This window comes from Salvelinus alpinus, chromosome 3 (genome assembly GCF_045679555.1).
Source record: "Salvelinus alpinus chromosome 3, SLU_Salpinus.1, whole genome shotgun sequence".
NCBI classification, from domain to species: domain Eukaryota; kingdom Metazoa; phylum Chordata; class Actinopteri; order Salmoniformes; family Salmonidae; genus Salvelinus; species Salvelinus alpinus.
Window position 1 is genome coordinate 79,976,921 of NC_092088.1, and position 72,089 is coordinate 80,049,009.

General features: G+C 41.8%; 1 protein-coding gene across 5 annotated transcripts; it reads right to left on the reverse strand.

The window, feature by feature from the left end:
• Positions 1-2,294: 2,294 nt before the first annotated feature.
• Positions 2,295-52,831, reverse strand: LOC139571426 (splicing factor 3B subunit 5-like). Of its 5 annotated transcripts, none has more exons than XM_071394283.1 (3): positions 52,117-52,831; positions 2,853-2,884; positions 2,295-2,731 (listed from the first exon to the last, which is right to left on the reverse strand). In XM_071394283.1, exons 1-3 carry the CDS (start codon positions 52,359-52,361, stop codon positions 2,490-2,492), a joined length of 519 nt encoding a protein of 172 aa, XP_071250384.1. In that variant the 5' UTR covers positions 52,362-52,831; the 3' UTR covers positions 2,295-2,489. The 5 variants fall into 5 exon arrangements, with proteins under 5 accessions (XP_071250384.1, XP_071250387.1, XP_071250386.1 ...); XM_071394286.1 differs by lacking the exon at positions 52,117-52,831 and adding an exon at positions 6,694-7,019; XM_071394285.1 differs by lacking the exon at positions 52,117-52,831 and adding an exon at positions 3,038-4,840.
• Between the last annotated feature and the right edge of the window lie 19,258 nt (positions 52,832-72,089).

Genomic DNA, 72,089 nt, shown 5'->3' on the forward strand with positions numbered 1-72,089 from the left:
ACCGGCAACATAATTACTATGGAGAATACTTTGTAGTGAAACCTCATGATCTTGCTCCCACTATCTACTTGGCTTTATTGCGTACATATTTCCAAGCTTGGGAAAATGGAAAACATTAACAATAACGTAATCTGGCCTCAGGGAGCCCAGTGGGACAGAAAAGGCTGCAGCATCCCAATGTGTTCAGCCCTGACACAGCAGAAATAGCATCGCCACATCCATGATTCAAACTGTAGGGGCAGCTGGCGGGGACAGCTGGTGAGGACTTACCCCAGCCAGCTAGGTGATGTTCCTGCCAATTGGCACTCATACACTTCACAGGAGACTTCCCCAGCAGTGGGGGCACCAATACGTAATCTCTCCCTCTCTCTCCATTCAATGTTGAATCATCAATGTCCTCTCTTCCGCTCACCTGGGGATGTTTGACACAACATGAGAGAAACCATGACAGTCTGGCCCTCATCTTAAACCCTGTAACGGCAACCTAATTTTAACCAATGCAAAAATTAAATATTGGTTTGCACGACTTCCCCCCCAAAAACAAATCTGAGGGGAGGCATTACACTTTTAAACCTCTTAGATTGTTGAATTACTTTTTTAAATCATACTTTCCTCTGACAAGGTTAGCTTTAATAACAAGGTACCCGTTGCCATGTACCTCCATTTCCTTGGCAAAGAAATGCTAATGAAACCAACCAGCCATTTTTTCTGTAGGGCAACAGTAGGGCAACACATGTCAAAGTAATGGTTCTGTGTGGGTGTTTGAATGGTCAGATGTAGTGTGTGGGTGGACAAGATAATGATGTGAATATTTTCAACCAGAACCAACATAACCATTACAGTTTAATAGACAATAGATGAAATGGCCAAGAATAGACAGGGCGATAACTTTCTACATGAAGAAACTAACAGGAATACTGAAGCTAAACCACTGACTTCCTGTATGTAACTAGAACTGCATGACTCTGTCCCTCCACATGTTCCCCTCAAACTGGGAGTAAAAAGAGAATTTTCAGTCCCACATCTTCAGCGAATGAAGCTATCACCCCAGAATAAAACAGATTATTGCCCCCACAATAATAATCTCACTGGTTGACAGGGAAACACTGGATAGGTTGAAAAGCACCTCGTATGCTGCACCTTTGTGCAATTAAATCATAACCTTTTCTGAAACCAGTCATGCAGACCTGGGTCAAATATGTATTTCAGACATTTTAAATATTTTTGCTTGATTAAGCTTCTCAGACACAATAGAAACAATGACTCTGTGCATTTTAATCAACTATGCTGGCTATAGTTGGAGGAAAGGGTTGTACAAATTCAACAAAATTACTGACTAAGCCCACAGGTAACTACCTAGCCAATTATTTTATTAGAGATGTTCACCAGTTCAATACACATGCCAGAGACTCTAACATTGATTGTTTCAAACATCTTTCTGTATACCAGCACAGTGGAGTGGAACAAAACCACAACAACTCAAAGCAATAACAAGGAATTATTTTTAAAAGAATGTCAAAATCTGGCTTATGACTGAATGCTCATAGCAGCTCAGTAGCGTCTGTTTATATCTGTATAGGTAATTATATCATGTATTGAACCATGCACTATAAGATGTCTGCAATGGAAATAAGTCATTCACTTTTTAATGTATGTCCTGTCTGTATATTTTTTCATTTACATTTTTTGTCATTTAGCAGACGCTGTTATCCAGAGCGACTAACAAGGGTTAAGTGCCTTGCTCAAGCGCACATAGACATATTTTTCACTTAGAAACAGTTACTGTTTCTGAATACAGTTTCTGTCAATCTGAGAGTGTGTTCCTTTAACAGATCTTTATCAAATTAGGCCTAATGCCCAGAAAACTGGCTAGAAAGCGATATGACCACAGACCTGGGTGGAATATGTCAATAGTTGAGGTTCACATGATTAATCTTGCCTGGCATGAGTTTGCACTTTTGGGATTATTTGATTGAGTTGATTTGCAGCAGGTATCCTAACTGTTAAAAGCATTGGGTTTAAAACCAAAAAGTTTCTGGTTCGAATCCCTTAAGGCATTAGGCCTAATTTGATAAAGATCTGTTAAAGGAACACACTCTCAGATTGACAGAAACTGTATTCAGAAACAGTAACTGTTTAGATAGCTGTTGATAATGAGCTCTTATATGGGTGCAATGTACAGAACATTTTACAATTATCATTCTCAAACCTCACTGTCAGTTGTAACCACAAGATGATGGCGGTAAGGGAAAATTTAAATTTTGGGGGGACAAATAAGGACACCTGACCACAACCACTTTATCCCAATGTTTATTTTCTATGCAAATATCACACTGATGGGAAACTTATACATTGTTCATAAACATTGCTTCCGTGTCATGCATCTCGAGCCTCAAGCTTCTTATCAACAATGGATAAATATGGACAGCCGGACAGTAAAAACACGATGTTCTACATATTCTCAGTTGAAGTCCTTAGCCTAGGAATTGTCAGGTTTTTCCGAAGGTGGGCCACAGGATGAGATTGAAGCGCACTCGGGCTTTGCTCTCTTTCTCAGCAACAGAGAAGTAATTCAACAGGTCAAAGTGACCCATATATGAACAGTATGAGTCCCGATGTTGGTTCACCAACCACTCCCACTTCCTGGTGTCCGCATGGCCTGTTCCAATGTATTTAGATTGAAGATGCTCCAACTGGCTGTGAATGTTGTCTGTCATCTTCAGGCAAATGTCTGGAGAAGGAAGGAAAATTATTTCAGTGCATATAGCTGTTATTTAGCCAATGTTACAACCTTAGCAATAGACATTTTTGTAATTTGCTTTGTATAGCCAGAAACTGTCCTTTAAACTTACTCTGCCGGTTGTCCACATGTTTGGTCCTTATGCTGTTGGAAATTTAACACAAAAAAACAGGAGAGTTTTATCAAACATATTTTTACTGCCATTATGATTTATATCACCCAACAGACGCAAAACCATGTAAACAACAGAATGAGCTTGGCTAGTACACATGCATCGTGTGCATGTATTTAGCTTACATTGTGGGTGTGTAACGGACATCACGCTGCTTGCTTAGCGAGTATCGCTTCCACCGGATTCGGCTCACACCGGATTCGGCTCAAACCAAATTCGAACCCAGGAACTCTGCCTTGCTAGCACACGAGACCACGTTGATCCACGTGAAAAGCTAGCTATTTGGCGGCGCAAGTGGAGACACTTCAGGCTGAGGAGTGAGTTTCACATCCCCATGTGCTACATTCACCCCTCAAACTTACTCCAGAGCGACCGAGTGCAACTGTAGATCTGAGTCACGGCACCATCTGTTAGCGACATCACAATGCTTGCTTAGCGAGTACTACTTCCTCCTAATTTGGCTCACAACCAGGACCTCTGCCTTGCTAGAACATGTGACCGCCCTCCTGAAGCGTCATAGCAGTCGCATAAAGTGAAAAGCTAGCTATTCAGCTGCGCAAGTGGAGACACTTCAGGCTGAGGAGTGAGCTTCACACATCCCCATGTGCTATACTCTCATGCCTCAGGTGATCAACAAACCCTGAGAGCCACACACTGACCCGCCTTTTGAAGTGTGATATTAACTACGGCATAATAAGGAAAACGAGGAAAGTTCAAATGACAGTTTTCAACATTCTAGGGTGTCCAATCAAAAACGCATATGTTAATTGTGTAGATCAGAGATGGGCAACTCCAGTCCTTAGGGGCCTGATTGTTGTCACACTTTTCCTCCAGCCCCAGCTAACACAACTGACTCCAATAATAATTAACTGGCTACCTGACAGGCTCACTCTCCCATTGAACTCGTATACTTTCCTCTGGAATCCGCAGAACATAAAAAAATAGCTACAAATATTAAAATGTATTTAAAAATTTATGGTATTGAAAAACCATCCCTTGGCTATTTCCAAATACCCTAGTATACGGTATACCGCCCAAGCCTGTTTCGTAACCTAATACAGTACATCCAATAATAATTACTGAGCTTTGTTGACATAGCGGTGCAGGTTTCTCGTAACAACTCTTGAGGATTTTACATTTTGTGGTCGTCGTCTTAAAAGTTGTTTCTGTGGGTTGCAAAATTAGCATGACATGAGCTGAATTAAATATAAAAGGCTTTGACATTTTACAGAGATGCTTGTTTTTGTGAGAAATCTTCGAAAACAGGAAATTCGATTTAATATGAAAGCGCATACTAAAATATGACATGTCATGTCTCAAAATCTATTAGTCCATCTTACGTCCTAGCCTCTATTGTTTTAAGTGAATACCTGCAGTCAATTTGTTAGGAGATAAAGCTGATCACATTCTTAATTTCACCTGTCACATTATTTCACATTGTGAAGATGACTTAGTTCCCCAGAACAGTTGAGCCAGTCAAGGGTTCGTTTGTAAATAGCACAACAGGAGAAAGCGGGAGCCGGTGAGCCCATGTGTGTATTGACAGGGGTTGTGTTTTATATTGAAAATTACGTTTTTTGTTTTTGTTTCAATAGAGTGATCAGGGACGTGCAACTACAGTTTTCCTTCACAGAAAATACATTAGTGCAACATATTTGAAATAAAATAGCTTCATTTTTATCAGATGACAACAGAAGTGTAATAGTATTTTGGCTGACAGCCACACAAGTAAACATGGCTTACAATGCAGAAACGATACATGGCACATCATATTTCTAATGTTTAGCCCTATCATAGAAAGACTTTAGCCAGTTACATTTCCTAATGTTTTGCTTAAAGTTAATCTTGCGTAAAAAAAATATATACAGTGGGGCAAAAAAGTATTTAGTCAGCCACCAATTGTGCAAGTTCTCCCACTTAAAAAGATGAGAGGCCTGTAATTTATCATAGGTACACTTCAACTATGACAGACAAAATGAGAAAATAAAATCCAGAAAATCACATTGTAGGATTTTTTATGAATTTATTTGCAAATGATGGTGGAAAATAAGTATTTGGTCAATAACAAAAGTTTCTCAATACTTTGTTATATACCCTTTGTTGGCAATGACAGACGTCAAACGTTTTCTGTAAGTCTTCACAAGGTTTTCACACAGTGTTGCTGGTATTTTGGCCCATTCCTCCATGCAGATCTCCTCTAGAGCAGTGATGTTTTGGGGCTGTTGCTGGGCAACACGGACTTTCAACTCCCTCCAAAGATTTTCTATGGGGTTGAGATCTGGAGACTGGCTAGGCCACTCCAGGACCTTGAAATGCTTCTTACGAAGCCACTCCTTCGTTGCCCGGGCGGTGTGTTTGGGATCATTGTCATGCTGAAAGACCCAGCCATGTTTCATCTTCAATGCCCTTGCTGATGGAAGGAGGTTTTCACTCAAAATCTCACGATACATGGCCCCATTCATTCTTTCCTTTACACGGATGAGTCGTCCTGGTCCCTTTGCAGAAAAACAGCCCTAAAGCATGATGTTTCCACCCCCATGCTTCACAGTAGGTATGGTGTTCTTTGGATGCAACTCAGCATTCTTTGTCCTCCAAACACAACGAGTTGAGTTTTTACCAAAAAATATATTTTTGGGTTTCATCTGACATTCTCCCAATCTTCTTCTGGATCATCCAAATGCTCTCTAGCAAACTTCAGACGGGCCTGGACATGTACTGGCTTAAGCAGGGGGACACGTCTGGCACTGCAGGATTTGAGTCACTGGCGGCGTAGTGTGTTACTGATGGAAGGCTTTGTTACTTTGGTCCCAGCTCTCTGCAGGTCATTCACTAGGTCCCCCTGTGTGGTTCTGGGATTTTTGCTCACCGTTCTTGTGATCATTTTGACCCCACGGGGTGAGATCTTGCGTGGAGCCCCAGATCGAGGGAGATTATCAGTGGTCTTGTATGTCTTCCATTTCCTAATAATTGCTCCCACAGTTGATTTCTTCAAACCAAGCTGCTTACCTATTGCAGATTCAGTCTTCCCAGCCTGGTGCAGGTCTACAATTTTGTTTCTGGTGTCCTTTGACAGCTCTTTGGTCTTGGCCATAGTGGAGTTTGGAGTGTGACTGTTTGAGGTTGTGGACAGGGGGCTTTTATACTGATAACAAGTTCAAACAGGTGCCATTAATACAGGTAACGAGTGGAGGACAGAGGAGCATCTTAAAGAAGAAGTTACAGGTCTGTGAGAGCCAGAAATCTTGCTTGTTTGTAGGTGACCAAATACTTATTTTCCACCATAATTTGCAAATAAATTCATAAAAAATCCTACAATGTGATTTTCTGGATTTTCCTTTCTCATTTTGTCTGTCATAGTTGAAGTGTACCTATGATGAAAATTACAGGCCTCTCTCATCTTTTTAAGTGGGAGAACTTGCACAATTGGTGGCTGACTAAATACTTTTTTGCCCCACTGTACAGTATATATATATAAATAGGCTGGCTACACAGAGAAACATACAGGAGAAAAGTAGCTACACATCATTCAGAGCGCTGTCTGCTGATAGAATGCCTGTTCATGGATTCTCAGAGTTTAGAAGTGCAAAATTAGTCTGATGCCGAGCAGAAATTACAATAACAAGAATTTTAGATCTGTGTTAACAAAACGCACTTATGGGTTTTAAGTGGCTAAATTAATAAGGTGACAGGGCATCATATTGTGTTAGCTTTCTGCCGTGTTTGAGAAGTCAAAGCCCTTTGGATTAGTTATTTGTACAGCTGCCACTGCTATCTTGATTACCTTGCGTTTTTCTCCTCTCAGTTCTCCATGGTCTTCTCCTCCCCCCTCTTCTCCAAGCAGTCTGGCCCGTTTCCCTAGCAACTCCAGACTACACACAGACACAGCCTGTAGACATGTTGTTAGAGAGCCAGTACTGCATGCGTCAAAACTTTCTTCATTTGCACAATGTCGCTTGTTCAAATTCGCTTGTAAATGTCCAAACTCACCAAAAATGACATTCTTCAGTTTTTTCTTCAGTTTCTTGGCAATTTCTCGCATGGAATAGCCTTCATTTCTCAGAACAAGAATAGACTGGCGAGTTTCAGAAGAAAGGTCTTTGTTTCTGGCCATTTTGAGCCAGCAATCGAACCCACAAATGCTGATGCTCCAGATACTCAACTAGTCTAAAGAAGGCCAATTTTATTGCTTCTTTAATCAGGACAACAGTCTTCAGCTGTGCTAAAGATAATTGCAAAAGGGTTTTCTAATGATCAATTAGCCTTTTAAAATTATAAACTTGGATTAGCTAACACAACATGCCATTGGAACACAGGAGTGATGGTTGCTGATAATGGACATCTATACACCTATGTAGATATTCCATAAGAAATCAGCCGTTTCCAGCTACAATAGTCATTTACAACGTCTACACTGTATTTCTGATCAATTTAATGCTATTTTAAATGGACAATTTTTTTTGCTTTTCTTTCAAAAACAAGAACATTTCTAAGTGACCCCAAACTTTTGAATGATAGTGTATGTATAACTTTATGACCTGGATTGACTGCCTTTGCGATTCATTTATTTTCGTTTGCGCTTGTTAGCATATTTAGCTAGCAGCTTTCATGGAAATTCGCTATTACTTTTTTGCATTTTATTGCCCCCATTTGTGTACTAAACCGGTAATACCATAAATCCCAGGGTGAGAAGGACTGTATGATGATATGAAAAATTCAAATCTGGAGAAATACCCTACTGATTGATTCAGAATTGTCTTTCAAGCAAAAACGACAAGAATTCAGTAGCTACTGCCTTACAATCGATAAAAACATAGCATTTTTTTAAATTTTACCTTTATTTAACCAGGTAGGCCAGTTGAGAACAAGTTCTCATTTACAACTGCGACCTGGCCAAGAGAAAGCAAAGCAGTGCGACAAAAACAACACAGAGTTACACAAACAAACGTACAGTCAATAACACAAAAGAAAAGAAAAATAGAAAGATCTATGTACAGTGTGTGCAAATGTAGAAGAGTAGGGAGGTAGGCAATAAATAGGCCACAGAGGCGAAAATAATTACAATTTAGCATTAACACTGGAGTGATAGATGTGCAGATGATGATGTGCAAGTAGAGATACTGGGGTGCAAAAGAGCAAGAGGGTAAGTAATAATATGGGGATGAGGTAGTTGGGTGTGTTATTTACAGATTGGCTGTGTACAGGTACAGTACAGGTAAGCTGCTCTGACAGCTGATGCTTAAAGTTAGAGATGGAGATATAAGACTCTAGCTTCAGATATTTTTGCAATTCGTTCCAGTCATTGGCAGCAGAGAACTGGAAGGAAAGGCGGCCAAAGGAAGTGTTGGCTTTGGGGATGACCAGTGAGATATACCTGCTGGAGTGCGTGCTACGGGTGGGTGTTGCTATGGTGACCAGTGAGCTGAGATAAGGCAGGGCTTTACCTAGCAAAGACTTATAGATGACCTGGAGCTAGTGGGTTTGGTGATGGATATGTAGTGAGGGCCAGCCAACGAGAGCATACAGGTCGCAGTGGTGGGTAGTATATGGGGCTTTGGTGATAAAACGGATGGCACTGTGATAGACTACATCCAGTTTTCTGAGTAGAGTGTTGGGGGCTATTTTGTCGAGGATCGGTAGGATAGTCAGTTTTACGAGGGTATGTTTGGCGGCATGAGTGAAGGAGGCTTTGTTGCAAAAAAGGATTCCGATTCTAGATTTAATTTTGGATTATAGATGCTTAATGTGAGTCTGGAAGGAGAGTTTACAGTATAACCAGACACCTAGGTATTTGTAGTTGTCCACATATTCTAGGTCAGAACCGTCCAGAGTAGTGATGCTAGTCGGGCGGGAGAGTGCGGGCAGCGATCGGTTGAAGAGCATGCACTTAGTTTTACTAGCATTTAAAAGCAGTTGGAGGCCACGGAAGGAGTGTTGTATGGCGTTGAAGCTTGTTTGGAGGTTTGTTAGCACAGTGTCCAAAGAAGTGCCAGATGTATACAGAATGGTGTCGTCTGCGTAAAGGTGGATCAGAGAATCACCAGCAGCAAGAGCGACATCATTGATGTATACAGAGAAAAGAGTCGGCCAGAGAATTGAACCCTGTGGACACTGCCAGAGGTCCGGACCACAGGCGCTCCGATTTGACACACTGAACTCTATCTGAGAAGTAGTTGGTGAACAAGGCGAGGCAGTCATTTGACAAAACCAGTGAATTGAAAATGTTTCCCATCTATCTTTCTGTGCCTCGGCTAATTATTTGCTGCAGTTTATCACTAGATTAACTCATCAACACCAAAAATAACATTACAATGTAACCAAACTCACATGTAGGCCTACCTGGAGGTAAGCTATACTGAACAAAAATATAAACGTAACAAGTAGTGTTGGTCCCATGTTTGTTTCATGAGCTGAAATACAAGATCCCAGAAATTTTCCATAAGCACAAAAAAAAAGTATTTCTCAGGTGAAATGTGCACAAATTTGTTTACATCCCTGTTCATGAGCATTTCTCATTTGCCAAGATAATCAATCCACCTGACAGGTGTGGCAAATCAAGAACCTGATTAAACAGCATGATCGTTACACAGGTGGACCTTGTGCTTGGGACAGGGCATAAAATGTACTTTTTGGTCCACCAGCCACAATGGCAGGTAGATCAAAAAAATATACCAGCCACTCAGACCTTTTACCAGACAAGATTACACCAACAAAACACAGAGAAATGGATGATAATGTTTTGTAATGTTTAGAAAACAAATGTATTACTAGTAAGAAGTAATGTGGTATATTGTTTTTCATTTTTGTGACCAAAATATGTTCTGTCAGAACTATGAAAACAGCTACTGGATAATTTATTTTACTATAAATGCTTGCACTGTCAGAAACCGTCTCGGGGAAGCTCATCTGCGTGCTCATCGTCCTCACCAGTGTCATGACCTAACTTCAGTTCGCCGTCACAACTAACTTCAATGGGCAAATGCTCAACTTCGATGGCCACTGGCACACTGGAGAAGTGTGCTCTTCACAGATGAATCCCAGTTTCAACTGTACCAGGCAGATGGCAGACAGCATGTATGGCGTCATGTGGGTGAGTGGTTTGCTGATGTCAACGTTGTGAACAGAGTGACCCATGGTGGGGTTAGGATTATGGTATTGGCAGGCATAGGATACGGACAACGAACACAATTTTATTTTATTGATGGCAATTTGAATGTACAGAGACTGTGATAAGATCCTGAGGCCCATTGTCGTTTCATTCATCCACCGCCATCACTTTATGTTTCAGCATGATAATGCACGGCCCCATGTCGCAAGCATCTGTACACAATTCCTGGAAGCTGAAAATGTCACAGTTCTTCCATGGCCTGCATACTCACCAGACATGTCACCCATTGTGCATGGGTGACATCCGTTCAAAAAATGCAGAACCAAGAACAGATATAGCCCTTGGTTCACTCCAGACCTGACTGCCCTCGACCAGCACAAAAACATCCTGTGGCGAACTGCAATAGCATCGAAGAGCCCCCGCGATATGCAACTGTTCAGGGAAGTCAGGAACCAATACACGCAGTCAGTCAGGAAAGCAAAGGCCAGCTTTTTCAAGCAGAAATTTGCATCCTGTAGCTCTAACTCCAAAAAGTTCTGGGATACTGTAAAGTCCATGGAAAACAAGAGCACCTCCTCCCAGCTGCCCACTGCACTGAGGCTAGGTAACACGGTCACCACTGATAAGTCCGTGATAATCGAAAACTTCAACAAACATTTCTCAATGGCTGGCCATGCCTTCCTCCTGGCGACTCCAACCTTGGCCAACAGCCCCGCCCCCCCCGCTGCTACTCGCCCAAGCCTCCCCAGCTTCTCCTTTACCCATATCCAGATAGCAGATGTTCTGAAAGAGCTGGAAAACCTGGACCCATACAAATCAGCTGGGCTTGACAATCTGGACCCCCTATTTCTGAAACTGTCCGCCGCCATTGTCGCACCCCCTATTACCAGCCTGTTCAACCTCTCCTTCGTATCATCTGAGATCCCCAAGGATTGGAAAGCTGCCGCGGTCATCCCCCTCTTCAAAGGGGGAGACACCCTGGACCCAAACTGTTACAGACCTATATCCATCCTGCCCTGCCTATCTAAGGTCTTCGAAAGCCAAGTCAACAAACAGATCACTGACCATCTCGAATCCCACCGTACCTTCTCCGCTGTGCAATCCGGTTTCCGAGCCGGTCACGGGTGCACCTCAGCCACGCTCAAGGTACTAAACGATATCATAACCGCCATCGATAAAAGACATTACTGTGCAGCCGTCTTCATCGACCTGGCCAAGGCTTTCGACTCTGTCAATCACCATATTCTTATCGGCAGACTCAGTAGCCTCGGTTTTTCTAATGACTGCCTTGCCTGGTTCACCAACTACTTTGCAGACAGAGTTCAGTGTGTCAAATCGGAGGGCCTGTTGTCCGGACCTCTGGCAGTCTCTATGGGGGTGCCACAGGGTTCAATTCTCGGGCCGACTCTTTTCTCTGTATACATCAATGATGTTGCTCTTGCTGCGGGCGATTCCCTGATCCACCTCTACGCAGACGACACCATTCTATATACTTCCGGCCCTTCCTTGGACACTGTGCTATCTAACCTCCAAACGAGCTTCAATGCCATACAACACTCCTTCCGTGGCCTCCAACTGCTCTTAAACGCTAGTAAAACCAAATGCATGCTTTTCAACCGTTCGCTGCCTGCACCCGCACGCCCGACTAGCATCACCACCCTGGACGGTTCTGACCTAGAATATGTGGACATCTATAAGTACCTAGGTGTCTGGCTAGACTGCAAACTCTCCTTCCAGACTCATATCAAACATCTCCAATCCAAAATCAAATCAAGAATCGGCTTTCTATTCCGCAACAAAGCCTCCTTCACTCACGCCGCCAAACTTACCCTAGTAAAACTGACTATCCTACCGATCCTCGACTTCGGCGATGTCATCTACAAAATAGCTTCCAATACTCTACTCAGCAAACTGGATGCAGTTTATCACAGTGCCATTCGTTTTGTTACTAAAGCACCTTATACGACCCACCACTGCGACCTGTATGCCCTAGTCGGCTGGCCCTCGCTACATGTTCGTCGTCAGACCCACTGGCTCCAGGTCATCTACAAGGCTATGCTAGGTAAAGTGCCGCCTTATCTCAGTTCACTGGTCACGATGGCTACACCCACCCGCAGCACGCGCTCCAGCAGGTGTATCTCACTGATCATCCCTAAAGCCAAAACCTCATTTGGACGCCTTTCCTTCCAGTTCTCTGCTGCCTGCGACTGGAACGAATTGCAAAAATCTCTGAAGTTGGAGACTTTTATCTCCCTCAACAACTTTAAAAATCTGCTATCCGAGCAGCTAACCGATCGCTGCAGCTGTACATAGTCCATCTGTAAACTACCCACCCACTTTACCTACCTCACCCCCCATACTGCTTTTATTTAATTACTTTTCTGCTCTTTTGCACACCAGTATCTCTTCTTGCACATGATCATCTGATGATTTATCACTCCAGTGTTAATCTGCTAAATTGTAATTATTCGATTTATTGCCTACCTCATGCCGTTTGCACACATTGTATATAGATTCTCTTTTTTTCTACCATGTTATTGACTTGTTTATTGTTTACTCCATGTGTAACTCTGTGTTGTCTGTTCACACTGCTATGCTTTATCTTGGCCAGGTCGCAGTTGCAAATGAGAACTTGTTCTCAACTAGCCTACCTGGTTAAATAAAGGTGAAATAAAAAAATAAAAAAAATAAAAATGTTTGGGATGCTCTGGATCAACGTGTACGACAGCGTGTTTCAGTTTCTGCCAATATCCAATAACTCATCACAGCCATTGAAGAGGAATGGACAACAGCCTGATCAACTCTATGTGAAGGAGATGTGTCACGTTGCATAAAGCATATGGTGGTCACACCAGATACTGACTGGTTTTCTGATCCATGCGCCCACCTTTTTTGAAAGGTATCTGTGACCAACAGATGCATATCTGTATTCCCAGTCATGTGAAATCCATAGATTAGGGCCTAATGAATTTATTTAAATTGACTTACATTTATATTTTTGTTCAGTGTATGTTATTAGACTAGTAGCTTTCTATGTTACATTTCAGACTTAAGATGAAATCACATGGAGACGCCCGTCAACGGCATGATAGTTGCGTGCGAGAGTAGCGAGTGTCAATTCACATACACTGTGTAGCGTTTGCCAACGCCATGAAAATCCTTAATGAACAGTTTGTATTTGTTTACTACTGTACGTATCGTATCCCTTGAGAGTTCTTGCTGTGAGTTCCTTTTGACCTTAGATGTCCTACGGGAGCCACTGTACCTGGGCTGATAGCCTATTTGACTGATAAACCTTAGTTTACAGACCAATATATGTTAAACTACATTGTTAGTTTACTTAGCATAGGGAAGATCATAATTACTTTTCTACAAATGACCCATGCAATTTATCCGCTTATGTTACCAGCATTGCACCGCGTAGATGCGAGAAAAATAGACTTGATGCACAATGATGCCATTTGAATTTAGCTTTAGTGTGCGTCTGTGTTAAGCTGTGTGTGTGTGTCTGTGTTAGTCTATGTGTGATGTGGTGTGTGTTGGTAGGGGTGCTTTGTGTGTGTGGAGATGTGTGGTGTACGTATTAAGTATCTCATTTGCATAACGCAGAAAACCTGTATTATAATTTCATGAATTGTTTCCAATTGTTACAAACTACATTTTGCATAACAATGATATGACCACCCTACCTTGAAATATTGCACAAAAATGGTTGAATTTAAGAATCTAGAAAGGTAATTTAGTGCCATTATTGACTAGGGATTAACATTCACCTGTCTGCAACTGTTGACCTTTTCTGGTAACTTGAAAATAAGATCTCAACAATTGTAAATCCTATCCTCATGAAATAAAATGTTGTGTGTTCTCTATAACATACAAAGTATAACACCAGAACCAATGTTTCATTTAGCCCCATAACACCCTACCCTAAACATTGTGGCTATACAAGGCAAGTTAGCTATGAACATTTCAATGAGGCCGAGCTAATCAGCAAGCTAGCTATTGCTATTAGCTAGGTCAGGAAGCCGGCAAACCTGGCAATAGATTTACAGACCTGAGGGGTATACTATAAGGCCATATTAATTAGTTAGCCAGCTAACTTTGCTGAACAACCAGAAAGAACTAGCTAGCTATTGATTTTCTGATTCATTATGAAAGTTAAACCTAAATGTGTTTTTGGTAACGTTAGTTGAGTCTATTATACAATTCCCGTTTCAAGCTTAGATATCTTAAAAAAAAAAAATTTGCAGTTATAATATAAATCACATACAATTCTAGATATAACAAAAACAATTAAAAAAACTTCCTTGTGAATGTGAACCAAGGTCTTATTGATTTTTTTGTCTGTATTTAATCCTAATTCATATTTCATCAAGTGCAAAGGCCTCCATTTTTGGGTCCATCTAATTGTCCACTGTCCATAAAATCTCGAGGCCTAACTGTCACAAGCCAAGAGAGGAAGTGATCTGTATTGGGCACTGATCTACTGTAAACTGTGTGAACCTGATGCGAAAAAGGTATGCCACCATAACCACCTATATATCAAGAATATTGATGCATAAAGCTATCATAATTTTTATTACACGCCAACATTGATATTTATGAGAACTCATCTGAGAGCGAACTGTTGCTTCAATCATAATCACAGTAACAGAAGGCTGCTGTGATTCAACTATGAGAAATATATCTGTTTCGAGCACAGTTTCGTGATCAATTACTGTTGTCACACAGGTTGTAAAACCTTATCACAATATAAACATCACATACATTTATTGAAGGCCATGAAAGTCTTTCATTTTCACTTTGCTGAAAATAGACAATCCAATTAAAATGAGAGAGAGCGGGGCCTGTGTTGCTCTTTCAATGTGCTCATGTTTTCTGGAGTGTCACTGAAACTGGAGTGTAGTTTTGTGATGGGGACTGTGTTGCCATAGTAATGAAACATACAAGGCTCTTAGAGCAAGACGAATAATGCCAGAACTATTACCTAACTTTCCTCTGTGCCTTACAATGTTTGTACCATGTTGTGCTGCTACCATGTTGTGCTTCTGCCATGTTGTGTTGCTACCATGTTGTTGTCGTGCTGTGTTGCTACTATGTTGTTGTCATGTTGTGTTGTCATGTTGTGTTGTTGTCTAAGGTCTCTCTTTATATAGCGTTGTAGTGTCTCTCTTGTCGTGATGGATGTTTTGTCCTATATTTACATTTTTAATCCCAGGCCCCGTTCCCACAGGAGGCATTTTGCCTCTTGGTAGGCCCTCAAATAAGAACTTGTTAAATTGACTTGCCTAGTTAAATAAAGGTTCAATCAAATAAAATACAATTTCTCAGAATTCCATTTAACTCACTGTAGTATTTACCACCAACTAAGAGTTTCTTCTGTCTCCAAGGGAACATAATGTACACTCTTAGAAAAAAGGGTTCCAAATGGGTTCTTTGGCAGTCCCCATAGGATAACCTTTTTTGGTTTCAGGTAGAACCCTCTGTGCAAAGGGTTGTACATTAAACCCAAAAGATTTCTACATGGTACCAAAAAAGGTTCCACAAAGGGTTAACAGCCGAATAACCCTTTTAGGTTCTAGATAGCACCTTTTATTCTGAGAGTGTAGGAGCAGAAGATGCAGGTGTTGACTCTAAATGAACACTGATTGCCTCTCTGCTTTTGTAGTTGTAATGAGAAAATAAATGGTTTAATTGTACTGTAAGTGCTTTTTGGAGAAATGCCAGAACTTTGAAAGGTAATACACATTCATATTTCATATATGCTCACACACTTCTGAAAAGAGATTTGGATCAATAGCCTGCCCTTCATATTCAAACATTTTACACCGTTTTATAGATTTGCTTTATGTAAATATACTTCATACTTGCAATATAAACTAAATAAAGAATACTTCATTGATAAAAATTGATGCAATTGGAAAGAAACACAGTCATGTGCTTTTTATGAGAGGCGAACAGATTCTTTGGCAACGACTAGAGTGCTTAATATAGTGCCTAGAAGGCCCTGGGTTTGGTGGGCATACAGCTTCCTTTCAGGTTCTTACAAGCTGCCCATAACACAAGTCTCTCTGTCAACAGAGAGTTCAGAATACATGGCTTAGTGCTGGACTAAGTGTGTGTGTGTGTGTGTCACTCTGACTGGATAATGATCCTGTGCTTGGCGGTCTGCTTGAGTGGTGGGTCCCAAAACCACCAACAAGCCTGCTTCAGACAGAGAAGCGACTTGATCTTACCATTCAGTTGGATTTATTGGTCCAGAACCTTCTAAAAATGGTAGTGATTTCCAGTTGCTCATATTTAAAACAATAAAAACAAATGACCATGAATTATGAGTGTGATGTACTGTAGTGTCTAAAGTGCTGCAGTGGTTGAGCGATGTTCCTCAAACAAGGTGCTTTCTTCAGCCGGCAGGCACGGAGCCTGTAGGGGGGAGATTATTACAGTCTCCTCCATTATGACATACTGTACTACTGCCTTTGACATACTCCTCAGGCGGCCTCATTCAGTAGGGAAATGCAATTTTCCCCTCACTGAGATTGGGTGATGAGCTGGCTATTTCTCGAAGTGTAACATTTGTTACGGTTCAGTACCTTCTAAAAGCAGAGTGAGAAGTGAGTGCATAGACAGTGGTTTCTCTCAGGAATAATTTTTTTAAATATATATTTGATATAAAGATAAAGTACTGTATAATGTATCTGGAGATATGTACATGTTTTGACTGGTTATTCTCAGGAATAAATGTGTGTTTATTTGACGACAGGAAGGCATCTAGCACAGAATTCCATCCAGGACCTTGGTTTCCATACAGGACCTTGGCTTCATTAAAGGTACAATCTGCAGTACTGTTGTTCAAAGGACATTGCAATTAAGCTAACCTATTCATTCTTGAAGAATTTAACAAAAAAATGCCGAACGAGCTGCCTTACCCCATTAGAACACAACATATAAAGTGTTTTTTTGCCCCAATGCATGTCTTTTGTTGTATTTTGAGGATTTATTTAGAATACATTTTTTATTTAAGAATATAGCTTCAAAAGTTTATAACTATCAAACTGATATCATGGACTGTCAGTCATTGCATCCATAGGATCCATCGAATTCGGAAGTGGTTACATTTCTCCATCCCCATCCCTCAGCTTTATAACAAGCCAGGTGACTATACTGATTGGCTTGAGGTTGTCCATGAATGAAATCCAACAAAGAACGGATTAGGTTGAATTTTGGATGATTACTTCCAGCCTCCAGACAACAGTGGACAGACAAACAAACTGAAGCCTGTCGCCTGACACATTCTTTGAGGAACCAAAAGAGAATAAACACTTCATTCATAAAGACTGAGAAAATATATTTCAACCACTTGCTATTGACCTTCTGTTCTCTTACCTTTGAGCTCTACAACAGCTTGATAGCCAAATAAATTGATCACAGTGGCGATTTTAGTATGTAAATCGTTTTAGATGCATGCCAGCAGAGCCCTACACAACACTAAACAATACATAAATTGCACTATAATGGTGACAAATGGTGCCCACAAAGGTGTTAGTCACAACACCTTACCACTGCTACACCTGGCTATCAGCAGAGCCTTGTCTGGCAGCGAAACAGTTCATTCAGCCTCATTTACTGCCTTTAAAAAAAACATGGCTGATATGGCTGACTTGCTTAAACAAATGTGGTTTCTACTGACATTTGAGATGTACAAACTATGGCATAAGGGGACGATGAGTGGATGAAATGAGTGAGCTAGGACGGATGTAGTCAATATAACTATTTGTTGAGCACTTTTGAAATGTACAGCGACAGAATTCAGAACATGGGCCATTCTTACAGTATTCTCCCTGTACGCCAAGTCAGAACCGTAGGATAAATAAAGGGGGCATATAAGCAGACAATGAAAGCTCTTACAATATTCAATGATGACATTTCTCTTAAACAGGCTATATGCTACATGTGCACCACCAAGTCAGAACATTATGATGGGAAAAGGGACCAAATTATTAGGGTGATGATGCACATGGGCTACTAACAGCTTACTACACAACATACACTTAGTGCTTTCTTAACTACAGTATACATATCTCCCTGGCATATTACATCATTTATGGAGCAGCATACAAGGCATTTTTGGACTCATGTTGTGCTGTGCTCAATTGAACAGAAAGGTGGCGCAGTGGCCCTTCGTGGGCAAATTTTGTCATCAAAGGCTGGATTTTTGGTGCATTCAAGACAACTGAGGAGGTCGAATCATGATGATGTCAGTGATCTTCAGGTCGGAGCTCTCGAAAGAGGCCCGAGTTCCCGACTTGCAATTCTGAGTTGGATGACCGACTCAGATGACCCAGTCAGAGTTCCAGTTTTCTTGAACTCACTGAAGTCTGAGATTTCCCAGTTCCGAATTTCCAGTTGTTTTGAGCGCGGAAGAAGTCATGCTGGATTGACCGCATGGCCAATATTGAATGTTTATCCTTTAAGCTTGGAAAAGATACCCTTAAACACAGACTTAGACCACACACCCACTCCACTGAATAGCAGGCTAGTGATTACTTTACAATGCTTGCAGTTAGCCACTGATTCCTTCCAAACCACTCATTGTTGAATTTGCGATTTCCAACTTATTGTGTAATGTTTATGTCCAATGGCCGATGAGCACCGATACATTTTATCTATAGTTTCTCTTCATATGACAAGGATTGAAAATAATTTGCAAGTAGATTGTCGACTTGATTCATGATGATGACTGATAGTTTGCTAGCTAAGATTTTGAAAGTATGATGTTGACATGATCAGTCCAATCAAAGTTACAGTAGATATAACGTAATTTGACGTAATTTTATCTGTGACCAATGACCTTGAGCCTTCTTGGATGGACACTTCTAATGTAACTCTATGGCTGCACACAAGGAGCTTGAATTTTCAAGCTCTACCCGACCTGAAAAAATCTATTTAGGCTTAATTTAGTCACTTCTTCTAGTCTGATGGCATTACACGCTTTCTGTGTACTGATGCATTGGTAAACTGCCATGATGGTGGATTTGGAAATTGGAAATAGTCATTATTATATTCGGATAAGTTAACTTTTATGGATATAAAGAGAAAATAAAAGTCGGAATCAATTAGCAGTGCAACTGACGGTAAAGAAATGCATTGAACCTGACTACTATTTCATTTCCCTAATGCTGCAAAGCAGTGTGTAAAGATGGCGCTGCAGTGGATAGCATCTGTTTTATAGGATCCTGACCAATTCTGCTATTTTGTGAGTGTTTTTACACTGATCTTAACTTTTTTTGTACATAATGTCTCTGCCATCATTTCCTATGACCGAAAACAGCTTCTGGACATCACAACAGTGATCACTAACCTCGATTTCGATGACAATTTCTACTTCAACGAGTCGTTCTGCTTACTTCGGACCAGGCCCTAATCCTAGGACCTCGAAAGAGGAAGCGACAGTGCAAGAAAAGAACACGAGCCAGCATCCTGACGACACTACGCTGGCTAGCAAATAAACCGCTTCTACCCTCCGTTCTATTGGCGAACATACAATCACTAGAAAACAAACTGGACAAGCTCTGTTCGAGACTCTCTTACCAATGGGACCTGAAGAACTGTAATATTCTATGTTTCTCTGAGTTGTGGCTGAACAAGGACATGGATAATATAAATCTTGCTGGTTTTCCCATGCATCGTCAAGACCTGTCGGCAGCCTCGGGTTAACTACAGCCGGTGCGCAATCTCTAATGTTAAGGAAGTATCGAGTTTTTGCTCGCCTGAGTTAAACTATGGTCTACAGCTATTCTTTACCAAGAGACTTTTCACCTATATTTTTCATAGCTGTCGATTCACCCCCACCAACCAATGCTGGCACTAAGAGCGCACTCAACGAGCTGTATAGGGCCATAAGCAAACAAGAAAATGCACTTCTAAAGGCAATGCTTCTCATGTCCTTAACGATTACAAGCATACCCATAACTGTCAGACACTGATCTGTTTCACCTGTCTTTGTGCTTGTCTCCACCCCCCTCCAGGTTTTGCCAATCTTCCCCATTATCCCCAGTGTATTTATACCTGTGATCTGTTTGTCTGTTGCCAGTTCGTTTTGTTGCGTGAAACCTACCAGCGGTTTTCCCCTTGCTCCTGTCTGTTCTAGTTTCTGTTTTCTAGTTTTTCCCGGTTTTGACCATTCTGCCTACCCTGACCCTGAGCCTGCCTACCGTTCTGTACCTTGCCACACCACACTGTATTATTGACCCCTGCCTGCTCTGACCCTGAGACTGCTTGCCGTTCTGGACCTTTTGCACCCTATCTGGATTGCTGACCTCTGCCTGCCCTTGACTTGTCGTTTTGCCTGCCCCTGTACTAGTAATACACTTTTGTTACTTCGACACTGTCTGGGTCTTACCTCAAACGTGATAGTACGAACTGGCCATGACTGAACCAGCAGACTCGGACCTGCTCCACAATCCATATCCTCCCAAGGAGCCACCATTGGAAGGCATGAGGAGTTGCTTCCTGGTCTTATGGAAGGGTTCCAGACCTTGGACGAACGCCCCTCAGTAACCTGGCTGTTAGCAGCACAGCCTCCCCGGTCGCCCCGGTTTCCCGGGAACCCCGCTTAACTCCCCCGGAACCCTTCGATGGAGAGTCGGGCATCTGTCGGGCGTTTCTCGCTCAGTGTTCCCTCATCATTGAGCTGCAGCCCTCCTCCTTCCCCTCGGACGACTCTAAGGTAGCGCACCTCATCATGCTGATCTCTAGAAAGGCTCTCGCCTGGGCTACGGCAGTATGGGAACAACAGTCGGCCGTATGCGTCAGTCTGGAGGAGTTGGTGGCAGAGGTAAAGAAAGTATTCGATGCTCCATTGTCCAGGAGAGAGGCTGCCCGGAAGTTACTCCGGCTTTGGCAAGACTCCTGCAGTGTGGCAGACTATGCGGTGGATTTCCGCACGTTGGCAGCTGAGCGCCTGGAACCCGAAAGCACTGTTCGACATGTTCCTGCACGGAGTATCGGAGGAAGTAAAGGACGAGCTTGCAGCCCGGGAACTACCGACGGATCTCGACTCGCTCATCGCCTTGACCATTTGAATTGATGGGCGACTGCGGGAACGAAGGAAGGAGAGGAGATTCGATTTCACTCACCCGTCCAAGGATTCCACCTCGCCGCCGAGGCATCCCGGACGTCCCCGACAGCTCCGTTGCCGAGAGAACCCAAGGCTACCTAAGTTCCCCTGAGAGTCTCAGAAGACTGCTGATTCACCTCTTCCAGAGCCTATGAAACTAGGCAGAGCTAGGCTGTCCACAGCTGAATGTCTTCACACTAAAAGTTGCCTGTATTGCGGGACTACTGGTAATTTCGTCTTCCCCTGTCCACTAAAAGACCAGGCTCACCGGTAGGAGCGAGTACTCTTGTGGGCCATACGGAGAACTTTTCCTCTCCCCTTACATGCCATTTTGCTGTCGGGGAACCAGTCGAAATCTCTGCGGGTACTCATCGACTCTGGGGCCGATGAGAGCTTTAGAAACGCTACCCTGGCTTCCGAGCTGTACATCCCCACTCAGCCCATCTCCATACGCCCGTCCAGTGCAGTGATGCAGTGATGATGTAACCCAGAAAGGGGATGGTGGATCAATGGAATTCGCACATCTTTCTGTAAAAGCAGAGATGTGCGAATTCCATTGCTCCACCATCCCCTTTCTGGGTTACATCATCACTGCAGGGAGTGTACAGATGGATCCCGGAAAGGTGAGAGCGGTGGTGGATTGGCCCCAGCCTACGTCCAGCTGCAATGTTTCCTGGTATTCTCCAGCTTTTATCGCCACTTTAGCCGGGGTTACAGCACCCTGGCTTCCCCCCTGTCTGCACTCACCGCTCCCAAGGGTCCGTTCACGTGGTCCCGAGCTGCTGACCGGGCGTTCCGGGATCTCAAACACTGCTTCACCACAGCTCGCATCTTAGTTCATCCTGACCCGTCCGCCAGTTCGTGGTGAAGGCCGATGCTTCGGATGTCGGAGTGGGGGTTGTCCTGTCCCAGCATTCCTCTGGACCTCAAGTTACATTCCTGTGCCTTCTCCCACCGCCTCAACGCCATGGAGAAGAACTACGATGTGGGGAAACACGAGCTTCTCACAGAGAAGATGACATTGGAGGAGTGGAGGCACTGGCTGGAGGGGGCGGAACATCTGTTCATTGTGTGGACCGACCACAAGAACCTGGAATATCTCCGCACTGCCAAGCACCTCAATTCCAAGCAAGCTAGGTGGGCCTTGCTGTTCAGAAAATATACTTCTCTATTGATATCACATACATTATCAAGCATTTCACACATATTATCCAGATACTGACTGTTGGCACTTGGTGGTCTGTGGCAGCTTCCCACAAGAATGGGCTGTTGGAAGTTCACCTTCCAACAGGACAACGACCCTAAGCACACAGCCAAGACAATGCAGGAGTGGCTTCAGGACAAGTCTCTAAATGTCCTTCGGTGGCCCAGCCAAAGCCCAGACTTGAACATCTCTGGAGAGACCTGGAAATAGCTGTGCAGCGATGCTCCCCATCCAAACTGACAGAGCTTGAGAGGATCTGTAGAGAAGAATGGGAGAATCTCCCCAAATACATAAATGCCAAGCTTGTAGCATCATACCCAAAAAGACTCAAGGCTGTAATCACTTCAACAAAATACTGAGGAGAGTCTGAATAGTTATGTAAATGTGATATCAGTTTTTTAGTTGTAATACATTTGCAAAAAAATCTAAAACCTGTCTTTGCTTTGTCATTATGTGGTATTGTGTGTAGATTGATGAGCGTAAAAAAGTATTTAATCCATTTTAGAATAAGCCTGTAAGATTCCAAAATGTGGAAAAAGTCAAGGGGTCTGAATACTTTCAGAATGCACTGTATCTACCTTAATGACGTCGTACCCCTGCACATTGACTCATTACTGGTATATGAGTAAGAGCGAGAGAGAGCGAGCGAGCGAACCGTGTACAACGCGCATGAAATATTTGATTTCAAAGTATTACAGAATCATATTAGACCCTCTACAGCCGGTGGGGGTCCCTTGTCAAGTAATTAACAGCCTGGCAATAACTGAACACAGCTGCTGCTTTCTGGGCTTTGTTTTGTTTCCAGGCTACAAGGTGCTATCTAGAACCTAAAAGGGTTCTTCAGCTGTCCCCATTTGAGAACCCTTTGAAGAACTGTTTTTGGTTTCAGGTAGAACCTTTTTGGTTCCATTTAAAACCCTTTCCACAGAGGGTAGCTATTCTGTATTTGAAGAGAAGAGACTGACATCAGACAAAGCGCTATGCTCCCGAGTGGCGTAGCGGTCTAAGGCACTGCATCTTAGTGCAAGAGTCATCACTACAGTCCTTGGTTCAATTCCAGGCTGTATCATGGGAGTCTCATAGGGCGGCGCACAATTGACCCAGCGTCGTCCGGGTTTGGCCAGGGTAGGCAGTCATTGTAAATAAGAATTTGTTCTTAACCGACTTGCCTAGTTAAATAAAGTTTAAATTAACAAACAAAAAATATATACTCTGCATCATTCATCGTTACCTAACAATTTTATTTTTCAAATGGTGTCCTTTACGCATAAAATACATGACACATTGGCTTGTAGGCTGTAACACCCCTGTTGATACTGAATGTGATACCAAGCCACAATGTCAAATGCTTTGACAGCTTTGACATAATAAGTAGATTGGATGGGGAAAAGGGATTTGTTATTCATATGAGATCTAAAGTGTTTGATGTAGTGCATCTCAACCAAAACCTTTTTTTGCTGCATTATAGAGAGGGAAGGTGTGCAGATTTATTGAACATGACCATGTTGGACTAATACTTTTTACAGATTTTGATAGATAATGGTTTATTTGAGTGCTTATAAAAACATTCATGATGTCAAAATTCTGAATTTAAGTATATTTAGAAAAACAACATTTGCTCATTAACATGCAAATTTGGCATGAAAATATGAGTAATTTGATATACTGTACATCTTAGATATTTTGAGTCAATCACATACTCAGTTTCAAATTTACAACAATAATTTAGAAAGTACACGCAAGTACGTTCACCATGGTAACATTACATTTTAAGACAATTCAGGGATTTTGTTAAAGCACCTGTAATTTCAAAATTGTTAATACAGAAAAATGACACTTTTACATGATAGACTACTGAAAAGCGACACAGGCATAATAAGACCATAATATACATCTGACAAAGCCTGATGGCATCCCTATCTACACATGCTTTTTAAAATCATTAAATGGATTGACCTAAAAAATGTATATAATATAGAAATATATCAAGCAAGTACATCGAGTTTGGAATGAACAGCCACACCCTAGACCTGGGTTCAAATACTATTTAAGGTATTTCCATTACTTTCACATTCATTTCAAAGTAAGTATTTTGATATTTTTTCTTTGGAAATACAAGTATTTTCTACTACTTCAAATATAAGTAGTTGATTCGGTCACATTATTTGAAAATACTCAAATACACAGAAAATAAGTATTTAAAATATAAATACTTAATTAAGCATGCATTTGAACCCAGGCTTGCCACAATCCAATGGTTAGGACTTTGTCTCTGTAAACCTGCAAGCACTGTAATATATCAGCAACATTATCATGTTGATGGCACATTTTGGATGTGGGCAAGTCATCTGCCAAGTTAAAAATGACAAAAAGTATTGAATACAATATCTGGATATAACTAAATGTAATCATTTTTTAAAATCCCTTTTCAGTTTTGATATTCTGCACTGCTACAGTAAAGGCAATATGTATTTATTAATTTTTATTTCACTTTTACTTATTCAGGGGATCCCAATTGAGGCCAGGGTCTCATTCACAATAGTGCCCTGAGAACAAACAACTCACAAATCAACATAATTCAATAAAACAGCAACAAATGAAAATACAAGACACAACAGATACATTTCAACAACACAAATAAGTCATTACAATCAACCAAAACACTCGTAAACCTCAGAGAATGTATTCCACATCAGCGTTCTAAACTGCCCTGCTGGCACCAGGGATTCAAGATGTAATGAGGATTGTAAATTAATCCAAAAACGAAGGGCTAATTTTCCTAGGTTGGTAGAGACACAAGGGACCTCAAGAGTTAACCAACCCTGTGAGCGGTTTTGGTTCCTCGTGTTTTTCTACTTTAACATAGGGTGGAGCACAGTGTCGTCCTGGTTAGGGTCTGGCCGGTGTAGGCCGTCATTGTAAATAAGAATGTGTTCTTATCCGACTTGCCTAGTTAAATAAAAAATACAAAACAAAGAAGTGAGATATATTGGAAGTTTGTGCAGTAGAGCTTTGTAATCAAAAAGGGAGAAATGAAGTGATCTACGGGAAATTAGAGAGGTCCAGCCGACCTTCGGATAAAGCATGCAGTGATGAGTATTAAACCTGTCACCTGTGATAAAGCGAAGCGCGCTATGGTACACTGCATAAAAGGGTTTTAGAGTAGCGGCTGCTGCCTTCTGATAAATGGTGTCACCAAAATCAAGAACTGGCAGGAAGGTTGCCTGTACAACCTGCTTCCTGCTGTTCAGGGTAAGGCATTATCTTTTACTATAACAGAAGACTATCAGCATATCGATTGTGCTACCAGGGCTGGTAAAACCTTGGATCATTGTTATACTAACTTCCGCGACGCATATAAGGCCCTCCCCCGTCCTCCTTTCGGAAAAGCTGACCACGACTCCATTTTGTTGCTTCCAGCCTACAAACAGAAACTAAAACAGCAAGCTCCCGCGCTCAGGTCTGTTCAACGCTGGTCCGACCAATCTGATTCCACGCTTCAAGACTGCTTCGATCACGTGGATTGGGATATGTTCCGCATTGCGTCCAACAACAACATTGACGAATACGCTGATTCGGTGAGCAAGTTCATTAGAAAGTGCATTGACGATGTCGTACCCACAGCAACGATTAAAACATTCCCAAACCAGAAACCGTGGATTGATGGCAGCATTCGCGTGAAACTGAAAGCGCGAACCACTGCTTTTAACCAGGGCAAGGTGACCGGAAACATGACCGAATACAAACAGTGTAGCTATTCCCTCCGCAAGGCAATCAAACAAGCTAAGTGCCAGTATAGAGACAAAGTAGAGTCGCAATTCAACAGCTCAGACACAAGAGGTATGTGGCAGGGTCTACAGTCAATCACGGATTACAAAAAGAAAACCAGCCCCGTCGCGGACCAGGATGTCTTGCTCCCAGACAGACTAAATAACTTTTTTGCTCGCTTTGAGGACAATACAGTGCCACTGACACAGCCCGCTACCAAAACCTGTGGGCACTCCTTCACTGCAGCCGAGGTGAGTAAAACATTTAAACGTGTTAACCCTCGCAAGGCTGCAGGCCAAGACGGCATTCCCAGCCGCGTCCTCAGAGCATGCGCAGACTAGCTGGCTGGTGTGTTTAAGGACATATTCAATCAATCCTTATCCCAGTCTGCTGTTCCCACATGCTTCAAGAGGGCCACCATTGTTCCTGTTCCCAAGAAAGCTACGGTAACTGAGCTAAACGACTACCGCCCCGTAGCACTCACTTCCGTCATCATGAAGTGCTTTGAGAGACTAGTCAAGGACCATATCACCTCCACCCTACCTGACACCCTAGACCCACTCCAATTTGCTTACCGACCCAATAGGTCCACAGACGACGCAATCGTAACCACACTGCACACTGCCCTAACCCTTCTGGACAAGAGGAATACCCATGTGAGAATGCTGTTCATCGACTACAGCTCAGCATTCAACACCATAGTACCCTCTAAACTCGTCATCAAGCTCGAGACCCTGGGTCTCGACCCCGCCCTGTGCAACTGGGTCCTGGACTTCCTGACGGGCCGCCCCCAGGTGGTGAGGGTAGGTAACAACATCTCCACCCCGCTGATCCTCAACACTGGGGCCCCACAAGGGTGCGTTCTGAACCCTCTCCTGTACTCCCTGTTCACCCACGACTGCGTGGCCATGCACGCCTCCAACTCAATCATCAAGTTTGCGGACGACACTACAGTGGTAGGCTTGATTACCAACAACGACGAGACGGCCTACAGGGAGGAGGTGAGGGCCCTCGGAGTGTGGTGTCAGGAAAATAACCTCACACTCAACGTCAACAAAACAAAGGAGATGATTGTGGACTTCAGGAAACAGCAGAGGGAGCACCCCCCTATCCACATCGACGGGACAGTAGTGGAGAAGGTGGAAAGTTTTAAGTTCCTCGGTGTACACATCACAGACAAACTGAATTGGTCCACCCACACAGACAGCGTTGTGAAGAAGGCGCAGCAGCGCCTCTTCAACCTCAGGAGGCTGAAGAAATTCGGCTTGTCACCAAAAGCACTCACAAACTTCTACAGATGCACAATCGAGAGAATCCTGTCGGGCTGTATCACCGCCTGGTACGGCAACTGCTCCGCCCACAACCGTAAGGCTCTCCAGAGGGTAGTGAGGTCTGCACAACGCATCACCGGGGGCAAACTACCTGCCCTCCAGGATACCTACACCACCCGATGTCACAGGAAGGCCATAAAGATCATCAAGGACAACAACCACCCGAGCCACTGCCTGTTCACCCCGCTATCATCCAGAAGGCGAGGTCAGTACAGGTGCATCAAAGCAGGGACCGAGAGACTGAAAAACAGCTTCTATCTCAAGGCCATCAGACTGTTAAACAGCCACCACTAACATTTAGTGGCCGCTGCCAACATACTGACTCAACTCCAGCCACTTTAATAATGGGAATTGATGGAAATTATGTAAAAATGTATCACTAGCCACTTTAAACAATGCCACTTAATATAATGTTTACATACCCTACATTACTCATCTCATATATATATACTGTACTCTATATCATCTACTGCATCTTGCCATCTTTATGTAATACATGTATCACTAGCCACTTTAAACAATGCCACTTAATATAATGTTTACATACCCTACATTACTCATCTCATATATATAGACTGTACACTATACCATCTACTGCATCTTGCCTATGCCGTTCTGTACCATCACTCATTCATATATCTTTATGTACATATTCTTTATCCCTTTACACTTGTGTGTATAAGGTAGTAGTTGTGGAATTGTTAGGTTAGATTACTTGTTGGTTATTACTGCATTGTCGGAACTAGAAGCACAAGCATTTCGCTACACTCGCATTAACATCTGCTAACCATGTGTATGTGACAAAAAAAAAATGATTTGAAGACTACATTAAATATCAGCTTCTTAACTAGCTCATCCATATGTTTTTTAAACATAACATTTTTGTCAATCCCAAAAGCCCAGATATTATAGGCGGGAACCTGCTCGATGAGAGAACCATCCAATGCATAAATGTGTAAACCATCTGAAATGTTTATACCAGAATTACAAAATGACATACATTTAGTTTTTCCCACCTCCTGCAAGGCAACTAAATCAGATTGCAGCTCTAACGTACTGTGTAGCCTGGTCAGCATTAGGGGCAGTAGCGTACAAAACAAAATATGCATTTCGTGAACTAACACTCGCACTATACATTTATTCCCCCCTTACTAGCTCTGACTTTGTTTATGTCTACTTTGATGAGGAAAACTTTACTTACTATGACTGGGATACAGTGTGGTTGTCCCACCTAGCTATCTTAAGATGAATACACTGACTGTAAGTGGCTCTAGATAAGAGTGTCTGCTAAAGGACTAAAATGTCAATGTAAATAACAGTGCCATCTGCATACAGATGAATGTTACAGGTTTTTGCAGATAAACCAATATTATTCAGATAAATAGTAGAGGACAAGTCCCAAAATTGACCCCTGCAGGCCACCTTTAGTAATAGATGCTCCAGTGGAGGTGTCATAATACCCATAAAACCTAGCAGTCAAACAGGGAAATGGTTCCAATCGTTTTTCCACCATTCATTTTTCCCATAGGGGATTTTAGAAACACTTAAAATAAGGGCTGTGTTTCATGTAGGCTTACCCTGGCGTGATGTTTTGATAACCATGTAAATCTCTCTAGTACAATGTGACTTTTACTGTATTATTTTTTACAGCTCTAGGGTTGTTATTATTACTGCTTGAATAACCTTATTTACTATTATTCATTTATCATTCTTTATGCGGTGCACACTGCACTGGATAATCACTGTGAATAATTGTAATGTTTGTTTATGCGTCAGTAAATCCAGTAAGGGATGGGTTGCCAACTGGCGATTTGACACGGAAATACAATATAATTCATTCATTTGATAGTTCCCAAACCACTTGCACATCATATACACATATAATAAATAATTTTGTACAGAACATACAGTATATAAAAGCTGCTATACATAGAGTAGATGTAAAGCAGATTGGTAGGCTACATCCATTTTCTGACTTTAACATTAATAATATAAAGCCACTGACCCTGGAAGCAAACAATAATGTAATTGTAAACAAACAAACTGATAATTTTGATCTGATGGATGGTCAGTTCTTGCATCCATAGCTCTGTCTATCAATTTGACAGTGGTTACATTCCTCAAGCCCCATCTCTCAGCTGTTTACCAAAACAAGTGGTGGGGTGGCCGCTTAGTTTTTTTGAATCGCCGCTTGACCCTTAAATAACAATCTTCTTGAATTAGAGTCTTGAAATACGTGCTCTCAATCAAGAGTTTCTAATTGTGAATGTTGTTGACCACAGAACATTATCCTATTACAGTATGTTCAATATACCTGTCTACAAAGATACTGTGTACATAATAGTTGATCTTTGTTCATTTCAGTGTTCTGCCTAAAGTTCAACATTTTAATAATGCTACCTGACAGAAAGCCTTATGCGGAGTGTCATTCTTCATTCAAATACTCGTCAGCCTCTCCAGAAAGAGGCGACAGTACGATCGATGCTTGTGCTACGTTGCACTTCAGTATCTTGGCGCATCATGTGTCAGAGCTTTGTGTCAGAGCACTGTGGTTACCTGGGTGACTTCCGAGCTCATGTCATCGTTTGGCTGGTAGCGTGAGTCCAAAGACATCTCCATACCTAGTCATACCTGTTGATTGGACCTCTCCACCCTGTTGGCGCTGGAGTGCTGATCGCGCTGGTGCTGCTGGTGGGGGCGGGTACGAGAAGAATTCTGCAGCTCCAGCACAGAGGGACTCAAGGGGATGCAAAATTCGCGGAAGCAGCGCTTGAAGTTCTCGTCCAGGAAGGCGTAGAGGACGGGATTCAGGCAGCTGTTGGTGTAGCCCAGAGCGATGCAGAAGTGCCAGGTGACGGACTGCAGCAGGGAGTTGGGGATGTTGATCAGGGCTTTGATGATGACGTAGATGTGGATGGGCGTCCAGCAGATGATGAAGACGGCCACCACCACCAGGACCATGCGGGTGATGCGCCGCAGGTTGCGGTCCTTCTCCTTGGAGCCGGACAACATGCGCACGCTCTTCAGGCGCAAGATCATTAGCCCGTAGCATACGGTAATGATGAGGACCGGGATGATGAAGGCAAAGATGAAGACGCAGATTTTCAGGAGATTCTCCCAGTACCAGGATGGGTGTGGGAAGATCAAAGTGCAGTCGATGATTCCTGAACATGTGGAGATTGAGTACAAGACACAGTTGAAGGAATGTAGTACATGAGGAAACCAATAGCTTCACAGCAGTCTTTTTCACAGGTAAAGTTGAAGTCAGAAGTTTACAAACACCTTAGGCAAATACATTTAAACTCAGTTTCACAATTCCTGACATTTAATCCTAGTAAAAATGACCTGTCTTAGGTCAGTTAGGATCACCACTTTATTTTATGAATGTGAAATGTCAGAATAATAGTAAAGAGAATGATTTATTTCAGCTTTTATTTCTTTCATCACATTCCCAGTGGGTCAGAAGTTTACATAGCCTCAATTAGTATTTGGTAGCATTGCCTTTAAATTGTTTAACTTGGATCAACCGCTTTGGTTAGCCTTCCACAAGCTTCCCACATTAAGTTGGGTACATTTTGGCCCATTTCTCCTGACAGAGCTGGTGTAACTGAGTCAGGTTTGTAGGCATCCTTGCTCGCACACGCTTTTCCAGTTCTGCCCACACATTTTCTATTGGATTGAGGTCAGGGCTTTGTAATGGCCACTCCAATACCTTGACTTTGTTGTCCTTAAGCCATTTTGCCACAACTTTGGAAGCATGCTTGGGGTCATTGTCCATTTGGAAGACCCATTTGCGACCAAGCTTTAACTTCCTGACGGATGTCTTGAGATGTTGCTTTAATATATCCACATAATTTTCCACCTCATGATGCCATCTATTTTGTGAAGTGCACCAGTCCCTCCTGCAGCAAAGCACCCCCACAACATGATGCTGCCACCCCCGTGCTTTACGGTTGGGATGGTGTTCTTCGGCTTGCAGGCCTCCCCCTTTTTCCTCCAAACATAACAATGTTCATTATGGCCAAACAGTTCTATTTTTGTTTCATCAGAACAGAGAACATTTCTCCAAAAAGTACAATCTTTGTCCCCATGTGCAGTTGCAAACCGTAGTCTGGCTTTTTTATGGCGGTTTTGGAGCAGTGGCTTCTTCCTTGCCGAGCGTCCTTTCAGGTTATGTCGATTAAGGACTCGTTTTACTGTGGATATAGATACTTCTGTACCCTTTTCCTCCAGCATCTTCACAAGGTCCTTTGCTGTTCTGGGATTGATTTGCACTTTTCGCACCAAAGTACGTTCATCTCCAAGAGACAGAACGTGTCGCCTTCCTGAGCGGTATGACGGCTGCGTGGTCCCATGGTGTTTATACTTGCATACTATTGTTTTTACAGATGAACGTGGTACCTCCAGGCGTTTGGAAATTGCTCCCAAGGATGAACCAGACTTGTGGAGATCTACAAATTTTTTCTGAGGTCTTGGCTGTTTTATTTAGATTTTACCATGATGTCAAGCAAAGAGACACTGAGTTTGAAGGTAAGCCTTGAAATACATCCACAGGTACACCTCCAATTGACTCAAATTATGTAAATTAGCCTATCAGAAGCTTCTAAAGCCATGACATCATTTTCTGGAATTTTCCAAGCTGTTTAAAGGCACAGTCAACTTAGTGTATGTTTATTTTACCTTTATTTATTTTACCTTTATTTCACCAGGCAAGTCAGTTAAGAACAAATTCTTATTTTCAATGACGACCTAGGAACAGTAAACTTCTGACACACTGGAATTGTGATACTGGGAATAATCTGTCTGTAAACAATTGTTGGAAAAATTACTTGTGTCATGCACAAAAGTAGATGTCTTAACCGACTTGCCAAAACTATAGTTTGTTAACAAGAAATTTGTGGAGTGGTTGAAAAACTAGTTTTAATGCCCTAAGTGTATGTAAACTTCCGACTTCAACTGTAGATAAAGCTACATAGGCCCCGAAGCATTGCTCATAATGTTAGCCATAATAGTCAGCTATTTGTTAAACAACCTTTTGCAGCATGCTTCTATTCCCCAAGATGACTTCAGATAGAGTTCCTTCAAGAGACTGCAAATAACACCCATTCTCCTCTAACCAATAAAAAGAGCTAAGATGGTTTTTACAGGCATTTTGAAAACCTAATTCAGGAGACGCATCACTAATTTTTCTGACAAGTTTCCATCCCACTATTATACTGAAATGATGCATGGACTTTAAGACTATTATACATGGTAGAAGCTGCTAGTCTATGGTTATATTAGTCATCTTTAAAGTCTACATGGTGGAAGCTGCTAGTCTATGGTTATATTAGTCATCTTTAAAGTCTACATGGTGGAAGCTGCTAGTCTATGGTTATATGAGTCATCTTTAAAGTCTACATGGTGGAAGCTGCTAGTCTATGGTTATATTAGTCATCTTTAAAAGATGCACTATGTAGAAATCGCTCTGCAATTTCCTGGTTGCTAATTTCAGTTTATGTGACAAAACAAGCAAGTATAGTGTAGAGCCTCCATACTCAACTGGCAGATTGCGGACCGGAACGGGGTCAAAAAAAAAAAACATGTTTCAGACCCCTGGTATCATTTAAACACACATAACTCACATTTCTGTGAAGTTAGTTAGGTCGCCCCAAAAGTTACATATTGCAGCTTTAAAGCATTATATTGATGAATAGAGTTGGAAACCTACATTAAGGCCAATTAGGGATGAACACTTACAAAACATTATTTAATATAGCCTCTGATTTGCAGTTTTAAATCCACCATTATGTAAAAGTTAATGTCACACGTAAACCTAAATAAAGGAGCTGAAAGTGTTCTTATTACATGATAATAAAAAACGCTTCATAGCTAACATGGCACTTTCTCTCTATGACTCAGACCCAGACCATGTGTAGAACAGCAAAGTGTTAATTTGGCGAATTCCATTCGCTTCACAGAAATAAAATGAAATGTAAAACATAAGTGTTACTCTCTCGCTACTGTGGTGTACTCACTGACATTATAGATAGGCTGCCTACAATTGAGGATCAAAGAAAAACAGCATGGGGAAACGTACTGTCATACTTGCCATTATCAGTTACAGTAGTTAAGGCGGTGAACATGACAGGCAGACCGATGGCAGAGGACAGGATCCAGTTGCACACGTTGACAATCTTTGCGTTACGGGGCGTGCGGAAGTCTAAGGCCTTGACGGGGTGGCACACTGCAATGTAACGGTCAATACTCATGGTGGTCAATGTGAAGATACTGGTGAACATGTTGTAGTAGTCGATTGATATCACTATCTTGCACAGAACGTCTCCAAACGGCCAAGTCCCCATCAGGAAGTTGACACTCTGGAAGGGCAGTGTACTGGTGGCTAGTGCATCAGCCAAGGCCAGGTTGAAGATGTAGATATTTGTGGCGGTTTTCATTTTAGTGTATCTGGAAAGATAACATACAGAAAGAAAAATGGAGAGACCAAATTAGGGGATGCTTATCAGAAGACAAATAATCTGGACAGCAGCTTGTCCATCTCAAAACCATAGGCTCAGCAATATCTTCGGTTCACCTTGCTGTTCATGGCAACGTCTTATCGCTGTGTCTCAGTTTCTCAGACAAATCATGCCACCAAGAACAGGTTTACAAAATATTGGATTTATAAGGAATTTATATTGCAAACAAACACACAGACAGATGGTGTATTGACATAGGCCTACATACACTACTGTTAATTAATTCTAATCCAATTTTTCTTTCTTACAGAGTTACCTACTGGGTAGCTCTCGAAAACCCTTCTAATTATCTGTGGGTTTTCAGAGGTTAGCTTCGCACACGGTTGACTGCGTGTCAACTACAATTCCTCCAACAGTGTGTTTTAACGTTTAGAAATGTCAATAATCATTGCTTGCGAAACGGTTGCTGATATACCTTTTATCTTTCATACAGTGCATTCGGAAAATACCCCTTCCCTTTTCCACATTTTGTTACGTGACAGCCTTAAAAATAGATCAAATACGTTTTTCCCCTCATCAATCTACACACAATACCCTATAATGACAAAGCGAAAACAGGTTTTTTGAAACTTTAGCAAATTGATAAAAAATTAAAATCAATACCTTATTTAGATAAATATTCAGACCCTTTGCTATGAGACTCGAAATTGAGCTCAGGTGCATCCTGTTTCCATTGATCATCCTTGAGATGTTTCTACAACTTGATTGGAGTCCACCTGTGGCAAAAACCAAGCCATGAGGTCAAAGGAATTGTCCGTAGAGCTCAGAGACAGGATTGTATCGAGGCAAAGATCTGGGGAAGGGTAGCAAAACATTTCTGCAGCATTGAAGGTCCCCAAGAACAAGTTTGCAAGAGGTTTGGAACCACCAAAACTCTTCCTAGAGCTGGCTGCCTGGCCAAACTGAGCAATCGGGGGAGGGCCTTGGTCAGGGGGGTGACCAAGAACCCAATGGTCACTCTGACAGAGTTCCAGAGTTCTTCTGTGGAGATGGGAGAACCTTCCAGAAGGACAACCATCTCTGCAGCACTCCACTAAATCAGGCCTTCATGGTAGTGTGGCCAGACGGAAGACACTCCTCAGTAAAAGGCACACGACAGCCCGCCTGGAGTGCGCCAAAACGCACCTAAAGCCTCTTGAGAAACAAGATTCTTTGTCTGATGAAACCAATATTGAACTATTTGGCCTGAATGCCAAGTGTCAGGTCTGGCAGAAACCTGAACCATCCCTACAGTGAAGCATGGTGGTGGTAGCATCATGCTGTGGGGATGTTTTTCAGCGGCAGGACGTGGGAGACTAGTCAGGATCTAGTCAGCGAAAGATGAACGGAGCAAAGTACAGAGAGATCCTTGATGATAACCTGCTCCAGAGCGCTCAGGACCTCAAGACTGGGGAGAAGGTCACCTTCCAACAGGACAACGACCCTAAGCACACAGCCAAGACAACTCAAGAGTGGCTTCGGGACAAGTCTCTGAATGTCCTTGAGTGGCCCAGCCAGAGCCCCAACTTGAACCAGATCAAACATCTCTGGAGAGACCTGAAAATAGCTGTGCAGCAATGCTCCCCATCCAACTTGACAAAGCTTGAGAGGATCTGCAGAGAAGAATCAGAGAAACTCCCCAAATACAGGTGTTCCAAGCTTGTAGAGTCATACTCAAGAAGACGTGAGGCTGTAATCGCTGCCAAAGGTGCTTCAACAAAGTACAGAGTAAAGGGTCTGAATACTTATGTAAATGTGATTTCATTTTTTTCTAAAAACCTGTTCTTGCTTTGTCCTTATGGGTTATTTTTGTGTAGATTAGGAAAAAAACTAATTTAACCCATTTTGGAATAAGGCTGTAATGTAACAAAATGTGGAAAAAGTCAAGGGGTCTGAATACTTTCCAAATGCACTGTATCAGCGAGAAATAATCGTCCAGTTGACAAACTACACTTCCTCTCCAGTTAAGTTTACACACAGGTGTTGAGAACACGCTACGCTAGATAGCTAATTAGCACAGGTGGCTGCCTATGTCTTGCACCGGTCTTCCGTAAACAAGCGATGTAACATGGAGATATGGCCGTGTAGGAACACTAACCCAATTAAGGTGTGTAGTATTTTTTTTTTTTTAAGTATTATTATTTTGTGCTGATATGAATAATACGTTCCTTCTAGTACCGCAAGCGATACGTTTTAACAGTCAGAACGATCCTAAAAAAACTCTCCCGGCCAGAAGATACTATCATCAATAGGCGCTAAAGTTAAAGTACGTTATTGTTAAACAAACAGACAGTCATTGTAATGGAAATTGAATTTTTACTTGAACAAATATTTGAACAGCCTAAATCCTCTCATGACAGGCACTGACACTAGTTAATCAAAATGATTAGCTCCAACAGCATAAAGACAGTGTTGAGTGGATCATGAATGTCATTTCCACCCATTAGATACTACATTGATCTCTTACATATCATATCAGAGCACTTATGATACAGTTGGGCTTATTATACCAATTATCCAGGGATACCATAAGTAGTGTTGTCCATTGTGTTTAATTCAACGGAGCAGACTAGATTTTTTTATCCGTATCTGTTGTCATCCCCGATCTTAATAATTTCAATCAAAATCATATGGAGTTTATTGTGCTCCGTTACACAAAGAACGTATTGTTGCAAAATTAAGTACTGTTCACTTTTGTTGTTTCTTAATTTTCATTATGAGGCATCATTTGTAGGTTTAATTTAGTTACTTTCTAGGTTCAGCATATTCCAAATAAAACTAAAAGGAAACAATTTTCACTTGTATAACTATTCTGCAATAATTTCTTTGTAGTAGTACAGAGAGTAAAGGTGTGTTTACATTGTGGAGATGCAGAATGACTACAAGGAACTGTCGCTTATATGTGAATTAGAGTTTCGGAGCTTTTGGATGCGTGGGGGGGAAACTCAAGCGTGTCAGAGCTTGAACTGTCGTTCCTGCCTCTCCGCAATTTAAGGATAGTAAATAACGTATTGCTATTGAACTTCCCATAATGCCCAAAAAGAAAGAGAGTGGCATATCTTAAACAGATAGAAAGGGTTGTGTAATTGGCTATATAAATAATATTCTATAACGCTTGAGAATAGCAAATACAATCCAATTATGCTCATCCACATCATTCAGATTGGTTTTTCATGAGAAAATGTTTAATTCATTTCCAATGCCACATTAGCAGTCTGGGATTGTCTCATTTCTTCTCGTTTCCAAAACTCTTTATTATCTTCTAATGTCAATGAGATATTCAGAACAGATAACAGCAAATCCTTTTTATTTTGGAAAGATCTCGCTGATGACACTGTTTAGATAGATTACTAAACCGTACCGTGGCCCTGATTAAAAAGGGGGATATCTAGTCAGTTGTACAACTGAATACCTTCAACTGAAATGTGTCTTCTGCATTAAACCCAACCCCTCTGAATTGGAGAGGTGCGGCGGGCTGCCTTAATCGACATCCACGTCTTCGGCGCCTGGGGGTTATGCCTTGTTCAGGGGCAGAATGACAGATTTTTACCTTGTCAGCACGGGGATTCAATCCAGCAACCTTTCGGTTACTGGTCTAACGCTCTAACCACCAGGCTACCTGCCACCCCAAAAGGAAGTTAGGAAGGAAGATAGAGATCGTTTCACGAGCCAATGCTAACTAGCGTTAGCGCAATGACTGGAAGTCTGAAAGAACAGCGCACTGAATGGAACTCTACAGGAACAGCTAGCATGCTATAGTTCCCATAGACTTCCATTCACTGCGCTAATGCTAGTTAGCAACTTCCTTCAAACTGCACGCAGAGACATAACAATTGGTATCCACGTGTTCATCTGACTCTGGGGAATTTGATAAAGGGCTTCATTGACAAAACCCCGAAGTATCCCTTTAAGATACAAGGCATTTTCTAGATAAATACAATCTCAAATTAGCCGCAGGTAGCCTAGTGGTTAGAGAGGCTAGACAGCAACCGGAGGGTTGCTATTTTGAAATTCTGGGTCTGATGGGAAGAATCTGCCAGGAAGGGAATCCTGGATGCCATTGCCTGCTGTTGTGCCCTTGACCCTTGAAGGCACTTTACCTCCCCTCCTCCCCCCTCAACTGCTCAACGGGCGCCAGGGTGACAGCCCCCTGCTCCAACCTCTATATGTGTGTCATTTGGAGGGGTTGGGATAAAGAGGAAGTCAAATTTCAGTTGGACCTCGTGTACAATTGACAAATAAAAGTTAACTTGATCTCAAACTACTCCAAAATAAAAACAATAGCACAGTAATCAAAACAATGAAAAGATGAAGAATTCAATCAAAGGCACATTGTAAACAAATGCACTGCATTTTTCTTTTAAATGTAATTTACTCTTGAGCTGACATCCGCAGCGTTTACTCTGAATGCAATCTCTGAGAACATCTGAGGGAAGTTGCCTTATCGATAGTGCATTGCACTTGGATTGAATCCTGGCAGAAGATTGAGATGGCTGGAGAATGCATGCCAAAATAAATTGAACTATTTTATTTTAAAAGATAATTCATTTTTTGTCTGCTATGTTTGCGCATGGAGTCATGCATTATTCGTAAGCCATGGATGTACACAAGGAACCGGATGTCTTGAGCTTTAAGCATAACATTGTCCGTGTCTGATGGATGGGTCTGATGTCATCAGTGAAAAAGCCCAGGAAGGAGCCAAGGGCAGGGTGTTTTGTATTGCACATTCTGGAACACAACATGTCTGTCTATAACAACACCATAAAACACAGCAGGGGAGAATTGTTGATAAGGTGAAGTTGAGTGTCTCAGACAAAACATTATGATTGCCTACCAGTTCCAGGGAGAGAAAGTGAAAATGTGGCTCCCAATGTACTCTCTTTGTAAGAGATATCTGGATCTGGGCAGAAGGGATATCTGGATCTGGGCAGAAGGGATATCTGGATCTGGGCAGAAGGGATATCTGGATCTGGGCAGAAGGGATATCTGGATCTGGGCAGAAGGGATATCTGGATCTGGACAGAAGGGATATCTGGATCTGTACAGAAGGGATATCTGGATCTGGACCTAGGGCTGTTGTGGTGACTGTATTACAGCCACACTGGCGGTAACGAGTCATGAAGGCAGTCAAATTCCATGTGACCGTCACGGTAATTAGGCTTCTCCAAGCTCTGATGCTGCTGATGGTCATTAGTAGCCTACCAAACTTGCTAATTGACTGGCACTCTATAATCACTCTGACATCAACGCAGTGTTCGAAAATCTAATCAAACACTTCATGAGTGCCCATGAGCTCATGTCGGGCAACATTTCTTTGCAATTGCACAAGAAAACAAAGTGATAGCCTCTGTTAAAAAGAGGAGGATCCCATCAGCTTTCTATAGGCTAGACCTACTATATTTATCAACTTTCCTAATATTAAGCACAATGCTTCTCTTTAAAAACAGGAGTATAGCCTACCTGGTTAACATGAAAATAAACCACCAGAAAAGTGTCCTCCATTTGCTATTTAAGTGCATAGATGACATGTATTTTTTTCCCTGCTTCCCCTGTTTCGAGACAGGTGCATGATAATGGTCTACTCTAAAACAAAACAAATTTCACACCTACATGATTTAGTATATGTGAAGACAAGATTAAATCAAGAATAGTCTGATGGGTGACAATATTAGCCTATCACTTGTGAATTATATATTGTCACTTGTGAATGATGCCCAGCATAAGAAACTGCCTTTGTGACTTTTCTAATCATAGTTGCACACCTCATGTAGTCTAGCCCATAGGCCTATATGTTTTAACAATGTTTGCATAACTAATAAAGTGCCCAAATAACTTCTTAAAATGATGCACATTAATCCGCTTTACAAAGGGTTTAGAGCCTAACTGGCATACATAAGCAGCGCGAGTTTCAAGTTTGGGGAGATAATTTTCACCATAAAAATGCACCTTTATAATAAAAGCATTACATGCATTATCGCATTTGCTGTCACTTTTGATAATGGTATTTTTCAACTAATGGAACATTTGTGCTTAAAGCCTACTGCCATGTGTGCATTGCTGCGCTTATAATGTGAAGAAATAGAATATGAATATGTGGACAACTACAAACGTGGACAACTACATAGTATATGTATATGAATATGTGGAACCCTACAAATACCTAGGTGTCTGGTTACACTGTAAACTCTCCTTCCAGACTCACATTAACCATCTCCAATCCAAAATTAAATCTAGAAACAGCTTCCTATTTCGCAACAAAGCCTCCTTCACTCATGCTGCCAAACATACCCTTGTAAAACTGACCATCCTACCGATCCTTGACTTCAGCGATGTCATTTAGAAAATAGCCCCCAACACTCTACTCAGAAAACTGGATGTAGTCTATCACAGTGCCATCCGTTTTGTCACCAAAGCCCCATATACTACCCACCACTGCACCTGTATGCTCTCGTTGGCTGGCCCTCACTACATATTCGTCACCAAACCCACTGACTCCAGGTCATCTATACGTCTTTGCTAGGTAAAGCCCCGTCTTCTCAGCTTACTGGTTACCATAGCAACACCCACCCGTAGCACGCACTCCAGCAGGTATATTTCACTGGTCACCCCCAAAGCCAACACTTCCTTTGGCTGCCTTTCCTTCCAGTTCTCTGCTGCCAATGACTGGAACGAATTGCAAAAATATCTGAAGCTGGAGTCTTATATCTCCCTCTCTAACTTTAAGCATCAGCTGTCAGAGCAGCTTACTGATCACTGTACACAGCCAATCTGTAAATAGCACACCCGACTACCTCATCCACATTGTTAATTACCCTCTTTTGCACCCCAGTATCTCTACTTGCACATCATCATCTGCACATCTATCACTCCAGTGTTAATGCTAAATTGCAATTATTTCGCCTCCATGGCATGTTGCCTACCTCCCTACTAAATTTTATCCCATTTTCTCCCCAATTTTCGTGGTATCCAATCGCTAGTAATTACTATCTTGTCTCATCGCTACAACTCCCGTATGGGCTCGGGAGAGACGAAGGTCGAAAGCCATGCGTCCTCCGAAGCACAACCCAACCAAGCTGCACTGCTTCTTAACACAGCGCGCCTCCAACCCGGAAGCCAGCCGCACCAATGTGTCGGAGGAAACACCGTGTACCTGGCCCCCTTGGTTAGCGCGCACTGCGCCCGGCCCGCCACAGGAGTCGCTGGAGCGCGATGAGACAAGGATATCCCTACCGGCCAAACCCTCCCTAACCCGGACAACGCTATGCCAATTGTGCCTTCGCCCCACGGACCTCTCGGTCGCGGCCGGCTGCGACAGAGCCTGGGCGCGAACCCAGAGACTCTGGTGTCCCTAGACCACTGCGCCACCCGGGAGGCCCTACCTCCCTACTCTTCTACATTTGCACACACGGTACATAGATGTTTCTATTGTGTTATTGACTGTACGTTTGTTTATGTGTAACTGTTGTTTTTGTCGCACTGCTTTGCTTTATCTTGGCCAGGTCGCAGTTGTAAATGTGAACTTAAATAAATAAAAGAAAAATAAATAAACTATTAGGCTATCAACTATCAACATTTTAAGCTATATGTTCTGATCCGTTGCATCAGCCACATTGCGTAAACAAGTTTGATGCAAGTGGTTGTATTAATTTGGGATCTATTGCATCAGCTGCGGAATCGGGGCACCGCCAGTACAGAGCTTGCTCAGGAATGGCAGCAGGCAGGTGTGAGTGCATCTGCACAAACAGTGAGGCGAAGACTTTGAGGATGGCCTAGTGTCAAGAAGGCAGCAAAGAAGCCACTTCTCTCCAGGAAAAACATCAGGGACAGACTGATATTCTGCAAAAGGTACAGGGATTGGACTGCTGAGGGCTGGGGTAAAGTCATTTTCTCTGATGAATCCCCTCTCCGATTGTTTGGGGCATCCGGAAAAAAGCTTGTCCGGAGAAGACAAGGTGAGCGCTACCATCAGTCCTGTGTCATGCCAACAGCAAAGCATCCTGAGACCATTCATGTGTGGTGTTGCTTCCCAGCCAAGGGAGTGGGCTCACTCACAATTTTGCCTAAGAACACAGCCACGAATAAAGAATGGTACCAACACATCCTCCGAGAGCAACTTCTCCCAACCATCCAGGAACAGTTTGGTGACGAACAATGCCTTTTCCAGCATGATGGAGCACCTTGCCATAAGGCAAAAGTGATAACTAAGTGGCTCTGGGAACAAAACATCTATATTTTGGGTCCATGGCCAGGAAACTCCCCAGACCTTAATCCCATTGAGACCTTAAGGTCAATCCTCAAAAGGCGGGTGAACAAACAAAACCCCACAAATTCTGACAAATTCCAAGCATTGATTATGCAAGAATGGGCTGCCATCAGTCAGGATGTGGCCCAGAAGTTAATTGACAGCATGCCTGGGCAGATTGCAGAGGTCTTGAAAAACAAGGGTCAACAATGCAAATATTGACTCTTTGCATCAACTTCATGTAATTGTCAATAAAAGCCTTTGACACATATGAAATGCTTGTAATTATACTTCAGTATTCCATAGTAACATCTGACAAAAATATTTTAAGACAATGAAGTAGCAAACTTTGTGGAAATTAATATTTGTGTCATTCTCAAAACCATTGGCCACGACTTTACTTGTACTATGGGGGATAGTAGATTGACATAGGCTAGTGCTTTTGCTGTTCGTTAGGCCACCGCATCTTGTTGGCTGATGAAAAGTAAATGTGGACAGTTCTTCCAATAACTTCAATATGCACCTCGGAATTGGATAAGGACGCGCGCAGTTGCGTCCCAGATGTGTCTGTCTTCCCTTGTAGCCTGTGAGAAAGACCCAATCATGTGATGGAGAGCCATGTGAGTGAGAGGGGCTTAGGGGCGCGCAGCACTCAGGTAGAAGGGCACAACGCAGCAATCAGGGCCAAGGGCCCAACGGCCACAAAAGGCATGGATTTTTGGGGGGTGCATTATGGCCACAAAGGGGATGCCGCAGTGAAAATCGAGGCATTATCAAGTGCTTGTCAAATTGTGAATGAGAGACTGATAAAGTGTGTACAGCCTGCGCAAAAAACAAAGCAGACCTCATGCCTTTCAAGCAACTTTTTTCAAATCATCATTAGAGTCGCATCATGCAGCCTTACAATGTATTAAAGATCAGCCCAATGTCTGCAGAACAACTAAAGTTACATTAATAACTCTAAATTAAGCATATAGGAGAAACTATTTCTTTGTTAACCGCTCAACACAGAATAGCCGCATGTGCGCACTCTCTCAAATCGTTTGGAGAAAATATTTATATTTTATTCAGCTATGTTCAATTGTATTCTTCATACTATAAAATAATGCCACGTAATTCTAAGGAAATCTTGTCTACTAAATGAACTAGTGTAGTCCACAGCCATTTGTCATAGCCACATCAGGACAACTCAGAGTATGCTATTCTTTTCTTCTGAAATAGACTACATTTTCTTCATATCATGCTTCTTTAGACCGGTCTAAAATAAATAATGGATTTATTGTGAAGGTGTAGGCTATATTACATGGATTTATTATATTTTTTACAGTGTGGAAGCCAGGAAGCCAGCCAACAGTGTGGAAGCCAGGAGATGCTAAATGTGTTTATGTTGATTAACAGTCAATTACCTTGAGACCGACAGTTAGTTGTTGGATAATCACCAGCTGACAAAATTTAGTGACCGCCACAGCCCTATCTGGACCCATGTATGAATCTCCCAGAGTATACAAAAAGCCATGCCAACATGCTCTAAGGTTTTCATTATTCTCATATGTGACCTTGGATTTCATTATTCTCATATGTGACCTTGGATTTCATTATTCTCATATGTGACCTTGGATACTAACAGAAGGGAAGTAGTGGGCGACAGTGACAGCTATGGTTGGAGTTCACTTCTTCATATTAAATGCTCTACTACGCTCATTCTGTCTCTCACACAAGACATTTCACAGGAAAAGAGAAAACGATTGACGGTTATAACACAGCAGAATGGAAATAGTCCCTGTGCACAATCCTGTTAAATGAGCTTTTAGTGCCTTTTTTCAATAAGAGATTTGTTCCGGGTTTTAGATGACAAGCCAATTACAAGTAGAGCGAATGTGCATCAGAAGCCTTTTTTTCTCTTAAGTTGGATGAATGGTCCTTCCTCATTAAGGAAATTGTCCCCATAATCAGGGATACACAGATGAATCATCTCACGATATTCTTTAGTCTGGCTCCAGATTCTTTGAGGTGGAGAGTTATTCTTATGTATCAAAGGCATGATGAACACTCTGATGCAGCATGGAGAGAGGATGGCAGTTGCATGCCATCAAAAACAGGTTCTTTCCACCTCTGGAAATGACTCTCTCTGCTGTGATTTGAGGTTAGTGATTATGGGTGAGTCAGGCCCTTAAAATTCAATAGCCATCAAACCTCTAACATCTGCTGGGGGACAAATCCATTTGATGCCACCACCACAACCTGTTCCCCCAGACTTTGGCCGTAGTGTATTGGAGGAGAAGTCTTCCGCCCAACATGTTTAATTTTTGTCATTTAGCAGACACTCTTATCCAGAGCAACCAGGGTTAAGTGCCTTGCTCAAGGGCACAACATATGTTTTATATAGTCAACTCGGGGATTCAAACCAGCAACCTTTTAGTTACTGGCCCAACGCTCTTAACCGCTGGGCTACCTGCTGCCCAGCAGAAAAGTGTGTAGCAGGGAGCAATGGCACAGGACGCCTCCTGCAACAGCGCTGTCTGCCTCTAGTCAGTGGAAACTAGTTCGCTATGAAAGAGGGAGCACAGCCATCACAGCATCGATTAAGACAGACAGCAGCTTAACACTAAAACACTTCCGCTGCCTCATAGTAACTGCCTCTGCAAATTACTGAGTGTGATGGTCCGCTCGACTGGCAAACATGATCCCACCAGTGGCAGTTACCTCCAATCAAATAGAGCAGATATCCCTGCGCAGCCAGCTGTCTTTTCTCATTATTCAGCAGATGATGTCTAGTGGAACGGATTTGCAAATACTTTTGGATATTCACTGTTGACACATGGCTGCAGGCATAAGCGACATAAGCTTATGTCGGGGTCCCAACTTACTGTTGATTGTTACAATAGTAGAATGCACAAGGTGCAATTTCAAAATGTGGTTGTGCATCAGCAGTTTTTCTCTTATGTCAGTCACTGACAGTCACTTAATTAGCATGTCAGCTAACAATTTTTAGATTGGTAAATGAGTCTAGCCAGCTATCTAAACGTGTAGTAATCATGGCCGAATACCAACCGGGCACGCAGGGCAGGTGCCCTGACCTCCCGGGGGCCCCTGTTGATTTTGATAGTTACTCTCACTCAGATATCATTAACATGGCATAAGTTGTGGCAAAATGTGTATAATAGCAGAAAGCTTGCTTTAAAACTGCTACATTTTCTCCACTCCCCATGGCAAAATGTCTTACATTTTATCTCCGCCGTCAAGAGGTGGGCCACCAAAATGTTTTGACTGAGGTGGGGGGGGGGGGTGTCCAGCAACCAAATCTTGCTTAGGGCCCCCAAAAGGCTAGGGCCGGCTCTGCACATGGCTTTTGAGCATGGCATGTTGTAAGGCCTAACGCACATGCATAGTGACAGTTGACATAGAGCAGACATAAACAAGCCTTTTCACAATAGCTCCGAACTCAGAGCCACACTAGTGCAATTTATGTTGTCCCCTAACCGGCTATCACCCGGTTACTCAACCCTGCACCTTAGAGACTGCTGCTCTATATACATAGACATGGAATCACTGGTTACTTTAATAATGGAACACTAGTCACTTGAATAATGTTTACATACTGCTTTACTCATCTCATATGTATATACTGTATTCTATTCTACTGTATTTTAGTCAATGCCACTCCGACATCGCTCATTCTTATATTTATATATTTCTCAATTTGATTATTTTACTTTTATATTTGTGTGTATTGTTGTGAATTGCTGGATAGTACTGCACTGTTGGAGCTAGGAACACAAGCATTTCGCTACACCCACAATAACATCTGCTAAATATGTGTATGTGACCAATAAAATGTGATTTGATTTGAAAACATTTTGATTGTGTGGATATAGAGCAGTAACACACTATGGTATGGTGAGCCTGTTTACAAAACATTGGTTAGTTTTGATTATCTCTCAAAATGCAGTTTGATTTTAGGAAATTAATGGTAACCTAGTATAACCACAGAAACAGCGCAGCAGGGTAGCCTATAGCAATCAAGGCTTGTTGCTAAGGAACAACCGGAACATCACCTCTTACTTTTTGTGATTACCTCCTCCCTATATCAAATCATACAGCCACAGATAGAACAATGAGCCAGATGTTTCACCAGAGGAGAAATCTGAAGCATCCGGTTGGCATTTCCACTCAACACCAAATATGGAAGCCCAGTGGCTGGCAGTGGGAGAAGATGGATCGAGATGGATTTTGGCCAACATTCTACACATTTTCTCATCGATGAAACATTGGATCTCAATACAGTTTTCTGTTCCCAAAACTAAAATCTGTTACGAACAGACTGGAATAAGTTTAGTAGACTTTACCGTTTGCCAAAGTTTCTAAAAATTGTGTTGTTTAGAAGGAGTGCAAGGGCGAATTGAGTGATTGCACACGAGTACTTCACAGAGTAGGCGTTCTCTAATGTAAATACATGCTAGAACGTGCCAATAAGATCTCGCTAGCTCGTGCTTGGCTCTGTCCACCTCCTTGCTTGTTTTGCCTACTATGATTAATTTGCTCTCATTGGAAACAGGCTGTGGTCTATCTTGGGTTAGTTCGAAAAATATTTGATACAACCTTCCATTACATTCAGGCCGAGACAGTGTTTCTCCTAAATTGTTTCAGGTGGGGTCCAAAGCCCCCCAAAATCAACATGGGCCTCTAAACATTTGAATTGAAATCAATTTCCCTAATACCCATAGGACCCCACCTATATAATGGAAACAATGTGGTGAGTTCCTTTGGTACGTACCAGTTAAAGTTCTGATGAATATTCAAATGTAAAGTGGGCAATTTAGACTGACATCTTTCCTTTTCCAGTGTTATAAAACTGGAAAGCTTTGTCGAAGGGACAATACATTATTCAGTTGGAAATGTCAGACATGTTCTCTCAAAAACCATCATCACAAAATCTACAGTTAATATAAGAGCCAAATAAAACAGTAATGAGTCCAATTAAAAACTGTTTTTTTTCTGAAGTGTGACATTTTTTGCGGCATCTCCTGAATTGTAACTTTCAATGGCGGAGAGAACCAAGATAAGAACTCTTAATTTGATCACCCTGCTCAGCAGGGAACGCAAACTTGCATTGTGTTTGAGGTTTAAAAAGGCTTCTAAAATGTGTAACTTCCACTTTAAAATGTCAGACTGGATTTGCACTAAACCCTTACAAAAATGCCCATTAATAAAAATTCACATTTCCTGTTGCTGTGAGAAACTGGTCAAATTAAGATCCCACATCTGTACTATATAATGAGTGTAGACTGAATCAATGTGAGTGATGCATTCATTGACAAAGCTACTACTATCAATCATATTGTGAAGACACATTTACTGTTCAGGAGCAGTCCTATTCTTGTCCCCATCTTACCTTGAGGAAAGACTATCCCTATGGGAGGGAGGCAATGGTGGAAATACAATTGTCCACCACTGCTGACCTTTCAAGACCAATATTGTTCATCTCCCTTAATAAAGATAGAAGGTAATTGAGCATAAGAAGAGGGAGATTGCCCTGCATGCTTCATCCAGCCAACAGACATCAGGAGTTAATCATAAGGAGAGCCAACATATTGAGCCAAAAACAGTGTGACATAAGGAGAGCCAACATATTGAGCCCAACACAGTGTGACATAAGCTGCCTGTTGGCGATCCATAGGTGGCTGAGTTTGCGTGGACGTCAATTCTATACATGTTATTCACTTGAGTTTGAGAGGATGGAACTACTAGTATTAACCTGTATTTTCTGCCCATTTACCTGATGCTGTTTGGCATAGAGTACTGTGTGGAGCCTATTCAAACAAATTTCTATCCCCATACGACATCCAGCACATGGACGTCTTTGAAGTGGCTTTATGAAACCAACTAACATCATTGAATGAGGATATTAGATGTGTTATTACTGAAGAGTTGTTGAATAATCGATCAGGTAACACTTACAGGAAAATATTATGTATCGATTTGAAGTGGCTTTATGAAACCTACTAACATCCTGAAATGAGGAAATTAGATGTGTTATTACTGAAGGATTGTTGAATGATCGACCAGGTAACACTTACAGAAAAAAGTTTTGCCGATTTGCTCAGAACCCTCCTTTAAAACTTCTTCAGGATCGGTGGGTCCCCTGCGGGATGGTTGAGCTAACGTAGACTAATGCGATTAGCATGAGGTTGTAAGTAATAAGAAGATTTCCCAGGACATAGACATATCTGATATTGGCAGAAAGCTTAAATTCTTGTTAATCTAACTGCACTGTACAATTTACAGTAGCTATTACAGTGAACGAATACCATGCAATTGTTTGAGGAGAGTGCACATTTTTTAACATGAAAAGTTATTAATAAACAAATTAGGCACCTTTGGGCAGTCTTGATACAAAAATTAACAAAAAGGCAACGGTTCATTGGATCAGTCTAAAACGTTGCACATACACTGCTGCTATGTAGTGGACAAAATCTAAATTGCACCTGGGCTGGAATAATACATATGGCCTTTCTCTTAAATTTCAAAGATGATGGTACAAAAAAAATACAAAAGAAGTTGTTTTTTTCTTTGTATTATCTTTTACCAGATCTAATGTGTTATATTCTCCTACATTCCTTTCACATTTCCACATACTTCAAAGTGTTCCTTTCAAACGGTACCAAGAAAATGGATATCCTTGCTTCAGGGCCTGAGCAACAAGCAGTTATACCCAAATCCTTCATTTTAGGCGAAAATGTAAAATCCTTAAAGGAATTGGACCTGACGTATTAGGCATACATTGAAGCAACCTGTTGATAAGAGGACTATTTAAATGATAACTCTTTATTAATCAAAATAATTTTGTTTGTGCATAGAGGGACATGTTAGCCCGAATTGATTTCCCTACCTCGTCATGTTTTGCACCCTTCAAAATGATGATAAAAAATAAGCACTAGCCTGACAACAATTAACCACCGTTTTTGTTCATCAAGGAACATATGGCCATGAAGGGTACAGGACCCTTTTGAATGCATTGTTTGTGACCTAAAAATGTAAGCGTTAACAGCAATTCAGGGAATGGATCACACCTGGTGTTTTATTGTACTGCAAGAGGCTGACTGGGGGAAAGGATGGTCTGGTAGCCTGACTAGCGGGAGGGATGGTCTGGTAGCCTGACTAGCGGGAGGGATGGTCTGGTAGCCTGACTAGCGGGAGGGATGGTCTGGTAGCCTGACTAGCGGGAGGGATGGTCTGGTAGCCTGACTAGCGGGAGGGATGGTCTGGTAGCCTGACTAGCGGGAGGGATGGTCTGGTAGCCTGACTAGCGGGAGGGATGGTCTGGTAGCCTGACTAGCGGGAGGGATGGTCTGGTAGCCTGACTGTGGGGAGGGATGGTCTGGTAGCCTGACTGTGGGGAGGGATGGTCTGGTAGCCTGACTGTGGGGAGGGATGGTCTGGTAGGCTGACTGTGGGGAGGGATGGTCTGGTAGGCTGACTGTGGGGAGGGATGGTCTGGTAGGCTGACTGGGGGAAGGGATGGTCTGAGAGAAAGCCTTGGTGTCTCCATGACAACAAAAAGCACTCTGCACTATTTTCCCTGCGGTTTCCTGCAGTTTTTCTGCCAACAAGAATGGATTTTCCACATGAGCGTGCAGATATCGTTCTGTGGGTGACACTGATTGTCATTTGTTTGTGCTTGTGAGAGTTTCTGGATGAAAGCACCGATCTGGTGGAAGATTGAGGGTGGGTTAGGTGTTGTTGTTAATGGCATGAACATTGTCCACTGTGTAGCTGCTTTTAACACAAAGGTTCAAAAGGTATTTTAATAGCTCTAGTAAATGCAGTTGGTACACACTTAGGAAAGAATCCAAATTTGAGATAGGAATGACTAACTTGATTTTGTGTACATCATGGATTGACGTCAATGCAAGATTTTCACGAGTTATGCACAGCAATCTCAGGCTACTTGTCTTTAAAAAAAAGTTTAATCAATGCCAATTAGTTCACCACCCCGGTGTTCATTGGGGTAAATGGAGGACTTTGTGAGTGTATTCTGAATTCCTCAAGGGAGTTGACTCTCTTGAGGTTGTGCTTAAAGTAGCTTACATGCCTCTGAGTCATAGTGAAGTGTGGCAATGTGGCACATGTTCAGTAGGGAACACCGTAATGAAACTTGTGCTGTGATTAATGAATATCTGTGTTCTTATTGGACAAGCTCAGGTAGTAGTTTGTCTGGATAAAACTGAACTCTACTCAGGAGTCTTAGACTACTACAGTATGTCATCAGCAGAGATCAGTTGGTTGTCATCTCTTTTGATCAAAGACTAAATGAAGCAGGCGAATGCTGATGTCCTACTAAGGCCACCCCGGCTGAGGAATACATTTCTGAGAAACAGCATTGATTTACTGCTGGCCTTGAGCATTGTGGCTGGTGACTGGAGATACTCAACTGATTCAAAGCTTTAGGCTCTTAACACCTTCGGTATAATATGAAGGACATTAGTGAAGCTGTTTAATTAAAAACATCTCGCAACAGCATGCTAAAAGATGCATGCGCTCCCTTCAATCAACACACCTGTGACTAAAAGATATGTCTGTATAGAAAATGGTGTGACGCATGCTGGGACCGGTAACAAAGTAACATGTGTAACCGATGTGAAATGGCTAGCTAGTTAGCGGTGGTGCGCGCTAATAGCGTTTCAAATCGGTGATGTCACTCGCTCTGAGACCTTGAAGTAGTTGTTTCCCTTGCTCTGCAAGGGCCGCGGCTTTTGTAGCGCGATGGGTAACGATGCTTCGAGGGTGGCTGTTGTTGATGTGTGCCCAGGTAGGGGCGAGGAGAGGGACGGAAGCTATACTGTTACACATGTACACATGTCAATCAGAAAGCTATCAGCAGTCTCGTAGCCAATCCATCCTCTCAATGTCTCCATGCAGGCCAGACTGCTGCCCAGGGCATATCAAGGGCTAAACATACAATACATTTCTAATGAGCCTTTACCTAGTGAATCATTTTTCATTGAAAGGGTATAGGCCATACTAATATTAAAATATAGCCAGGTTCAGTGTAATAATAGTGCAATTACACATTGTTATATTGTACCTGTTAAGCCTGTAATTACTGTATTTTGCTTTAATATTATTGCAAAATAACAGGCCTTGTCATTTTTCTGGACAATTTGATATGCATTTTGGGAGGGTGGGGCATATGCTCCTTAAAATATCTCTACATGTTCTCAAAGTAAAGTGTTTATAACAGTTAAATACCAATAATTACAAATAATGTTAAACTCCTATGTAGCCAATTGTTTCTACTGTGCCACATCAATGGTTTCTATGGCAGCTAATGTTATGATGGTGACTATGAGGGTCTGGAAATCCGTTGCATTTTAGCAAATCAAAATTCCTTAATTCCTTAATAACTAACTTAATAAGTTGTAATTGTCTGATTAACATGTGATTGCAATGCTTTTTCTTGCAGCATTTTATTCTGACTAGGCTACATGAAATTACACATGGTGCAATACTCTGCCTATTGACAAAAAAAATGCAATATGCTTTATTTTTATGATGGCCTTCAGCACATGTTGTAATGAATTCCCTAATGAATAACACAGGCTAAATAATGTAGCAATTTGCTGGTCAATATCATGATTTACATGCGCCTCACTCCCGGTGCCATTCCTTCACATGCTCTGTTCAGATTAATTATTGAGCAGGGTGCCATATTCATCTATAAAACAACCTGTTTTTCAATTTACCACATAATATTCTACATTATTTAAAAGGCAACAAGTTACTCATGGTGTCCCCTTTTATGGCGGGTTACTGTCCATTGATGTTCCCACTACTTTGAAATGTACAAATACTAACCTAGGCTAGGATTTACCAAACATCTGGACAATTGTCAGGGCAGTGTAGACTATAAAACCTGGGATTAGTTTGTGATATCTTACCTGATAATGACATACATGACGAGCACGTTCCCCACCAGACCAAGCACACATACGATAGAGTAAAGAGTCGTGATTATAATCGCGATGATCACTGGTGTCGAGTCTTTGGCTAGGTTGTCTGTTCTCTCACATTTGGCCTCTATACTCACGTTATCGCTGAAGTTCCGACAAAAAACACTATTGTTCATCATGGCCAAATGTAAGAAATGGTACGGAATGTCCGATGTGTTGCCACCGCTTTCCATCTTCCACTGAATAATGATGCGTTGATTTGAAGTGTAGGCTATCACTGGCGCGGCTTGCTGTATCGCTTTTTGTTGCAGGTCCACTGAAGCTGTCTGTGCTGAGGCGCTCTGCACAAGAAATCTCGGAACGATTCTCTCACCTTCCAGGCTGCACCGTGTGAGTTTGAAGGCGCTTTTGTGTCACACCAAGTTAAGTACCCGTAAACACGAGTGACGGAAGGAAAATGAACATGAATGAATATGACCAATTTCCCTTAATGCTTTTTCTCAATTTATCAAAAATATGACGTCACTCCATGAACCACCTGACCTGATTCACGGGCGTTAGAAAGTGGTAATATCTGTATATAATTATTTTAAATGATTTAAGTGCGCTACAGTAGACTGCATACATTTTTCAAACTCCAAACCCAGCCGCAGGTCAATCTGAAGCGCAGCTGTAGACCCTGGCATATAGGCTACAATTGAACGTCTAGTTGAAAGTGTAGGCTAGTAGCAAGCTACCAATATCAGAAAGATATAGGCTACAATTTTACAAAAATGTGGTGGTGGTGTTGGTGATGATGAGGGCGGTGGAGGAGGTGGTATCCTCTTAAGCAACAGGTGCACTTCACGCACCAACAGTCAAAGCAAGGTTTCACTAACTCCCAGTGCAGTGTAATGCTTGATCACGTACTGTATCTACACAACACTTTTACGCACGTAATCTCCTTTTGACACTTGTATAATGATTTGAGGTATTCTTATATTTAATGTTGTGTTGCATTATAAGTGAAAGAGGTCTGGTACCCACTTCTATAATCCAATAGGCATTGATTTGAATCATAAATGTAACTGTGTTACATTGCTGTTTCTGGGAAATGTTAAGTGGATGACATTCATTTGTTAAATGTATTGAAGGCCGAACAATGTTTTACAGAACAAAGCAGCTGCGACACTCAAAAATATTTGATTAAGTTAGGACAGTGGTTCTTAACCTGGGTTCGATCGAACCCCAGGGGTTCGGTGAGTCAGTCTCAGGGGTTCGGCAGAGGTCAAGACACACATCTGACTCATATGATTCGTGATGACATGCCCCGCTTGGCCATCATTGGCTGCAGGTGATCACGCTACATCGCTTGGCCTATCTGTGCTGCAGGGAATTTGGTGCGCTCAGTAGTCGACTTGTGACTGTCGTGATGGTACGTCTTGTGATTTCTTTCTTAATATTTTAATCCCTTCATACTTACTATGTCGAGCAAAAAAAGAAAGTGGTCGGACGAATATGTACAATATGGATTCACATGTATAACGGAACGTGATGGGAGTCAGCGTCCTAACTGCATGATTTGCAATGACAAGTTGAGCAATTCTAGTCTAGCACCGGCAAAACTAAGAGAACACTTCCTTAAGCTGCATGGAGATGGAAAATACAAGAACACAACGCTCGCTGAAATCAAGGTGAAGAGAGCCAGATTCGATGAAAAGGCTACTCTGCCTGTTCTCGGCTTTGTACCCATCAACAAACCGATCCTCACAGCATCGTACGAAGTTGCTTACCTGATCGCAAAGCAGGGCAAACCACACACCATTGGTGAAACACTCATAAAACCAGCTGTGTTGAAGATGGCAAATATCATGCTGGGAAAAGAGGCTGAAGTTAAGTTATCCCAAATTCCTCTTTCAAATGACACCATCAGCGACAGAATAGAGGACATGAGCAAAGACATCTTGGCTCAAGTAGTTGCAGATCTGATTTCAAGCACGGCAAAATTCAGCCTTCAACTCGACGAGACCACAGACGTTTCCAATCTAAGCCAGCTTGCTGTATTCGTGCGCTATGTGAAAGACGACGTGATAAAGGAAGATTTTTTATTTTGTAAGCCTCTTACAACAACAACTAAGGCAGCAGACGTGAAGAAACTTGTGGATGACTTCTTCAAAGACAACAATCTTTCGTGGGATATGGTTTCTGCAGCTTGTTCGGACGGAGCTCCAGTCATGCTGGGAAGAAAGTCTGGTTTTGGTGCGCTAGTGAAAGCCGATGCACCACACATCATTGTTACGCATTGTATTCTGCACAGGCATGCGTTGGCAACAAAAACCTTGCCTCCAAAACTGGCAGAAGTATTAAAAATTGTAGTGGAATGCAATATGTGCGAACTAGTGCTCTGAGGCACCGCATCTTCAGTGAGCTGTGTAAAGAAATGGGCTCTGAATTCGAAGTACTTCTGTACCATTCTAACGTTCGATGGTTATCCCGGGGACAGGTGCTGAATCGTGTTTTGCCGTGCGTGTGGAATTAGCCCTGTTTTTGCAAGAGCACCAACATTGTCATGCAGATTGCTTCAAAAATTCTGAGTTCATTCTCATTTTAGCGTACATGGCTGATATCTTCACAGCTCTCAATCATCTCAATCAAAAGATGCAGGGCGGTGGAGTCAACATCATCGAAGCGGAGGAAAACCTGAAGGCTTTTCAAAAAAAGCTACCGTTATGGAAACGACGAACAGAGAACGATAACTTCGCAAACTTTCCCCTGCTGGACGACTGTGTAAGTAAGATCGAAGATGTATCTGGAATCGGAGACATTTCTGTACCCGCGGAACTGAAGCAAGCAATTGCCACGCACTTAGATGAGCTTGCAAAGTCTCTCGACGGATACTTCCCTACAAGAGAGTCATATCCAGCATGGGTGAGACAGCCGTTCACGTTTAGTGTTGAGACAACAGATGTCAATGATGAATACCTCGATGAAATCATTGAAATTCAGCAGAGCCAGGTTCAACAGCAACTCTTCAGAACAACAACGCTTTCAACGTTTTGGTGTCAACAAATGGTAACGTACCCTGTTATTGCTAAGAAAGCTCTGGAGATTTTCATACCGTTTGTTACAACATATCTTTGCGAGCAATCCTTTTCGAGGATGCTGGACATAAAAACGAAGAAAAGGAACAGACTTTGTTGTGAAAATGACATGAGAGTGGCACTTGCCAAGGTGAAGCCGTGCATTTCTGAACTGGTCTCTGAAAGGCAACAGCAGAAGTCACACTGATTAGCAGTAAATATTCATTATTATGTTTTTGTTTTTGTGTGAAAATCATGTTTTGATGATTTTGTTCTTTGAACACACAGTGTTGATGTTGATGCACGGTTCATTTTGTGCACCAGTAAAATATATACCTATGTTTTGAATTTGAAAAAATCGTATTTTATTTTTCCAATTAAGAAGGGTTCGGTGAATGCGCATATGAAACTGGTGGGGTTCAGTACCTCCAACAAGGTTAAGAACCTCTGACATAGCCCATCTATAATTTAGCCCAAACAACTACCTCTTCCCCTACTGTATTTATTTATTTATTTTGCTCCTTTGCACCCCAATATTTCTATTTCTACTTTGCACATTCTTCCACTGCAAATCTACCATCCCAGTGTTTTACTTCGCCACCATGGCCTTTTTTTGCCTTTACCTCCCTTATCTCACCTAATGTTTGTTGTTTTACTCCATGTGTAACTCTGTTGTATGTGTCGAACTGCTTTGCTTTATCTTGGCCAGGTCGCAATTGTAAATGAGAACTTGTTCTCAACTTGCCTACCTGGTTAAATAAAGGTGAAATAAAAATAAATAAATAAATATAGGGCAGACATATTTGTTTTTACTATCTGTTGTTCCATGTAGTGAATCTGTGACTCTGACCTTAAAACAATTATATATGTTAGCTTAGTAGAATGAATGGAGGTAAGTTCTTGCCAGAGCCCCATTGATGGGCATGGCAGTGTAGATCAGCTACGGGTCAGTCTCTCTCACACACACACACACACACACACACACACACACACAGAGAGCACTGATTACATTATCAATGTTGGTTATAATTCGCCTAATGGAACCAACCTGATCCTGTGTTCACCTTTCTATTTCACTTGCGTTCAGGCTGGTTCCACCAGGCTATGTGATGCCCTGGACATTATATGCATCTAAGTAGGAAATAATAAACAAATCATGTCAGTTTACATACATTTGATAACCCAATTGTGAAACATAATTTATCAAACTAATTAAGTCGGTTACCTTCTGTATTTGTACAAATGATAAGCCTGTGAAAGCTGTTGGGGCTGAGAGGTGAAAGTTGCTGGCCAGATACTTGCCAACATGTGACTGACTGTCCCATTCATAGGAATGCTCACAGCGAGGGCATGTCTGCATGATGCTGATGAGGGCCCCCTTGCTGGTCTTCTCTGTGCTGCTGGTCGGCTGCAAACTGGACACCTCTTGAACAACTGCAGCAGGAAATCTTATGTGGTGTTGACTGGGAGGGCCATTGACTTAATTTTCTGTTAGTGCTAGAATCCAGTAGACGCCAATGACAAGTGACATCGGCCATTATGTGACAGGTATTACGCTTTGTTTCTATTTTTCAATTAATTTACCTCAGGGATACTCCACATTCTAACTATGTATACAGTATGTACACTACATGACCAAAAGTATGTGGACACCTGCTCGTCGAACATCTCATTCCAAAATCATGGGCATTAATATGGAGTTGATCCCCCCCCTTTGCTGCTATAACAGCCTCCACTCTTTTGGGAAGGCATTCCACTAGATATTGGAACATTGCAGCTGGGACTTGCTTCCATTCATCCACAAGAGCATTAGTGAGGTCGGGCACTGATGTTGGGCAATTAGGCCTGGCTCGCAGTCAGGGTTCCAAAGGTGTTCAATGGGGTTGAGGTCAGGGCTCTGTGCAGGCCAATCAAGTTCTTTCACAACAATCTCAACAAACCATTTCTGTATGGACCTCGCTTTGTGCATGGGGGCATTGTCATGCTGAAATAGGAAAGGGCCTTCCTGAAACTGTTGCCACAAAGTTGGAAGCACAGAATTGTCTAGAATGTCATTGTATGCGATAGCATTAAGATTTCCTTTCACTGGAACTAAGGGGCCTAGCCCGAACCATGAAAAACAGCCCAAGACCATTATTCCTACTCCACCAACATTTACAGTTGGCACTATGCTTTTGGGCAGGTAGCGTTCTCCTGGCATCTGCCAAACCCAGATATCGTCCGTCATCACTCCAGAAAACGCGTTTTCACTGCTCCAGAGTCCAATGGTGGTGAGCTTTAGACCACTCCAGCCGGCATTACGCAAGATGATCTTAGGCTTGTGTGTGGCTGCTCGGCCATGGAAAACAATTTCATGGATTTCCCGATGAACAGTTCTTGTGCTGATGTTGCTTCAAGAGGCAGTTTGGAACTCAGTAGTGAGTGTTACAACTGAGGACAGATGATTTTTACACGGTACGCACTTCAGCACTCGCCAGTCCCTTTCTGTGAGCTTGTGTGGCCTACCACTTAGCGGTTGAGCCGTTGTTGCTCCTAGACTTTTCCACTTCACAATAACAGCACTTACGGTTGACCGGGGCAGGTCTCGCAGTGCAGACATTTTATCTCGTTTACAAAACTGCATTTTGACTACACTGTGCCTTTTTAAGCCCTTTGTCTTGATAAATAATGTAAGAGCCCTAAGACACAGTTGTGAAATGGGAAGGCATCTAATTGTGTTTATAATCATTTGTAATGCCAAGAATGTACAGTGGAAGTCGGAAGATGTCATACACCATAGCCAAATACATTTAAACTCAGTTTTTCACATTTCCTGACTTTTAATCCTAGTGAAAATTCCCCGTTTTAGGTCAGTTAGGATCACCACGTTATTTTAAGAATGTGAAATGTCAGAATAATAGAAAATTGTTTATTTCTTTCATCACATTCCCAGTGGGTCAGAAGTTTACATACACTCAATTAGTATTTGGTAGCATCGCCTTAATATTGTTTAACTTGGGTCAAACGTTTCGGGTAGCTTCCCACAATAAGTTGGGTGAATTTTTGGCCTATTCCTCCTGACAGAGCTGGTGTAACTGAGTCAGGTTTGTAGGCCTCCTTGCTCGCACACGCTTTTTCAGTTCTGCCCACAAATTTTCTATAGGAGTGAGGTCAGGGCTTTGTGATGGCCACTCCAATACCTTGACTTTGTTGTCCTTAAGCCATTTTGCCACAACTTTGGAAGTATGCTTGGGTTCATTGTCTATTTGGAAGACCCATTTGCTTTAACTTCCTGACTGATGTCTTGATGTTGCTTCAATATATCCACATAATTTTCCTGCCTCAAGATGCCATTTATTTTGTGAAGTGCACCAGTCCCTCCTGCAGCAAAGCACCCCCACAACATGATGCTGTCACCTAGAGGTCGACCGATTATGATTTTTCAACGTCGATACCGAGTATTGGAGGACCAAAAAAGGCCGATAACGATTAATCGGCCGTTTTTTAAATATATATATATTTTTTTTTAATAATGACAATTACAACAATACTGAATGAACACTTATTTTAACTTAATATAATACATCAAATCAATTTAGCCTCAAATAAATAATGAAACATGTTCAATTTGGTTTAAATAATGCAAAAACAAAGTGTTGGAGAAGAAAGTAAAAGTGCAATATGTGCCATGTAAAAAAGATAACGTTTAAGTTCCTTGCTCAGAACATGAGAACATATGAAAGCTGGTGGTTCCTTTTAACATGAGTCTTCAATATTCCCAGGTAATACGTTTTAGGTTGTAGTTATTATAGGAATTATAGGACTGTTTCTCTCTATACGATTTGTATTTCATATACCTTTGACTATTGGATGTTCTTATAGGCACTTTAGTATTGCCAGCCTAATCTCGGGAGCTGATAGGCTTGAAGTCATAAACGGCGCAATGCTTGAAGCACAGCGAAGAGCTGCTGGCAAATGCAGGAAAGTGCTGTTTGAATGAATGCTTACGAGCCTGCTGCTGCCTACCACCGCCCCGTCAGACAGCTCTATCAAATATCAAGTCATAGACTTAATTATAATATAATAAGACACAGAAATATGAGCCTTAGGTAATTAATACGGTCAAATCCGTAAACTATCATTTCGAAAACAAAACATTTATTCCTTCAGTGAAATACAGAACCGTTCCGTATTTTATCTAACGGTGGCATCCCTAAGTCTAAATATTGTTGTTACATTGCACAACCTTCAATGTTATGTCATAATTATGTACAATTCTGGCAAATGAATTACGGTCTTTGTTAGGAAGAATTGGTCTTCACACAGTTCGCAACGAGCCAGGCAGCCCAAACTGCTGCATATACCCTGACTCTGCTTGCACAGAACCCAAGAGAAGTGACACAATTTCCCTACTTAAAATAAATTCATGTTAGCAGGCAATATTAACTAAATATGCAGGTTTAAAAATATATACTTGTGTATTGATTTTAAGAAAGACATTGATGTTTATGTTTAGGTACACATTGGTGCAACGACAGTGCTTTTTCTCGCGAATGTGCTTGTTAAATCATCACCCGTTTGGCTAGGTAGGCTGTGATTCGATGATAAATTAACAAGCACCGCATCGATTATATGAAACGCAGGACAAGCTAGATAAACTAGTAATATCATCAACCATGTGTAGTTAACTAGTGATTATGTTAAAATTGTTTTTTATAAGTTTAATGCTAGCTAGCAACTTACTTTGGCTCCTTGCTGCACTCGCGTAACAGGTAGTCAGCCTGCCACGCAGTCTCCTCATGGAGTGCAATGTAATTGGCCATAATCGGTGTCCAAAAATGACGATTACCGATTGTTATGAAAACTCGAAATCGGCCCTAATTAATCGGCCATTCCGATTAATCAGTCGACCTCTACTGCCACCCCCGTGCTTCACGGCTGAGATGGTGTTCTGCGGCTTGCAAGCATCCCCTTTTTTTGAAATAATCTGTCTGTAAACAATTGTTGAAAAATGACTTGTGTCATGCACAAAGTAGATGTCCTAACCGACTTGCCAAAACTATAGTTTGTTAACAAGAAATGTGTGGAGTGGTTGAAAAACGAGTTTTAATGACTCCATCCTAAATGCATGCAAAACTTCCGACTTCAACTGTATGTATGCTAAGTATTTAAAACACTTCCTGTAATATTCATGGACTTTGGTACGACACAGGACCGTTTTCCTCTAAATTAATGTGTGCATGATGCCCGTGTGTGTGTGTTTTCAAGGGGGACATTCAGTAATGACACACTGATTAGAGTAATATAGATGGAGGGTATTTGTAACTCAAGTAGACTAATGAACACATGGCCCACACGCGCACACTCTCTCACACTCACACTCACACTCACACTCACACTCACACACACACACTTTCCATTCATATGTATTCTTGATATATAGCTAACTTTTATCATCATTCATAAATTGCTTCTTAGCAGGGTGAACAATGTTTTACAACGCCCAACAGGAACAACATTATCATCCCTCACCTGGTTATTGTGATAGGAAAAACGACACACAGTATATGAGTTTAGTCTAAATTAGGTTGATTAGATTAGGTTGCCTGTTCCTTCTGATTTGCCTCTGAACTATGGTTACTGTCCAGAATATTGCCTCCAAGGCTTTCATTCTGTGTTGCTGAATAACTTAACTCCCTGTATTACTGTAATCTTAAATAATGAATAATAATCCAAAGACTTAATTTTAGTTTAAATACTCTTGCCTGGGTTCAGGCAGTATCTCAAGAGAATTATTCCTATGACATTGAGTGAAAGATTGAATTAATCAGATTGAGACGCATTTAGCCATTGTGCAAGTCATGAATACGTAATAGCAATACTGTAAACTATCTATTATTAAAAGTGCAATCTGCTGTTCAAACAACAATGCACCCATCCAGCCACTGTTTTGGTAAACACTGAGGGATGAGGTTGGAGGAATGTAACCACTCTCAAATTCATAGACAGAGCTATGGATGCAAGGACTGTCCATCCATTGGATCAAAATGATTGTTTCTCTAAGCAGTGCAGTGTGTGCAGTCTCTTGGAACACTGAAGTGCAGCGTCCTCTTTCCCCGGTCAGTCTGCATTACATGAGCACCACAAGTAATGTTTTATCAACCAGGCAGCACAGTAGTGACAAATGAATGCACTGAAGATTAATGTACCCGGCAGGGAAAAACACAGCAATTTCTCTACCATTGAAGCAAAGCATGATCCTTTACATACTAACCTGGCAATACTTACATACTAACCTGGCCTACATGTAAAGGAAGCATTCTGAAGTGCTGGTTGCCATTACTTTCCCATAATATAGTTGGGGAAGCATGACAGCATGACTTGCTTATATGAATCCAGCTATAAAAATAGCAATACAACTTTTGCAACACCATTTAGTTGGTTAAAATAGAGGAAGGAGGTTGAGGAGATTTGATGCAAAGTCATTGTGGGTCTGTTAGTCTGTTTTATGAAATGTTTGACTGTATTTAGACAATGAACATGATGTAGTTATTACGCCAGCTTTTCCACTAAATATTTACTTAAAGAAAGACTTGTGTCCAAGATGAGTAAACTCAGAACAGTCTGCAGATTGTTTGGAACAATGTGGAATGGAAGAATTTCAAGCTGTGATCTGAGATCTGTCACCCTCATCACGTTCACCGGGGAAACAAAAGAAAAGACACCAATTATTTTTGCATCTAATTAGTCATCCAACCACCTTAACCTCAAAAGGTTGTTAAAAGAGGTCAGGTGACCAAATGAATGTGGCAACAAGAACATTGTGCTCTGTTTTCTGTGAATCGTGATCATGGAGACCTTGTTAGCACTAACTCATACTCCATATCCAGGACTGCTGCTCCTGCTGGACTTAACCTGTGAGTCACCTTTGAGCACTTTGAAGAAATCAATGACAGTGGTAGTAGTGAGAACCCAGGGCAGAATATTACCAAAGGGGTTGTGTGATACATGGTAAAGCTATAACACAGCAGACCGACAAATTGGAGCTGTCAACCCTTGTCATTTAAAACTATAGTGTGAAGAAGAAAGAAGTAGTCACGGATAGATTGCAAATCTTGTCTACATGCTTGCTGACCAACTTTTTAAGATTGCTTTTCTCTAACTTGGGAAAAGTGATCATTGAATTTGTGGACCTTGAAAGTAGATCTGATTTATTTAAAATGGTCAGACATAACACCTCAGTATATGTAATGAGAATAACATAAGAGTATCATGTGCAAAATATTTAGTCATAAAATGCTTTTTTTATTATGGAGAGACCATGAAGCTGTTAGTAAAATTAATATTGTATTTCAGTCGCAGACTAAATAGAATAAGACAATGCCGAGAACTCCATTCATGAGGATGTTCTATTGTAAAAATGAAGACATTTTGAATTTGCTGTAATGAGGCTCATTGAGTCTCCTAAATTGCTTTTCCACACAGGTTCCTTGAACTCATTTTGAACTGAGGACAACAATTGCAGCGTCTTAAAGTTCGATCTGCTGGAACAGGGGAAACTATTGAAAGTAGTTGCCCTTCCTCTATAACGTTCCTTAAATAATTTAGCATGAGTCAGTGCCGTGCACAGAGCTTTGGTGGGGCAGGTGCTCAAAGTGAAAAAAGGACAAAACCCCCACCTAAAAAAAAAAGAAAAGTACCATAATTCCATTCATAGATTTCAACTTGTTCTGTTACAAGAAAAAAAATAGACTAAAAGAGAAAGGTCATTATTGTTTTAACGCCACCAACATTTTTCATAGAAGGGCAAAAAGGCAGGTTCTCCAGCACCCCTGGGGTTAGGGTTACAAACATTCAGTGCTATGTTCTCTAGAAGACCACCCAAAGCAACACTGAGTCAAGACCGGAGCAAATCGAGACTGGAGGGAGACCGAGTCAACACCAGAACAATGCAAGTCCAATCAAACATCATGATTGTAATTTTGTCAGACTGCTACTATAATAAGTTGTATTTCTGTGCTCATATTTCAGATCATATGGATTCTGTGCTCATATTTCAGGACATATGGATTCTGTGTTTATAATTCAGGACATATGGATTCTGTGTTTATAATTCAGGACATATGGATTTTGTGTTTATAATTCAGGACATATGGATTCTGTGTTTATAATTCAGATCATATGGATTCTGTGCTCATATTTCAGGACATATGGATTCTGTGTTTATAATTCAGGACATATGGATTCTGTGTTTATAATTCAGGACATATGGATTCTGTGTTTATAATTCAGGACATATGGATTCTGTGTTTATAATTCAGGACATATGGATTCTGTGTTTATAATTCAGGACATATGGATTCTGTGTTTATAATTCAGGACATATGGATTCTGTGTTTATAATTCAGGACATATGGATTTTGTGCTTATAAAAAAAATGCATGACCAAAGCTGGTCTCTGAATACCAGATTTAAAAAATCTAAATATTTTACAATTTCCGCCAGTCCCCCCTTACTAATAGCGAGCGTGCAACTAATACAATTTCCGCTAGTGTCCCCTATTAGCGGTGCAAGGAAATTAAGAGAATCAACTCAAATGTAATTATAAACCCCTTTTTACATCAGCAGATGTCAAAGTGCTTATACAGAAACCCAGCCTAAAACCCCAAACAGCAAGCAATGCAGATGTAGAAGAGGAGCGCACACAAGGTTTGAGGATAATCTATATGTCTCTCTAAGTGCTTCTTTAGTACACAGAGGTGAAAAACCCAGAGAGCGAGAGAATAGAGAGTTTGTTTGTGTGTTCATATGTGCATGTGTGCCCTTACAAATTCCACATGTGAAACTGCATGTCTGATTCTCAAATGTGAAAAGTGAAACCACATTTCAGATGTGAAACTGCAATTCACATGTGAAACCACATTTCAGATGTGAAACTGCAATTCACATGTGAGGTGAAAACAACATGTTTTTCTCCTCACGTGAAAAAGTTGGTGTTAAAATGTGAACTCTAAATGTAACGTGAAATTTAGGCTCAACATGTGAAAACAGCTATTTCACACGTGAAACTGCAAATTTGACGTTTTTTTCATAAGGGTGTGTGTATGTCAAATCAAAGTTTATTGGTCATGTACACAATTTGGCGGATGTTATAACAATGCAGTAAAAATGTCAAACAAATAATAATACGAAAAAAATAGAAAAAGTGTGTGAGTGTGTGTATATATGAGAACAGGAGTGTGTGTATGAGGTGGGTGTGTGAGACAGTGGAGGATCAAGAGGAAAATACACTATGTTCCATGAGTACACATTCTATTATTCATGGATGACTGGAACCAGTTAGACTTTCAATCACCCCCTCTGACAAACAGTATAAGAGCAACAACAAAAGCAAACAGCAGAGTTGTGTTTGAAGTACTGCAGATCAAGATGTGAGAAACAGATCACTGATTTGTAATGAATCATGTTGCATTGTGTGTGTGTGAGGAGATCTGTAAGACTTTGATTTAGTGTGGATGACTAGCTACTTCTGCAAGCGTCTCTATGCCAACAGCTGGTTTGCAGAGTGAGCCGATAAGAGGTAGAGTTATAGTCAACAACCCACAGAATGGCAAACAAAAGGTAACAGTGTGTGGAGCTCCAAAGAATGTGGTTAACCCGTCCATTATCCTCATTCTTGCATTGAACGATCCATGATTGTACAGGTGTAGGATCTTAATTTGATCACCCTGTTGCAGGAGAATTGCAGGACATTTTAAAATTGTAGTGTATTTGAGGTTTAAAAAGGCTTCTGGATTTTCCCTTATTAAAAACATATCAACCCCTACAAACATTTTCATGAACTATAATCAAAATAATAATTCACATTTCCTGTTGATGCAGGATCATTTTCCTGCTGTAGCAAACTGGCTCAAATTCAGATCCTACATCTGTACTGCCACACAAAACGGGTATCTGCTCTGTTCTGTCATTACACAGAAGGAGAAAAACACTACCATTTTAAAATAATGAAATGGTTTAAATTTAGGTATATACAGTGCATTCGGAAAGTATTCAGACCTCTTGACTTTTTCCACATTTTGTTACGTTACAGCCTTATTCTAAAATGGAGTAAATAAAAAATCCTGAGCAATCTACACACAACACCCCCATAATGACAAAGCGAAAACAGGTTTTTAGACATTTTTGCTAATTTATATAAAATAAAAACAAATACCTTATTTACATAAGTATTCAGACCCTATGCTATGAGACACTAAATTGAGCTCAGGTGCATCCTGTTTCCATTGATCATCCTTGAGATGTTTCTACAACTTGATTGGAGTCCACCTGTAGTAAATTAAATTGATTGGATAGGATTTGGAAAGGCACACACCTGTCTATATAAGATCCCATAGTTGACAGTGCATGTCAGAGCAAAAACCAAGCCATGAGGTCGAAGGAATTGTCCGTAGTGCGCCGAGAAATGATTGTCAAGGCTCAGATCTGGGAAGGGTACCAAAAAATGTCTGTAGCATTGACGGTCCCCAAGAACACAGTGGCCTCTCTGCACCACTCCACCAACCAGGCCTTTATGGTAGAGTGGCCAGATGGAAGCCCCTCTGTTAAAGGCACATGACAGCCCGCTTGGAGTCTGCCAAAAGGCACCTAAAGACTTTCAGACCATGAGAAACAAGATTCTCTGGTCTGATGAAACCAAGATTGAACTCTTTGGCCTGAATGCCAAGCGTCACGTCTGTAGGAAAACTGGCACCATCCCTACAGTGAAGCATGGTGGTTGCAGCATCATGTTTTTCAGCGGCAGGGACTGGGAGACTAGTCAGGATCGAGGCAAAGATTAATAGAGCAACGTACAGAGAGATACTTGATGAAAACCTGGTCCATACCACTCAGGATCTCAGACTGGGGGCGACAGTTCCCCTTCCAACAGTACAACGACCCAACCTGGCTTTGGGACAAGACTCTGAATGTCCAAGAGTGGCGCAGCCAGAGCCAGGACTTGAACCAGATCAAACATCTCTGGAGAGACCTGAAAATAGCTGTGCAGCAACGCTTCCCATCAAACCTGACAGAGCTTGAGAGGATCTGCAAAGAATGGGAGAAACTCCCCAAATACAGGTATGCCAAGCTTGCAGCATCATACCCAAGAAGACTCAAGGCTGTATTCACTGCCAAATGAGCTTCAACAAAGTACTGAGTAAATGATCTGAAAACTTATGTAAATGTAATATTTCAGTTTTTTTATATAAATTAGCAAACGCTTCTAAAAACCAGTTTTTGCTTTATTATTGTGTGTAGATTGATGAGGGAAAAAGACAATTGAATCAATTTCAGAATAAGGCTATGAGGTAACAAAATGTGGAAAAAGTCAAGGGGTCTGAATACTTTCCGAAGGCACTGTATTTAGCCTAGAGGTTAGAGATCCCAAATCTGGTGTGGAAAGTTTGCTAGCATTGTATCCTATATGCCACCTACCTTGAGAAAGGCACTTATTTACAGTTTCATGACAGTCTCATGTTTCCATTTGTCAATTGTATGTGTTTTTGTAAAAGTCTCTAATCGATTGGGATTGGTCCACTGAGCTGTAAAAAATTATAATAAAACCTGGATTCCAACTGCTCAGGTGTGTGTGTGTGTGTGTGTCTTTCTCAGGGAGTTGGGTTAAAAGGCCAATTAATATGTGGCTGTCTCACCTACCTTCGATGAATGCACTGACTGTAAGTGGCTCTGGATAAGAGTGTCTGCTAAACGACTAAAATGTCAAATGGACAATACAATCTCATTTTTTTTTATGTCTTAGCCATATTGAAAACCTAATCAAACAGCAAACATCTTAACTGAATAAGAATACATTACTTGAAGATAATTAAATGTCAAGAGAACAATATGGTCTATATTGTTAAGGAAGACCACAGTTCCAATCTGATGCTTGGGGCATGCTTTTGAAGCTCCTAAAAGTGAATCTCCATAGGAGATACTGTCATTACAATCTCAATGGATCTTCACTAATAGGACACTACCTTGGTTCAAATAGAAATTGTTCCATTTCAAATACTTTAACACTAGCCATACTGAATAAAGAGAACGTTATTTTCTTTAAACAGTATGCCTACCCAAACAAATACTTTGCCAGGACTGCATTGGAAATAAGAATGTGTTCTTACTGTAACAGGAATAAGTGAATAGTCGAGAACAAAAATATCTGTAAACTATAAGATGCCAGCTACTTGCCTGAATTCCACACAATGTATAACCTTAATCAGATAGCAATGTAATATGGGCCAACGATCAGCCCTTTACGGTACAGTACATAACCTGTAAATAATAATAATACAAAAAAATGATGTATTATCACACACTGGATAGGTGCAGTGAAATGTGTTGTTTTACACGGCCAGCCATAATAGTACAGCACCTCTGGAGCAAATTAGGACTTAGTGCCTTCCTCAAGGGCACCGACGTATTTTCACCTTCTCGGCTCAATCTTTCGGTTACTTACCCAACGCTCTAACTGCTAGGCTACTGTACCTGCCGCACTCTCTGAGCGATCTACAGCAGAATACACTGCTACAAAGACATGGACATATATGTTGTGATGTAACTAAAAACTGTGCTTGTGATGTACAGCAGTGATATATTTTAATAATAACATCACAGAAGCAGTTTGTAAATGATTCAAAACAGAGGACTGACTCACTGTGGCATTTGTCCTAACTCAGTGGTTCTTAACCTTGTTGGAGGTACTGGAGGTACTGCTAATCAGTGTGACTTCTGCTGTTGCCTTTCAGAGACCAGTTCAGAAATGCACGGCTTCACCTTGGCAAGTGCCACTCTCATGTCATTTTCACAACAAAGTCTGTTCCTTTTCTTCGTTTTTATGTCCAGCATCCTCGAAAAGGATTGCTCGCAAAGATATGTTGTAACAAACGGTATGAAAATCTCCAGAGCTTTCTTAGCAATAACAGGGTACGTTACCATTTGTTGACACCAAAACGTTGAAAGCGTTGTTGTTCTGAAGAGTTGCTGTTGAACCTGGCTCTGCTGAATTTCAATGATTTCATCGAGGTATTCATCATTGACATCTGTTGTCTCAACACTAAACGTGAACGGCTGTCTCACCCATGCTGGATATGACTCTCTTGTAGGGAAGTATCCGTCGAGAGACTTTGCAAGCTCATCTAAGTGCGTGGCAATTGCTTGCTTCAGTTCCGCGGGTACAGAAATGTCTCCGATTCCAGATACATCTTCGATCTTACTTACACAGTCGTCCAGCAGGGGAAAGTTTGCGAAGTTATCGTTCTCTGTTCGTCGTTTCCATAACGGTAGCTTTTTTTGAAAAGCCTTCAGGTTTTCCTCCGCTTCGATGATGTTGACTCCACCGCCCTGCATCTTTTGATTGAGATGATTGAGAGCTGTGAAGATATCAGCCATGTACGCTAAAATGAGAATGAACTCAGAATTTTTGAAGCAATCTGCATGACAATGTTGGTGCTCTTGCAAAAACAGGGCTAATTCCACACGCACGGCAAAACACGATTCAGCACCTGTCCCCGGGATAACCATCGAACGTTAGAATGGTACAGAAGTACTTCGAATTCAGAGCCCATTTCTTTACACAGCTCACTGAAGATGCGGTGCCTCAGAGCACTAGTTCGCACATATTGCATTCCACTACAATTTTTAATACTTCTGCCAGTTTTGGAGGCAAGGTTTTTGTTGCCAACGCATGCCTGTGCAGAATACAATGCGTAACAATGATGTGTGGTGCATCGGCTTTCACTAGCGCACCAAAACCAGACTTTCTTCCCAGCATGACTGGAGCTCCGTCCGAACAAGCTGCAGAAACCATATCCCACGAAAGATTGTTGTCTTTGAAGAAGTCATCCACAAGTTTCTTCACGTCGGCTGCCTTAGTTGTTGTTGTAAGAGGCTTACAAAATAAAAAATCTTCCTTTATCACGTCGTCTTTCACATAGCGCACGAATACAGCAAGCTGGCTTAGATTGGAAACGTCTGTGGTCTCGTCGAGTTGAAGGCTGAATTTTGCCGTGCTTGAAATCAGATCTGCAACTACTTGAGCCAAGATGTCTTTGCTCATGTCCTCTATTCTGTCGCTGATGGTGTCATTTGAAAGAGGAATTTGGGATAACTTAACTTCAGCCTCTTTTCCCAGCATGATATTTGCCATCTTCAACACAGCTGGTTTTATGAGTGTTTCACCAATGGTGTGTGGTTTGCCCTGCTTTGCGATCAGGTAAGCAACTTCGTACGATGCTGTGAGGATCGGTTTGTTGATGGGTACAAAGCCGAGAACAGGCAGAGTAGCCTTTTCATCGAATCTGGCTCTCTTCACCTTGAATTCAGCGAGCGTTGTGTTCTTGTATTTTCCATCTCCATGCAGCTTAAGGAAGTGTTCTCTTAGTTTTGCCGGTGCTAGACTAGAATTGCTCAACTTGTCATTGCAAATCATGCAGTTAGGACGCTGACTCCCATCACGTTCCGTTATACATGTGAATCCATATTGTACATATTCGTCCGACCACTTTCTTTTTTTGCTCGACATAGTAAGTATGAAGGGATTAAAATATTAAGAAAGAAATCACAAGACGTACCATCACGACAGTCACAAGTCGACTACTGAGCGCACCAAATTCCCTGCAGCACAGATAGGCCAAGCGATGTAGCGTGATCACCTGCAGCCAATGATGGCCAAGCGGGGCATGTCATCACGAATCATATGAGTCAGATGTGTGTCTTGACCTCTGCCGAACCCCTGGGGTTCGATCGAACCCAGGTTAAGAACCACTGGGCTATGTGCAGTAATCTGTGAGCTGCTCTGACAGCTGGTGCTTAAAGCTAGTGAGGGAGATAAGTGTTTCCAGTTTTAGAGATTTTTGTAGTTCGTTCCAGTCATTGGCAGCAGAGAACTGGAAGGAGTGGCAGCCAAAGTAGGAATTGGCTTTGGGGGTGACCAGAGAGATATACCTGCTGGAGAATGTGCTACAGGTGGGTGCTGCTATGGTGACCAGCGAGCTGAGATAAGGGGGGACTTTACCTAGCAGGGTCTTGTAGATGACCTGGAGCCAGTGGGTTTGGCGACGTGTATGAAGTGAGGGCCAGCCAACGAGAGCGTACAGGTCGTAGTGGTGGGTAGTATATGGGGCTTTGGTGACAAAACGGATGGCACTGTGATAGACTGCATCCAATTTATTGAGTAGGGTGTTGGAGGCTATTTTGTAAATGACATCACCGAAGTCGAGGATCGGTAGGATGGTCAGTTTTACGAGGGTATGTTTGGCAGCATGAGTGGGATGTGCATGAAAGGATGCTTTGTTGCGAAATAGGAAGCCATTTCTAGATTTAACTTTGGATTGGAGATGTTTGATGTGAGTCTGGAAGGAGAGTTTACAGTCTAACCAGACACCTAGGTATTTGTAGTTGTCCACATATTCTAAGTCAGAACCGTCCATAGTAGCGATGCTGGACGGGCGGGCAGGTGCAGGCAGCGATCGGTTGAAGAGCATGCATTTAGTTTTACTTGTATTTAAGAGCAGTTGGAGGCCACAGAAGGAAAGTTGTATGGCATTGAAGCTCGTCTGGAGGGTTGTTAACACAGTGTCCAAAGAAGGGCCAGAAGTATACAGAATGGTGTTGTCTGCGTAGAGGTGGATCAGAGACTCACCTGGAGCAAGAGCGACATCATTGATGTATACAGAGAAGAGAGTCGGCCCAAGAATTGAACCCTGTGGCACCCCCATAGAGACTGCCAGAGGCCCGGACAACAGACCCTCCGATTTGACACACTGAACTCTATCAGAGAAGTAGTTGGTGAACCAGGCGAGGCAATCATTTGAGAAACCAAGGCTATCGAGTCTGCCGATGAGGATGTGGTGATTGACAGAGTCGAAAGCCTTGGCCAGGTCAATGAATACGGCTACACAGTATTGTTTCTTATCGATGGCAGTTAAGATATCGTTTAGGACCTTGAGCCTAAACTGAGGTGCACCCATGACCAGCTCTGAAACCAGATTACATAGCGGAGAAGGTGCGGTGGGATTCGAAATGGTCGGTAATCTGTTTGTTGACATGGCTTTCGAAGACCTTAGAAAAGGCAGGGTAGGATAGATATAAGTCTGTAGCAGTTTGGGTCAAGAGTGTCCCCCCCTTTGAAGATGGGGATGTCTAAGATACATAAGAAAGAATCAGGAAATAATATATTTTTTTAGTACTAAACTATCTCCATACATACTTCCATTCAAATTTTTAACTGTTAACTGGGTACCTTCAGACAAGTCTTGTGAGGCTTGTGGGCGTTTGTGAGCATCTCACTTTTCCACTGAGGGGTCGTATTAGTGTGTAGCCCAAACTAATGTGCCAGAGGGGTCGTATTATTGTGTAGCCCAAACTGTTTGGATGCAACAGACAGAAGTTGGCAGATTGGCTGTACTGACTTCAGACAGGTCCCAAGATGCTTGTGGGGGGGGGGTCGTAGAGCAAAACGGAAACACCATCATGTGTGTGAGATTCTCATCTTTCCATATCGTAAATAGTTTGTTGGCTTAGTGAGAAGACCAATTTTCGGGATGTCTCATGGTCTGGCAAACACCACTCTAGCTCTGTCACCTTTCACAGCAGATGTGGAAGTGCAACATCGGCGGAGGCGGTGGATTGAGACGCATCCAATGCATACAAAAACAGATCTCTAGTTTAAACTGGCATATTTTGATGAGGATGTCTTCATTATGCTAATTCGATTCCCACAGGGCTGCAGAAATCAACTTTAGAGGTTTTAAGGTTAGATAATAAACCATGTGTGATTATGGTCAGGGTATGGTTAGGTACAGGTAAAATAAACATTCTGAAGCCAAAACGTGTGTATGGCTGTTACCTCACGATGTAGAACATCTTGGACAAATGTTTAAC

Excerpts from the sequence above, each read along its gene's own strand:
- LOC139571426 (XM_071394281.1), bottom strand. The coding sequence starts at position 52,361 with ATGGAAAGCGGTGGCAACACATCGGACATTCCGTACCATTTCTTACAT. Across the intron at positions 33,887-52,116 it reads GTCATGTATGTCATTATCAG|ATACACTAAAATGAAAACCG; the intron begins GTAAGATATCAC and ends TTATCTTTCCAG. Across the intron at positions 30,604-33,518 it reads TGATAATGGCAAGTATGACA|GAATCATCGACTGCACTTTG; the intron begins GTACGTTTCCCC and ends CCACATGTTCAG.